General features: G+C 41.3%; 1 protein-coding gene across 1 annotated transcript; it reads left to right on the top strand.

Annotated features, from left to right (window-relative positions):
* The first annotated feature begins 34,296 nt into the window (after positions 1-34,296).
* Positions 34,297-68,892, top strand: LOC148029727 (apoptosis inhibitor 5-like protein API5). Its single transcript, XM_087686045.1, has 16 exons — positions 34,297-34,670; positions 35,699-35,860; positions 43,576-43,675; positions 62,749-62,814; positions 62,908-62,990; positions 63,080-63,154; positions 63,360-63,509; positions 63,802-63,867; positions 63,960-64,025; positions 65,092-65,202; positions 65,376-65,465; positions 65,756-65,862; positions 67,365-67,479; positions 67,792-67,857; positions 67,945-68,048; positions 68,150-68,892. The coding sequence occupies exons 1-16, from the start codon at positions 34,584-34,586 to the stop codon at positions 68,343-68,345; spliced, it is 1,644 nt and encodes a 547-aa protein (XP_087542171.1). The 5' UTR covers positions 34,297-34,583; the 3' UTR covers positions 68,346-68,892.
* The last annotated feature ends 3,197 nt before the right edge of the window (positions 68,893-72,089 follow it).

Here is a 72,089-nt window from a genome sequence, read left to right as displayed (position 1 = left end):
CACCTCTTTCTTGGCCTTCACTTTCTTCTTTGTTGGCTCCTTATTTAGGTATGATTTGCCATCAATAGCCTTTAAAAGACCACCTAATACAACAAGGATAAGGATTTTCTTGTCCTTATCATCCTGTTTAGGGGTTTCCTCAACACATTTTGCATTATCTTTATCTCTCTTTTTGGCCTTGTGACCTCTCATAATTGCTTGTAAATTACAAGCATCAGTGGCATTAACATGCACTGCTTTAATCAAACTTATGCACTTCCACTAGGAAATTCTTCCACAACAGCCTTTCCTCTCTGCAAAATCTACTTTCATCCCTCATCTTACTGAAGATTGTTTTCTTGTCCTCAATGATTAATATGACTTGGTTATCTACTTCCTTGATGTAGAGAACTAAACTTGCTCCAGCAAGTATTGGCTAAGTGACCAAACTTCCTCCATATGCCACATTTAACATTGGAATAGATTTGAGGGAAGTCTTGACCATCACATGACTTACAACTAAATCTTAATGGACCCACATCATCAAGCTTCCAAGTGTCCATCAGATTTTGTTGATGTTTTAGGAAATTAACATCCACAGGGATCTCCCGATATTATTTAGTATTCATGTCAATGTAATGTTTCATCATATCCTTAACTTCCTTGACAATATTTGGTGCAAAGGATTCGTAACTAGTGGCATCCACCAAAGCCACCTCTACACTAGGTTTTAGGATTTGTAAAGGGGTTGGTGGTTGCACATACCCTTGGTTTACAAGGGAACCTTGTCCACTACTCATAGACATTGTGGGTCTTGGTTGGGTAACATTTGGCCCAATAGGTGCAAGTAATTGAGGCAACCATTGATTTAAAGTCCATTGACTTTGACCCATGATATTATTGTGTGGTGATGGTATTGTCACCATCCCAGTCATTGAGAGAGCTTGCCTTCTTGTTGCATAAAAAACTTGAATTCTTGACTCGACTCCCTCTACTACTGTTATAACCACATCTAGATTGTTTATTGCAATGTTATTCAAGTGCAATTTGATTGTGAACTCCAACCCCCTTAAGAAAAATTGCAAATGAGCAGTAGGGGATAATTGGATAGTATTATACAAACACTAAAAGACTTTACATAGCTTTTAGACATATGCCTTTACACTCTCATTGAATTCTTACCTAGTGTCATTTAGGACACACAATCAATATTCACTCCTCTTTTTAGGGAAAAACTCTCTATGAAATGTAGTGTAGAACACTTGCATAGTGACAATCAAATGTGTTGCAAGTTGGTAGTACCACTGCGCTGCATTCCCCTTCAAAGTCATGTTGAAGAACATCAAATGATGTGCTTCCTCATTGACTTGATACTTAAACACAAGTTTTTAGAAGTCTTTGATGTGTAATTTCTCATCTTCATTTGGACTTCCACTAAATAGATAATAGATATCCTAAAGCGCATAGAGTTAGCATGGCCATTGGGATTCGTATCGCTTGAGAGGGTATTAAGGGTGGTTGTGCCATCCCTATGTATATAGAAATAGGCTTAAGAGGGACAACTACAGTGCTGCTACTGCCACCAATAGAGATGGCGGTGTTGATCCACCACTTCGGCTAGTTCAAGAAGGAGTTGTCCACCTAGCTTTAGGTGTTAAGGTTGGGGTAAACTACCACTTTTATGTGCATTGGGACTATTCTTATTGCGAGGAGCTATAAGGCCTCTAACTTTATGGTCCAAGGAGTACTTGTTTAAAAAAAATGCACATTTCCCTAACTGTTCTTCACGTTGCTCTCATTGAATTTGAGAGATCTCTAGCCTACACTCATGTTCTTGTCTTAACAGCTCTTTCTTTGCTTCTAAGTGAAGAGTCATACACTCAAGAACCAAGTCTTAGACCCTTATGGGAATCCTAAAGATCCTAATAAATGCACCACATGTTGTTGGAACCTAAAATGAGCCCAACACTGGCGCTAACGGCTCTAGTTGGGCTCTGACCGCACAGGACCTCACGTCCAAGAGCATTTGAATACTATAAATAATTCTTCTAGCTGCTACCTTTGTAAATACAATTTCAAATTGTAGTCTAACTAAAAACCCCTCTCATCTTCAAGCAAAAAAATTTTCCACACGTACTTGAATGCCACACATAAAGAATACCCCCAACCGACTATTGTGGCCCCTATGGCTCTCTTACACCCAAGGATTGCCCCAAGATGCAACATCTGAAACATATAAAATGCCATAACATACTCCTCTCTTGATATTTATCATTCTAGGAGATTGTTTATAACCTCACATACTCTTTTTCCCAAGAATAAACACGCTAACCTACGACTAGGGATCCTCTTCCACTCCACGTGGAACCAACAAGTTTTCTTCAAACAATTACTATGCATCCAAGAGATTTATTCCAATACCATGCTTATATGCATATGCAACATGTCGTGCAACATGGTGGTCAAACAATTCTAGCTAATAAAACAACCATGTGACATGTGAAACCATCCTTTTCATGATTCATTCTAGCATAATGCAGTGTTGAAGTGATAGAACCGGACTAGCTCGTGCTTCCACTCCTTTAAATATTCACTAAAATCCTAAATTCCTTACTATGATGCTCAAACATTTAGTTTTGCATTGCAAAGATATAAAATTTAAGTATCCATTTCATGTCTATGCCTTATATATCAAATTTTATATTTTATGTATCATTTTATATAGAACCTACCCTTACCTAGCTACTTTAACATAAAAGCGAGCATAGGGTGAGGCAAACCCCCAAGCCCTTCTCTTCACTACATATTGCATTCATTAGTGTTTTCTTACTTTGTCATATTTTAAAGGCTCGACGATCTATTTTTTTCTATTTTTTTCTCATTTTTATTTTTAATTGATATTATTATTTTACTAAAAATTTTGCAATTTCTAATCATAAAATAGAGAAAAATAGTCACAGTGATCAAGATACCTTATTTTTTCCCATATGTACCATTACTTTTATTATCTTTATCAACTCTCATCATATTTTTACATTTTTTGAATTTTGCATGACAAAATTTCAAAGTTAGTAATGTGTATTATGTATGTATTAATTTTGAAATCAATATTTTTACATTAATAATTTTGAAATTTCAAAATTGCAACACTCGAACACAATATATATTACTTTCATATCAAATTTCAACCCATATTCATCCCAATTCCATGATGAAAATAGAAATAGAATCAATTTCCTTGGAAACTAAGCCTTACCAAAAAATATACCATAAAATCACTTTAATTTTTATCATTTCAAGATCTCTTAGGTAGTCATTGATGCTCAACATAGCCACTAACAACCACTTTCATGCTCCTTCGCTCCATTGCTTGCATCATACCATGTTTCGGCACCCCTTTCCCCTCTTCCTCTTAGCCCATATGAATAGAAATTATAGCGACAAAGAAAAAGGAGAGAGGAGGACTAAAAAGTGATATTTTGATAGAATGCATCATTTTCAATGATTTTTATGTCAATCTGAAGTGAAATTTTACAGAACCTCAAAGCCAAGAGCATTCCTCATTATTCAAACAAACAAAAAATTGATTGTTTATGCCACGAAAGGGTGTGTTGAAAAAATGTAAACCCCCTCTCAAAATATCATGAGATTTTGAGTTGTCTAGCTCCCTTAAGATTAATGAGTCAATTATCCAGTTCAACCCTTTTACATTTGCACTACTAGCATCGATTAAAATTCAAGGCCCAAACAAACTTAGATTCAAAATTTGAAAGCACAGCACATTCTTGGTAGTGTTTCTATTGACTTGGCCCCCTAGATGCTATTTCTTGCTTTTGAATCAAGTAGTTGCTTTATAATGCAAAAGTTACACCTCTTTAAATGGGCCGTCTAACAAACTCTGATTGATGAATGGACACTTCCAATGCATCTCGGGCCACCCTTCTTGCTTTAAAAATTCCAACGCCTCTTCATTTTCACTACAAATACTTCATTTTTTCCTTCATTTTTTAGGCCTAATCACACCTCTCAATATGATGCATATAGAATGTTAAATGCCACAAATTTTCAATACGAGACTAGGATCCCATCAGACACAATAATCTTGTTGCAAAGTTTGATCAAGTGGTGGAGCAAATGGTTTAATCAAACATCCAAAGCAAGGAAGTCATGGAGCAAATGGCCTACTCTACTAAGGACTCCTTCGCGAATTTTTCCTATTTCACTAAAGAATCTTTAGATAAGATTCATACTTAGATTTCTATGCTTGTGACAACACAAATGGTAGACAAAGAGAATATAGACAATCAATCATTTTAGCCTTTGAATCCTAATCCACAACCCGATATCATTGGAAAGAAGGGTATACCGCATACCACTTATGAGATTATGGAGACTTGTTTTAGGACTAATTAGCCAATTTTGAGCATTTATGCATCCAACCCTCCTCCAGGAGCTAAAAGTCAACCACCTATTCCTCTAGGAAAGTTTCAAACCAATTTTCATATTATGAGTACTTTTGATCTTTCAATTTCCAAGACTAGCTAGATAGACATGCATCCCTAAGTGTAACGTGTCCACTTGTCCACTTGTGGGACACGTCTTAGCTACCCATCGGGAGGGGAGCCTAGAAAGCGCCACCTGGCACTCGCAAGGAATGTCACAGAGTTTGCGATCTAGGTCTTCCCAAGTCTGCCCCGAAGTAGAAGTATCCGGCCATTCATATGAAATGAGTGTGGGGATAAGTTCCTTTTATAGGCTTGCAATAGGTGGTATTGGTAGGTGGAAAAAAGGTGGAAAGGGACCATGGTATTCACCAACATTGGTTTTAATAAACCATGCATACATGACCTAGCTAAAGCTTTATTTGCAATGTGATTCTTTGCTTTGTTGTTCCTTACAAAGAGGCTATAGTGGATGTGATTGCATATTTCTCAACACCCCTCCTCAATAACAACCAAGAAAGCCATTGAGTATACAAAGGCTTTCATGAGTAGAACCTTGTTAAATGTAGATATAGAAAGAAACAACCATACAAAACTAGAGGTTGTCACAAGGCCTCATTAAGTGTGTAGAGGTTGTAGTGTGCAAAGGTTGCATGAGGAGTACAAATGCTTAAGGTAAGAACATTAGGCAAGTACACATTTAAAACTTAAAAAAGCCTATTAGAAAATGAGGTACAAAAGAGGGACACGGTTCTATCCTTTTGTTCTTGGGTGTCTTCTTCTTCTTCTTCTTCTCCATTGTTATCTTCATCTTCTTTGACTATTGCAAGATATGCTCTTTGAGATCTTTTCTTAGCATGGCAAAACTTCTCAATATGCCCAATTTTCTTACAAAAATCAAAACTATGCTCTTCTTCCCTTTCACATAGAGGAGGTGTTGGTCTCCTCTTGGGGTGCTTGTTTCTCCCTTGCTCTTGATCTTCTTTTCCTCTTCTAGGAGAAAGGCTTTGATATCCATAAGCTTCGACTTTGGCATGTTGATTAATGTGGTTGACACATTATCAAACTCAAGTGGAAGACTCTTGAGAGTTGCAAGTGAAATGCTACTTTTCATGTCAAGCCTAAAAAATTCAATTAGTAAGCCATATTTGGAGGATTTTGAGTGAGCTCCAAACAGGGTTTCTAATTGATCCTATGTTGCTTGAGAGGTTTCACAATCATCAACATGATGAATGTAGCTGTCATCAAGTTCGAGCTTGATAATAGCTTGAGCCTTATCATTATTTTTACCCCATATGATTGAGAGTCCAGCTTCCCTTGGTTTCTTCTCTTGACCACTTGTGATTGACCACAAGCCTTATAGTTTTCCATGTATGAAATCTGACACCCTTGAATCGGCATGAGGGTGAATCTTTGCCCATTTTTTTGGTAGGAGTAGTAGCAAATAATTGAGAATAGACCAATAGAAGAGTTGAATTTAAGTGTGTGAAAGGACACAAGAAGATTAGTGTTAATCAACAATAGGTAGTATTAAGAGATACTATGTAGTTGAAGAACTTGATCTCTACTGAGGACTGAATGTTGTAGCAAATCAAAGAGTTAGTGACATCATTGACCTAGAGGAAGCTTGAAGATTAATGGCTATGGCTGCCCTCTTTAAAGTTTTGACAGGCAACTGGTTTTTTGCATATTGCTACTCATAGAGATAACCACTTGGAAAACCCTCTTAGCTGAAGATAGCTTAGATGTATAGCTTCAAATTCCCTATGGTAATGGACAACGTCATTGCACATGCAAGCGGAATGAGCAGTATGAATGAGAGATGGTGCAATCTGGGTAGCGAGCTGTTGTGGACACAATGCTGGAGCAGAGAAGTGACAATGTCTATCTATGAGATCATAGGGAGGAGCGCCTGGAGCAAAGGAAGAGTTCTCCAGAAGAAAACATGAGATGAAATGGCATGGTTTGAGAGATTCAAGCCCTCTAATGAAGATGGGTGAATATGGAGGTAGGTGACAGATTCACGGAAAAGTGGAGGGAACCAAAAATTCAAATTGAAGTGACCCAATCAATGGCCTAATGACTCATTAACTTGAAACCTACTCTAATACCATGTTAGAATACTGAGAAGACATGCTAAGGAGGATCACTGATGAGCAAATTGACAATCATAATGAGGCATAAGCATTGACAAAGAAGAAGAACTGATATTATCCAAGCATAATGCAAGTACAACAGAATGATAATGAGTGTGGGGATGAGTTCCTTTTATAGGCTTATAGTAGGTGGTATTGGTAGGTGGAAAAAGGTGGAAAGGGACCATGGTATTCACCAATAGTGGTTTTAATAAACCATGCATACATGACCTAGTCTAAGGCTTTATTTGCAATGTGATTCTTTGCCTTGTTGTTCCTTACAAAGAGGCTACAGTGGATGTGATTGCACATTTCTCAACACCCCTCCCCAATCACAACCAAGAAAGACACTGAGTATACAAAGGCTGTCATGAGTAGAACCTTGCTAAGTATAGACATAGAAAGAAACAACCATACAAAGCTAGAGGTTGTCACAAGGCCTCATTAAGTGTGTAGAGGCTATAGTGTGCAAATGTTACATGAGGAGGTTACATGAGGAGTACAAATGCTTAAGGTAAGAACATTAGACAAGTACACAACTTGAAAAAGTCTATCAGAAAATGAGCTACAAAAGAGGGACACGTGAGTTCTATCCTTTTGTTCTTGGGTGTCTTCTCCTTCTTCTTCTCCATTGTTGTCTTCATCTTCTTTGACTGTTGCAAGATATGGTCTTTGAGATCTTTTCTTAGCATGGAAAAACTTCTCAATATGCCCAATTTTCTTGCAAAAATCACAGACTGTGCTCTTCTTCCCTTCCACATAGAGGAGTTGTTGGTCTCCTCTTGGGGTGCTTGTTTCTCCCTTGCTCTTGATCTTCTTTTCCTCTTCTAGGAGAGAGGCTTTGATATCCACAAGCTTCGACTTTGACATGTTGATTAATGTGGTTGACACATTATCAAACTCAGGTGGAAGACTCTTGAGAACCACACCAATGCAAATGTCTTCATTCATCTTCAAGTTGATTCTTGGAAGTTGTGTCAACAAGCTTTCCATATAATTCAAATGAGTTGCAAGTGAGGTGCTACTTTTCATGTCAAGCCTAAAAAATTCAATTAGTAAGCCATATTTGGAGGATTTTGAGTGAGCTCCAAAGAGGGTTTCTCATCGATCCCATGTTGCTTGAGAGGTTTCTAAATCATCAACGTGGTGAATGTAGCTATCATCAAGTTCAAGCTTGATAATAGCTTGAGCCTTATCATCATTTTTATCCCATATGTATAGGTGAGCTCAAGCTCAACCACTAGGACCCACGAACCACTTATTATTCAAGCATTCCAAGCCGAGCACTAACAGCTACCTCTCACATAGTTGACGCACTATCCATCTCTACAAGTATAGTGAACTTACGTCCATGCCCGATCGAGTTGCCTCCTCTCCCGAGCACTCCCATAGCTCCACGGTCCAAGTGCAAGCTTGAAGCAAGCTCCATGCTCCAAGCTCCATTGCCGCAAGCAAGAGAAGAGAAGAGAAGAAGAGAGGAGAAGATGGAGAACTTCTCCACCACAGTCCCTCACCCTCAGACACTCACTTCCTCACACTCTCACACTCCCTCTCTCAAGCACAAGCATAAGCAAGCAAGAACAAGAAGAAGAAAAAGAGGAGAAGAGCTACTTTTGGCCACACACAAGAATGAACTTCTCATTCACTTTTCAACTTTATATACAAAACCCTAGATCCCTTTTGGGCGGTCATCCCCTTATACCCTTTTTTACATGGCCAGCCATGGTTTAGGCCCTTTTTTCCATTGTCCTCCTATCTTCCTAGCTTCCTTCTTACCGCCCATCTACCTTTTTTCCATTGTCCTCCTATCTTCTTAGCTTTCTTCCTACCACCCATCTACCTTTACAATTTGCATAGCGGCGCTCTTAAAATAAATCATGGTGTGCCTTGCACTCTTTTATAAAAGTATTGACTTGCGCTTTTTCTCGTGCATCTCTCTCCTTGATTTAGGACTTTTCACACTTCTTGTGTTTCCAGATTTTTATTAGCATGCCTTTCTCTTACGTTCCACTTTTACCTTGGCCTTGTCTTCTGCTTTAGATTTTTTGGATTCTTCACCTTGTTCGGGTAACATTATCCCCCTCTTAGAGGAGTGCCAGTCCCATGGCACTCACCATTGTAGGTAGCAGGCTTTGGCATATACTGAAGACGTGGGTGGAAGGGACTGTTGTGGTTTGCGGTGGAGGAGTTTTGGTGGTGGTGTGGATGAAGGTCATGGGGGGCACATTGTTGGCCTGATTAGCTAGTGATAGTGTTGTTGGAGTTGGTGATGGGGATATTTTTTGTTGGGAGTTGCACTTATGGCTGGCACTAGTGTTGATGTTCTAGGATTCTGTGTGCGACAATGTTGCTGGCATGATGATAAAGGATAAGAATTCAAAGTTGAGTGTTGATAAAGGGCTTATGGTACTTTCATTGGAGTCTTCAATACATGCAATTGTAAACCTCTTATATGGTCTCTCCCTAGGGGTTAGTACTAGTCTTCTTATCGTGCACAAGATATAGTTTGATTAGTTTGGGAGACAAGTCGAAAGCTGAGAGTAGTGTCCTGCACTTGAGGACCCAAACTATGTATAGATTGTGGTGCAGATATTATGTGAGTGCACGTGTGTGCTTAGATATTACATAGTTAGAAGACTACTAGTCTGGTTCCTCATAGCAATGTGTGGATGAAGCAAGGGGTCAATGGGGTGGAAAAATTTATTGATGTTGAGGAGAAGTACACTTGAAGGCTCCTTTAGAAATCATTTGTGATTTTGATAACATGACATAGCATACTTGAGCTCATTGACGCCCTAGCTTTTGGTAGTTGGTGGCTACTTGTAGTGGTTGAAGAGTACAGTGTACTTTTCATGGTCTTCCATGCCTTGCTTACCACTATTGATTGCAATGGCACTAAGATGGAGTGCGAAAAAGAATTGTGTAAATGGTTCAGGGTGACAAGTAAGACAAGCTCCCTAGGTATGTCCTGCCTTTGATTTGCCCAGAACAATTGTGGGGGGTGTATAAAGGGCTAGGGGACTAGGGACATAGCCAACCAATCAAGGTCACTGGATGTACCTAATTTGAGGACCCCTAGGTGCTATGTTTTTATCGTGAGTGCTTTTTTTCTTATTCTTATTATTCTTCTTTTCTTTCCTTTTATTTTTCTTGTCTCCCCCTTTTTTTTGTTGGACAATCAATGCAATACGTTGAGGCTATCAACCTTTCATTTGGATTGAGAAATGTCGAGGCTATGAAAAATGGATCTTACAAAGATGATTGTGTTACTAGCCTCGATGCTAAAGGAATAGTTGTAGAGATGAATAGATACACTTGAGATTTTTTTAACCTCTTTGTAACATATGAGATATCGGTACAATTGAGGTAGTGACTGCAGTGAGCTATGCATGGACAAGAGATAGAGCATCTGGCGAATTGCATCCTGGTAGACGAAGAAATGTTTGTCATTGTCGAGAGTCTGGCTCCTACCTAGATGTTGAGTTTGACCAAGAAAGAAAGAGTAGCCAATGACTATGCTTTGGGCCATGCTCAAATGCACGTGTAATTTCTGCAGGGTTGATTTTCTCTTCCAGCGGGGCTTCCGTCATGGCTCTTTGCTCTTGGTATTTCTATCGTTTTCTCCATAATGGTTCTTTGTTATGGTGACTTGGACATTGAACGCTTTCGTATCGAGACCTGTGTCATCTTGCATTCACTTGGCAACTTGTGAGAGTACAAGCAAGTCATATGCTTCAATCATAATGAACAGTTGCAGCTCAAAAAGACATCACTTATCTGAATCCCATAGCATTAACTTCAATGCATATCACCTACACTTGATTATCATTGCTTGTGTGTGCTAGCTTTGCTTCTTCTTCTTTTTGTATTATCTATACATAGTCACAAAACTCATTGTTTATCTATGTGCACGTTTATGAATCTATGTCACTTTGTCATTGATCTTGTGAATTATTTTGAAAGGTCCATAAAACCTAGGTGCTAATTTAACAACAGGGTGTTTCTCAACACTTTGCAATTTTCTCTTTTCAATGCATAACCAAACATAATCACAAACATTGAAACTCATGGCTTTTCTTTTCTTATTAGCTTGTTTACTGTATGATTGTTGGGCTTTTGCAATCGTGTCTTTAACTTGAGCAAAAATAGTAGCATGCGTATTAGCAATATCATCAATAGCTTTAACTTTATTTGACAATGATGTGACAGGTGTAGGCAATCTATGTCCATAAATGATTTCAAAAGGTGCTTTTTGAGTAGTTGTATGTAGTGTATTATTGTATGCAAATTGAAGTAGATGAAAATGTGTACTCCCCAAGGAATGTTCCCAAGTCTGTAAGGATGTAGGCACATGCGAATAATTTGAGTTTAGCATCCAACTCAGCCAAGCACTCTGTGACACTTTTATGTTCAATGAGGGCTTACTCGGTTGCTATCTCATGCAAGGTTCTGGGAGTTTCCCTAGGCTTTAGCATAGCTAGGGACTCATGGCTAGATGAGCAAGATTGGTCAATGCTAGGATTGCTTATGTCCTCGAGGTCTCAATCTTCTTGGCGTTTACAGTCACTTGCAACTGTCATTGTTTTCATTGTTTTCTCCTCTTTTTCTTTGGCAATTGAGGTGTATCCTTTAAAGACTTAGGACCCTCAACTAGGTTAGCCAACGTTGATGTGCTTGGTTGGGCCTCAACATTCTCTTTCTCTAGTGTGTTCTCATGGGACATAGCTGCGGACCTACTGAACAACCTCGCTAGGTTGTGAGGGTACAACCGCCTCTCTTTGTGGAGAGTCTAGCTCTTCAGCCAATTCTCTTTTGTTTGGCCCCTCATCCGATTGCATTGGCAGTTGCTCTGGGTCGGGGGCGTTTGCTCTAGACTCTTGTCCTTACCCATTGGAACATGCCTCCATTGCTTCTTATTAGAGCAAATGTTGTGTTTAGAGTTGTTTTTCTCTTGCTCTGGAGGTTCGGCTGACTCTAGTATAGAACCAAGAGACAGTTTAGGGTTCATGTCATGTAGGCTTGGACAAAACTAGTTGAAGAAATCAGGGTTGTATTGATAGGAAGCATAGAGATCTAGGATTGCAGGGTCTTGACTGAGGCAGAAGACATATGTGCTAATATCAAGTGCCATGCTCCCTACTCCTAGCCTACTAGCCACGTGTAGATCTTCTTCAGCAGTCTATCGTACAAGGGATGTTTTTGGATAGTGGTAGAAAGTTGGACCTCATGGACCATTGCCAACACTCTTAATGAGGTCATGGCAACATATGTGGGATCTTGTATCGATGTCCAAAGGGCTTTCCTTTGCTCAGCGAGTGTCATTAGTCGATGGCCAATTTTGGTTGCCAAACTCTGGTTGGAGTACCATTTTTGCACAAAGTTGCCTTGTCCTTTCCCTTTTCATTTGATTTCTTCAAGCTTTTCCTCGTTTGTCTCACATTGAGAAATATAGAGTGACGGTATCAAGTGCAATTCTCTAGCTGTGGCCTTTGGGATGTCCTTTATGACTTCTTTAGCGACGACAACTAAATAGCGGGAGCAAACATGTTGTTGCTCGTCCTAGGTCAAGGGTTTGGTTATGAGCTTTGTGTGCTCTGGTGTTGGCCTTCCAATGTCCACATGGATGTACATACATGTGATGGCTATTAGCTCGTGGCTTCATCAAGCACTTCATATCTAATTCATTGGTCAGATGCGGGATCTCCTTGGCCAAATCTTTGAGAGATTTCTCCTCAAGTCTAGGCTTTAGGTGCTTCGAAAGTCTTGAGGGTGTCGAGGATGTTGGTTGTGACACCTCTTCCGGATGTAAATTGCTAAGGACATGTTCCGCAAGGGGCATCATCATAGCCAAATGTTGTGATTGATGTGATTCCTGATTGGAAGTAGTAGCAGCTAGTTCAGTGGACTGGCTTTTGTTGGTAGACTGCGGTGTCAAGTCCTTAGGTAGATTAGAAGTGGTCATGTCTTTTGTTGCCCTTTGCGCATTCACTTGTGCAAATCGAGCATCAATCGAGCTAGTCACAGTGGATTGCACATGCATATCCTTAGGCTAAGAGCTAAGGGTGGTGTCATGTCCCACATGTTAGACATTTGAAAGCTTAGATGAAGATAGAGATTGGGATTGAGCAGTTGTACTTGATGACTGATGTTGCACTTCTTGTGTCCATTTAGGGAAAGAGGGTGTAGGAGAATTGGGACTCCTAGGTGGACTTGGCACTGGTTGAAAGATTTGCTCGTTGTTGTTGTTAGACAATTCTCCCATTTGCTTTGTTGAGCAATCAGCCTTATCATGCGCAACATTGCGCCTGTGGTGCTTATTATTCTCTTGGGAAATCAAAGGATCTTAGGCACTAGTGGCTTTTGTGCACACTCGACGATTACATGTGATATCCGCTTGTTAAGAACTCTAGGCTGAGGATCTACCCTTTGAATAGTCCTATTTGGTTTCTTGATTTCAATCATGAGGGGCTTAGTCACTCCAATGTTGTTGACCTGAGGCTTGGATTTTCATTTAGATTTCCTCCTGCGCTTCTTCGCTTTTGATACGGTCTAGCCTTCAGCTCTGCTGATGCTAACAGAGGTGGTTTAGCAGGGGGCTTTTGTACCCAAATCCATCGATTACCTACGTAATACCCTTGAGCACATAGCAACACTTTGGATATCCATCATGGCATTGTGATGGCTTTCCATCGATACCTTCGTCTATAAGGCTTGGGCTTCTTTTGTGGTCTTCTATGATATTTGTAAATCCAAAGCCTATCCTTGGCATTGTCTCTTGACCTTCTTGTTTCAAGCGTGGCCTCGATCACTAGTTTTCTCTATTCAACATGCGTTTGTATCAACTCTTTCAACAGGCCAATCCGAATGTGGTTGCCCAAGGGCCGAATGGCCTACGGTAGTGGACCAAATCGATCGAGCCGAGGGCCGAGTGGTTCATTCAAATGGGCTCGATCCGAATGGTCGAGGGTCAAGTCAGGTGAATTGAATGCCAAGTTGGTTCGAATGGTCGATTCGGACGGGTTGATTCGGACACGGTCGAGGGTCCCATCCGAGGGCCGAATCAAGTGGGCCGAGCGATGGGCGTTCGAGTGGTAGTGGGCTGAATGGCTGAATACAGGAGGGCCAAGGGCCGATTATGGGGCTCAGGCCAGAATCGTTTCACTCGAACGAACCGAACGCGGTGCGATTTTGACCAACATAATAATAAATTGCTCAAATCACACGATTTAGATCACGGTATATCGCACCACCTCCAAATAAAAGCTATGGATAGAGATACCTGGAATAGCAAATAAATTCCAAAATGCAAATCAGAAAACAAACCAAACCCTCTTGCCCTGTTATGATAGTAAAAACCCTAATGCTTGTTTTTCTTCTTTTTTTTCTTTGTTTTTTTCTACCCTAGTGCATCCAAATCACAAAGAAAGCACCTATGCTACTCCAACATGCCTTTCCAAATCCAAAAAACCAAAAACTTACTTGCTAAGGAGATTGAATACCTCTTCCAACTCCCTCACTTCCTACCTATCTACCTCAAGCATCAGTTCGGGGAAAACCCTACTTCAATGCTCAATTCGGAGCATGTAAGCATTCAAGGCTTGAATCAGTTGGTCCCAGCAAAACGAAACCAAAATGTAGAGGCAAGCTCAAGCACTCAAGGCTTAAATCAGTTGGTCCAGGCAAAACGGAACCAAAATGTAGAGGTGAGCTCGAGCTCAACCACCAAGACCCATGGACCACTTATTGTTCAAGTGTTCCAAACCAAGCACTAATGGCTACCTCTCACATAGCCGACATGCTATCCATCTCTACGGGTGTAGTGAAATTATCTCCATGCCCGATCGAGTTGCCTTCTCTCCTGAGCACTCCGAGAGCTCCACGATCCAAGTGTACTCTTCAAGCAAGGTCCATTCTCCAACTCCACGCTCCAAGCTCCATTGCCGCGAGCAAGACAAGAGAAGAGAAGAGAAGAGAAGAAGAGAGGAGAAGATGGAGAGCTTCTCCACCACGGTCCCTCACCCTCGCACACTCACTTCCTCACACTCTCACACTCCCTCTCTCAAGCACAAGCTCAAGCAAGCAAGAACAAGATGAAGAAAAGGAGGAGGAGAGCTACTTTTGGCCACACACAAGAATGAGCTTCTCATTCACTTTTTAACTTTATGCACAAAACCCTAAATCCATTTTGGGCGATCGTCTCTTTTTAGATGGCCAGCCGTGGAATAGGCTCTTTTTTCCATTGTCCTCCTATCTTCCTAGGTTCCTTCCTACCACCCGTCTACCTTTAAAATTTGCATGGCAGCACTCTTAAAATAAATCATGGTGTGCAAGCTTTCCATATAATTCAAATGAGTTGCAAGTGAGGTGTTACTTTTCATGTCAAGCCTAAAAAATTCAATTAGTAAGCCATATTTGGAGGATTTTGAGTGAGCTCCAAAGAGGGTTTCTCATCGATCCCATGTTGCTTGAGAGGTTTCACAATCATCAAGGTGATGAATGTATATCTCATCAAGTTCGAGCCTGATAATAGCTTGAGCCGCCTTATCATCATTTTTATCCCATATGACTGAGAGTGGAGCTTCCCTTGGTTTCTTCTCTTGACCACTTGCGATCGACCACAACCCTTATAATTTGCCACGTATGGAATCCGACACCCTTGAATTGGCATGACGGTGAATGTTTGCCCATTTTGTTGGGAGGAGTAGTAGCAAATAATTGAGAATGGACCGAGAAAAGAGTTGAATTTGAGTGTGTGAAAGGACACAAGAAGCTTAGTGTTAATCAACAATAGGTAGTATCAAGAGATACTATGTAGTTGAAGCACTTGATCTTTGTTGAGGACCGAGTGTTGTAGCAAATCAAAGAGTTAGTGACATCATTACCCAGGGGAAGTGAGAAAACGAAGTAAAATTTGAGCTTGAAGATTAATGGCTATGGCTGCCCTCTTTAGGGTTTTGACAGGCAACTAGTTTTTTGCTTATCGTTGCTCGTGTAGATAACCACTTGGGAAACCCTCTGAGCTGGAGATAGCTAATATGTATAGCTTCAAATCCCCTATGGTAATGGACATCATCGTTGTGCGTGCAGGCGGAATGAGCAGTATGAATCAGAGGTGGCACAATCTGCACAGTGACCTCTTGTAGGCACAATGTTGGAGCAGAAAGGCGACAATGTCCAGCTGTGAGGTGATAGGGAGGAGTGCTTAGAGCAAAGGAAGAGTTCTCCAGAAGAAAGCACGAGCTGAAATGGCATGGTTTGAGAGATTCAAGCCCTCCAATGAAGATGGGTGTCTATGGAGGCAGGTGAGAGATTCATGGAAAAGTGGAGGAATCCAAAAAATTCAAACTGAAGTGACCCAATCAATGGCCTAATGACTCATTAACTCGAAACCCGCTCTCATACCATGTTAGGATACTTAGAATACATGCTAAGGAGGATCACTAATGAGCAAATAGACAATCATAATGAGGCATAAGCATTGACAAAGAAGAACAACTGATATTATCCAAGCATAATGCAAGTACAACTGAATGATAGCGACTGATGAAATGAGTGTGGGGATGAGTGCCTTTTATAGACTTACAATAGGTGGTATTGGTAGGTGGAAAAAGGTGGAAAGGGACCATGGTATTCACCAACTGTGGTTTTAATAAACCATGCATGCATGACCTAGTCTAAGACTTTATTTGCAATGTGATTCTTTGCCTTGTTGTTCCTTACAAAGAGGCTACAGTGGATGTGATTGCACATTTCTCAACATAAAGCATTCTTCGAGGATCATCCCATGAAGTGCAGCTATGGGAGTTTTATGCATAATATAGACAGTAGTATAAATAACTTGACAACAAAACTATTTTCATATATTCTTTTCAGCCAATCAATGCCCACGCAACTTCTATCATATGCCTATATTTTTCTTTATGCAATCCCATTTTGTTGTGGGGTATACCGCCAAGTAAACTATCTCTTTATTCCTTGAGACCTGAAGACATCATAGAATTCATTAGAGAGGTACTCTCTCCCTTCATTTGACTTCGAGCACTTAACTGTCAAGCCTATTTCTGTTTCAATAGCAACCTCGAAAGTTTTGAAGTGGTCAAACACATCACTCTTTTCCTTCATAAAATACACCCATAACTTTCTTGAACAATCATCAACAAATGTGACAATGCATTTGCTACCACCACTAAGAGATATGTTTTGTGTAGGCCCCCAAACATTTGTATGCATAATATCAAGTATATTCCTACTCACATCTCTATCATGCGAAAAAGTTTGTCTGGCCTGCTTAACAAATTGACATGTTTCATGCACTTTATGGAATTTTACAACTCTAAAAGCAGGCGACCCTATAATCAACCCCTTGGATTGCATTAATTTCAACATTTGCACATTTGCATGTTCCAATACATTAGTGCCATATTTCAATGTCTGCAACAACTCCTTTGCCTTTAGCATACCTAGCAGCATTCACTGTAGGAATTTCAGCATCTAAGGTGGACATGTGGATAACTCTACTTTCTTTTATGACCAACTTGTATTTATCTTCAAAGAACCTTTTGCATTAAATCAAACCTATAACCCTTGCTCTACCATTTGGCCAAACGACACTAAATTCTTTGTGCTTGATGGCACATGTAATACATCTGACAGACTCTTTGTCTAACCATCATGCAAGGACAAGGGAAGTTTTTCAATATATGAAATTTGGTGGCATAAATAATCACCCATCTACACGTAACTTGAATTTTGTAAATCTTGCATCTCTCCAAAACCATTCGACATGATTGGTCATATGATTAGATGTACCTAAATCAACATACCATACATCGTTATGTGTCCCCTTTCTTATAACAACATTCATCATATGCTACATAATAAATGAATGCTCATATTTATTTTCATTCTATCATTAAGTCAATGCATAGTTTCCCTACTGCAATTTACCACTACGGATATTATCCTTCTTAGCATAACAATGGGTTGTAATATGACCTGTTTCACAATAATCATGACAAACAATATCAGATTGCTAGAACCTTTGTTCTACCATCAATCTCTTTCTCTAGAGCCCCCCCTACCTCAAGTTTCCATGGCCTCCCAAAACCTGTATTTCATCAAATTGGTGATTTAACCTATTTTGTTAATTATTACCAACATGTCCCATACCACAGCTTCTTGCAGAGGATCTACCACAACTCTTTTTTGAACTTTAGTAAAATGCTTGGATGTGTTCACCACTTCTTTCAAATGATTCACCCTGCATGTTGATATTTTCAGTGATCACGAGAGAAGCCAACTTATCAAAAATTGAAAACGACTTTTGTACATACACAGAAGTGATTATGGATTTCTAGGCCTTCTCGTTATTAAGGCCACCCAAAGTAGATGAAACTTAATTGTCATCATCAAGCATTGCATCAATAGCTACTAAGATATTCAACTCACTTACAGATATATTCCCTTTCTTCAAGGTATTCAACTCTTGCTTGAGTTAAATCTTTTGTACCTTTGTATTTACTCAAACATGTTCTCAAAATTTGTCCAAGATGCATGTGAAGTTTTTACATTTTTTATATGTCCCACTATAGTATTATCAATGACTACATATATCAAATACATCATCTTTTTGTATTTTTTACATCTCATTCTTTCAACGCCTTTAATTCTTCTGTAGTCTCACAATATTACTTAGCTCTTGCTTCTTTTCTTCATTCGAAACAAAACTCATAGAGGCATTTTTCAATAAGGAAGTTTGTCACACAAAACTTCCATGACGGGTAATAATTCTTATCCAACTTTCCAACAATGGGGTTTCCACTATTCTCTGCCATTTGCACAAAATTGATACAAACCAACAAGCAAGTCTTTTGCAACCTTTTATAACAAGTGTATAGCAACACGGGAAGTAGTCGTTTTCACTGATTGCTTAACAAAACACGTAATCTACAACTTGTTTGCAGATAGCCGAAATTGTAGTATATTTTGAAACTGTTGTCCACAACATTGTGGATCTAAAATGGGGCCTAAAATGGCCTCAAATGACCAAAAAAGCAATCTCACCACAATTTGAGATTTTTGCTTTGCCCTGCTTCCAATGCCCCCATGGGCTCTATCTAAGAGAAATAGTGGAAGAATGCGAGAGCTTCTTACCCATTGCTTGCTTGCTCAAATACTTGCTTCTTCTCCTTCACTTCACCCTTCAAAACCATCCTCTCTGAATAGCATCGCTCTAATACTATGCCAAGAATCGCATGGTAAAGGAACTTACTTGAGTTGGTGTGCTAAACATACACCATACACATAAGAAGAAGCTCACTCAAGAACACAAGAAGAGAGATGGGTACCAAAACATTTTCTTATTGGTTTCTTATTCTTCTTTCACATACATTATAAATGTATACAAAGTATAGATAATATACAACATAAAGGAACATGGCCTATTAAGTCAAGTAGTACATAATTGACTATACTAATTGACTAGCACTATAACTATATCAACTATAGGTAGATGCAACAAACTAAATATAATAAGTGATAAGTTGATGGCCATGCGAGGATCATAATAACCATTGATGTACTAAGTATAGATGTGTATACCCATCTAATCAAGCAGTCCATCATCATTGTCTACATGTATTGAGCTTGCCATCTCAACATGATTCATAATTGTAGGGGAGCTACGGAGCTCCACCCCGAGACCTACGGACTGCTTATTGATCAAGCATTTCAAGCCGAGCGGCCATGGCTACCTCTCACATAGCCGATGCACAATGCCTACCTTGTGGGTGTAGTGAGCTTACCTTGATACTCGATCGAGTTCCCTCCTCTCTCTCAAACTCCGGTAGCTCCATGATCCTTGTGGCAAGCTCAAGCAACCTCAATCCCTCTCCGTCAAGCTCCATCCTCCATAGCCGTGCGAGACGAGAGGAGAGAAGAAGAGAAGGAAAGATGAAGAGAGAAGATGGGGAGCTTCTTCTCCACGATTCCTCACTCGCACACACTCACTCCCTCACTCCCTCAATCCCTCACTCAAGCACAAGCAAGAAGGTAAGAAGCAAGAGAAGAAGAAGAAGAAGCTTTAGCCACACCCAAGAATGAGCTTCTCATTCACTTTTGAACTTTATATACATGCCCTAGTTTTTGGGCAGTCATCCCCACTTTTTACATGGCCGGCCATTAGCCTAGCCCCCTTTTCCTATTTCCCACCATTCTAACTTATCCCGTTCCCACTAATGCATACAATTGGCATGGGAGTGAGCCCGGCGCTCTTTTTACAAGGATTCGGGAGCGCCTTCATATTTAATGGTGTGTTTTTACTATTTTCTTTTCTCGAGGCAACACCATCGTTCAGATTTTCAGAGTCTGACCTCCCTCCAGGACGCCTTTTCCTTTCTTTGTCCTGTGCCTTCTTGGTTGTCTCCTTCTTCCATTTCTCCCGCACTTATACTCCATTTTTCATTCCTCTGTGCTGTGGTAAACATTACCCCCCTCCTAGCTGAGTGCCAGTCCCATGGCACTGGGGTGGGGAGTAGCAGGGTAGTTGGGATTGGTGCTAAGTGGAAAAGGCGGGTAGATGACCCCTTGTCAAAAAGGCGGCACTGCGATGAAAGATGGTGGGGTGTTGGTTCCTGGTGATTTGGAGATATTCTGGCTTGCTTTGATCTGCATGAAGATGCTCGGCCTTGTTGGCACAGTTGGAATTTGTTGTCGACAATGACTGCCAAAACCGGGCTCCGTTATCAGTTGAAGAATACATGTAGCCAATGGCAGCTCGACTGAGTTACGAACAGCCTGCAAGAGAAAGTTGTGCACTCCTAAGGGGGTATTTATCTCACGGTGAGGTGTAAGTGCATGTGCAGTGGAACTGGGAGGTGGGTCTAACCTTGGGCTAACCTTGGGCAAGCCCTTGGTAATGTCTCACACTTGAGGACCCAGTTCGTGCGTTGTTGGATGTGTAGTGCAATGCAGAGCTTAGGGTGATAGGTCTGAGAGTCTTGCCCTTGATGTGCCCTAAGCGTGGAGTGGGGAGAGGGGCTAGGGGTGATCCCTAGGTGCCATGAGCAAAGTGTGTGCTTCTCTCTCTCTCTCTTTTTTTTTTGGAAGGCGTTTGGCTAATGTCGATCACCTCAGTTGAAGCGCGGGGAGGTCGCATGCATTGGGATAGGAAGGCACAACTTTGGAGATATTCTTTAATTGCAGCTCGGGCCTTCAGAGGGGTGGATGACAAAAAATGGTGGTTACATCTTGTGAATCGGGTGTCATTCATGTTTTCTAAGAGCTCCAAGCAAAAGGAGGGGAGGAGGGATGCCCTCATCATTAATCGAGTCATGGCTCTACTATCGATACCTAGGTTGATGTCAAAAAAGAGGGGGGGAAGGTGAGCTTCTTCAGCGGTAGGCTTTTGTTGTAATAGAATTTGAGTAACCTAAGATAGTTGCAGGTGGTTAGGAAGGTAGGATCGAGGCAGGAGGAGAAGTCCGCCAGGAAGCAAGTGATGGATGGAAGAATATCCTGATGTCTAAAGACTAAGCATTCCTCGGAAGTTTGGGCATTTACATTATATATTTTAGGGAAGTCAAAATCCCCGTGAAGGGCACGGTCATAGTCCACTCCATGCCAACGGGGGTAGGGCATGTGGGAGGGGTCATTTCACTCCTCAGGAAGTGAGCTGCAGAAGGCTGTCCAGGCATCAAAATTGGTGTCCCAAATCCTCCGCCGCCACTTTGGTTGCGCCTCGTAGCCTTGGACGGATTTGGGAATCCGGTTCACCTTGTCCTGCCAGTAGTCTACAGGCTCCTGCCTCCACTGGGTCATAATTAGGCTCCTTTCTTCCACCCAATGGTTCGCTAGGTCATTGGCTAGCTCCTTGATTTTGGATAGGATACTGAGCGGTAGCGCCCTGTCGAGCGAGCGTGGGTAGGAGAAGGACATCTCAAAAGGCCTTGTCTGAAACTCCCGGTTATTCCAGATAACCAATTCCTGCGGCCAATCAATGGGGTTGGGGTCCCTTCGTAGTAGTACTGGCTCGTCAGAGAATTGTCTTGGCAGTGAGACCAGGCTCTGCGTTGTGCATCCTCTGCCAGCTCCTGTCTCCTTCTTGTGGCCACCACAATGCGCTCCGGCATGTGTACCTCTTCAGTGTCATTTGGTGGGAGGTTGGGTAGAGGGGGACTGGGCGCTTTCTATAGTTCTTCGTTGGCCTCTTGGTCCGAATTCGGGCCTTCCTCGGTATCTTGTTCGGCCATAGCTGGGATTGTTTGCGATGGTGGTGCGGGCGGCTCCTACTCTTCGAATCCCAGGTCCTTGAGCTCATCAGTGGAGAGGCCGGCACTACGCATGTAGCTGAATTGTTGTTCCTTGGTGAGTCCTGTGCTGGTGGGGAGCTCCCATTCCTGAAGACCGTATCTTAGCGCCCAGGTAGTCAGTTCCAGTTTTCTTCTCACCCTCTCCACTGAATCATTGCCCTGTGCTTGTGTGACATGGAGCACGATACTAAGGAAGGCTTGCCTTTGGGCGTGGGTGCATACATTGGATGCTTCAGCTCTAGATTAGGCAAGCACTCTCTCGCACTCTGCCATCGCCAAGCGTTCCGTTGATTGCCTGATTCTGTCAAAGTTATTTGCTTCCTAGGCGTTGGCCTTTTCATCCATCTTTTGTCTTTCCTCTTCCATCGCACTCACCAGTGTGGTCATCATCTGTTGTTGTTCGTTCGTTAAAGCCTAGAGTTGATGCCACTCCTTGGACTTTCGAGCCAGCTGCGCTTCAGCGATTTCCTTCGCTTGAGTTGCGATGCTAAATTTATGCTCTGCCTCATTAATTCGTTCTAACCTCTCCTGTGCCAACTGCTCATGGCTCTGGATTTCTGCAAGGTGCATGCTCCGTTGCATGAAAGCCATGGCCATGAGGGCCTCAGTGTCTTCATTGGCAGCTTCCAATGCCCCCTGCAGCCTTTGTACCTCCTGTTGTTGTTCTTGCACTTTCGTTTGCAAGGGTTGTGGACCAGCCCTATGCCAGGAATTCTACCTCTCTTTCTAGCCTATTTTGCTCCTCGAGCTCATACTGAAGCTTTGTCATGGTGTCCCCCTGGCCCTCACTCGGTTCACCTTCTTGAGTTGCCAATAGGCCGTACCCCTCTAGTCTAGCCGTTCTTTGCTCTAGGTCGGCATATTGTTGCACCAGCAACTTTAAACTCCGTTGGTCGGCCACCAGGTTCTGTTCTTCATCCTCCAGTCTCTGTCGTAGGCGGTTCTCATTGTCCTGGGCCTCCTTCTTCTTTGCCTCCAGCTGGTCTTGTAACTCCTTGACCTCCCTTCACCGGTTAGCCTCTTGCTTTGAAACTTCGAGCTTCAGGGCCACTGAGGTTTCCCTTTCTTTCCCCAACTCCAGTATGGCCACCTTCTTGTCCTCTGCCGCTTCCAACTGCACTAAGAGCTCGGCCACGTAGTCATCGTAGTCTGCTCCCGGTGATAGGGGGATGGGGGCTGTGGTGGTAGATGCTTCGAGTTTCTGCCGTTTAGGGTCTTTCCTAGATTCAACATCAGTGGTGGCATGTCATTTCGTGCCGAGTTCTGGGACAATCTCTGCCACCTTATTGATGAGCATTTGCATCATGCTCATCAGTTGGACGGTGTCCGGAGAAGGCACGGGCTGTGGGGCATTTGGGGTGTCTGTGGTGGGCATCAGCACGAAGGAGGGAGGCAGGGGATGGAGCGGTGACTTTCCCTTGCCTACGGTCATCGGGGTTGCCCTCGCACTGCCACTCGCTTCGGCTTCATAGTGAGGACCATAGGGGTGGATTTCTTCTGGTTTGTGAGCTTCTTCTACAGACCTATGAGAGTGGCCTCAGCCAACTCGGCCAGTTCCTTCATGCTCAGTTCGTAGGCTTCCTCTTCTGCCCTTCTCTGTCGTTCCTCTTCTGCCCTTTTTGATTGCTCTTTAACTCTTGCGAGTTCTTCTTCCTCCTCCTTCTGCAGTTGTTCTTCCAACCCACATGACTCTTTTTGAGCCCTCTTCGCCTCAGCTCGCTCCCTTTTGCTCAGTGTCTTCGCCCTCTTTTGGCCCTTGTTGTCCTTCGTTTGCGTTTGAGGCCGGGCCTTTTGCAAGGGTGGTACTTCAGGGTCCCCTACATCGCTAGCCGTCCTTTCACTCGAGACTTCCTCCTCTCGACGTGGTGAGTCTTGGTGCTCAATCTGCTCTCCTTCCACGCCAGCACCCTTGATGGCCTCATCAATGATTGCTGTAAGTATGCCTCCGTACCTGATCGTGGAGGCCTTGATGGCATGTTTTTTCCTCGTGGATCGCGCGGTGGAAGCTGGGGAGTCCCCCACTGGCTGGCATTGTGGCTGGAGCTAGAAGGGCGGCGGAACTCTTTATAGTCTTATGGACTCCAGTCCACCTCTTTTAGGACCCTTGCCGTGATGCTCTCTAGCAGTGGTACGCTGATCCTATTCATCAAGGCATTGTACTTGTGGCTGGAGAAGAGAGAATGGATCATTTTTGCTTGCATCTTTGTCGCGGGGTCTGGAATGTCGGCTAGACTAATTCCATCGACTATGTGTACATCTTCCTTTTTGACTCCCAACATGGTGTATACGTCCCTTTTTGGGCATCTTTCCTTTTTGGGCACGAGTCCCAGGGCTCTTTCAGTAGTGGCGGCGTCAAGGGGTACCTGTACCCGTCTTTCTTGATTACCTTCCCTAACCGTGACCGTCCTACAGCTTCGTTCTTCATTGAAATTTCTCAAGAACTCTGCGCATATGCTGTAGTCGACAGCCTGCTCGACTTTCTCGACGTACTTTTGGAGGCTGCATTTGTTCACCAGCTCTCTTACGGTCGGCTCCTCCGGATAGCCTCATCCAGGTTCATGGTATGCTTGAAAGTAAATTGGCTGAAGCCCCGTGTTTCGATGCTGATTCCATAATTTGTCATTTCTACTTCCGTAAATGGAAGTCTGCCTTGTCCTGCCATGGTATGTGCCTGTCATTACCCCAGTCAACGTTAGAGTTACGATTTGCTTCATTCCTAGCATATACTAAAAAAACATGTGCGCCAGTTTACCGGGCAGACTTAAGGAGATGAAACTTTTTTAAAAACAATTACAACCAGCATCTTTTCCTCCTTGCTTCCTTTCCTCTTTTGAATTTAGTAGAGCATTGTTAGCCTTCACCCTTTTGTTACCTCACTCGATCAGTCCCTTGATCGTCACTGGTCCTTCTTCCCTCTTTTCCAATGGCACGGGGGAGGGAAGGCTTGCATGGGTTGTGTGGGGTGGGCTACTTGGCCATAAGCCATGTATACAGGTTAGGGTTGTATTCAAACTGGGCATGGCGATCAAGTTCGCCTGGTTGCAGGAAAGCTTGAGTGATGTAAGTTAAGACATCATGGAATATGTCTCCCGAGTTGAGGCGACTAGCAATGTGCAACTCCTCCTCTGTGAGGAATTGGTCGATGTACAGGTGGGCCAGTTAGCTGATCATCTAAGTGTAAGTTGCATGTAATGGCCAGAACTCTGAATGAAAGAGGTGCCACGTACGTAGGGTCGCATTCAATTGCTTTGATTGCCCTCCTTTGCTCAGCATTAGTCATGATCTGGCGGCCTTTTTTCTCCCATTGGAGTCGTAACGCGTACCACAGTTGCAAGAATGGAGAAGCAGAGCTAGCAAGCTGCACAAGCTCCTCCAGTTCATGTTCCGGCATCGAGCGAGCGGGCTTGCGGTATGAGGTGACTAGTCATCTGAGAACAGCCTGCTCCTTTGAGATCTCGCAATTAGCGATTAGCTCATCCATAATTTTGGGAAACTTGACGGTCATGAACTCGTAGTCCTCCCAAGTGCATGGCAACGAGCGAACATCGGATGCGAGGGGTTCGTCAAGAAGTTCTAGGTCAAGTCTCTCATAGCTTCTAGAGAATGTAGTGAAAGTGTCATCCAACTCTTTGATGCACGTCACTACGTCATTCCCGGAGGTCTCAGTGAGAACCTACCACAGTTTGAACACGGTCTAGATCTAGGATCTTGACATTCGACTGGGAGGTGGTTTCCACCACAGTGTACGCACTGCACGTGGGCTCGCATAGGCTTTCTTATTTGTTCTTGCAAGCGCGCAAGCTCCATCCTCACCTCTGCCAGGTCCTAGCCTTGGTCGACTCCCTTTCCCTTATCCCACGCACTAGAGCTCCTCTCTCACCCAACGTCGTTGATCGCTCTCTAAAGCCCTCTCGCCTGCACCGTCCCAACTAGTGTTCCTCATGCTTCGCTCCCTCAGCTGGTCGTCTACTCTTATTACTTCATCAAAAACCCTAGCTAGCACGTCTCTGTGTAGTGTGGAGTTACTAGCCAAGGCCTTGTAGAGTTCCTCGCTATGGATTCCATTTATGAACATTGTAGACACAACCTTTTCGTTAGGTCGCTCATTGGCCGAGATCCTCTTGAAGAGGCTACGTACATGTGTGATGTAGTCTCTTACGTCCGCCTTTTCTCTCTGGCTGACATTCATCAAGCGGACGATGAGGTTGTCAAAGTATCCTGCCTCAGAAAACCTCTTGATAAAGTGGTCCTTAAGATGGGCAAAGTTCCCACGCTCGGTTGCATCTAGGCTGGTGTACCACACCCTCCCTTTGTCACCTAAGCACAGCCCGAAAGCTTGGGAGCATTGTGCAGGGTCTATGAGGCCGTTTGCTTCACAAACCTGTTCGAACTACTCCACAAAGCTACATGGGTCGTTGCTAGGTTTGTACTTGTCCAGTTGTTTCGCCACTATAGGGATCCTAGATTGTCCCTTTGCCCCTTGTGTGACCCCTAATCCTAAGAGTAAGGCTGTGGCTAAGGCTGCCGCACTTTGCTCAGCGGATGTGTTGTCCATGAGCCGCCTGGCTACAAGTTCACTTAATGACAAGTCAGCCTCCACTGCATGCTCTCTCTCCGCATTTGGTCCTGCCTTTGCTGCTCCAGCCAGGGCCAACAAGCGTCGGGGCCTCGTACATATCCACGTCTTGTTGGAGTTTCCTAGCCCTTTGCTTGTGGTTATAGGCAATCATGCTCTCTAGCGCCCTTCTGATTGCCCTTCATTCCTCTTCTAGGGTCGCTACCACTTCCTCTACTGGCCTACCCTGAACTACCGTCCTGGCTAGCAAGTCATACTCGTTGACCAACTCCTGCACCATGACTGGGAATTCTCCCAAGTCTAGTCTGCCCTCTCCAGATCCTCCTTGGGATCCTGACATTGCTTCCGCTTCTCGTCTCACTGGGTCGTTGATCAACTTGAGTAGCTCTGGCGGCGTCCGATTCCCTATCTTGCGGTCCTCCGGATCTTCGTGTCCTCTCAAGGCCCTACAGATGGAATTCCCTAGTAGCCCGCTATGCCTTGGGATCCTCTCCTAGTAGTGGGTTCCTTGATATTATTATGCTTCCTGTTAAGCTCCTTGTTACTAAAAATCGTCGTTAATCTTATCCACAACCTGTGCTTAGTGCTTTCTAGTGCTACGTGCGGAAGCAGGCTTTTCCTTCCCTTGTAGTGCACCCTAGGTGATGAAATCATAAGGTGAGGTGAGGATGCACTGAATGCCTGATGCAGGCTCCGCCTAACTGCCTCCGGTTGTGGCCTGATGTGGCTTTCGGTGCAGGTCCTGGCCACTCTAAAGTCTTACAGAAAGACCCTGCTGCATTCCCTATCCTGCCTCAGGGTTGATTAGTTGGGTGGTTGGTCGCTGAACGTTGCATCCAATCCCACTTATGTCAGTCCAGTGTCTAGCTATTTGGGGTGAATCTTCGGTCACCTTGTCTGGTATCCAACTTCCAAGATCAAACTGGGTTCCCTGTGGGGGGTCAGAGACATCACCAGGGCACCCATGACTGTGGCCAAGGTGAATCACTTCTATTCAAGTTCTGGTACTCTGGTCCGATTCTGGGAATTGGACGGGGCGGGTTTAGTCTTACTTTGGTCCGACTTCCCTTAGCCGGACGAGAGGTGGTCCGATCACTGCAATGGGTCGAGTGGCTCAAGTTTGGGACTCGGACACGTGGCCCGACTTGGTGGGCTAGTCCGATTCTGGGAATTAGATTCAATTGGTCCGATTTATGAAAATCAGACGGTCCAACTCTCGAAATCGGACGGTCCAACTCTCGCAATCGGACGGTCCGATTCTGGGAACCGAACGGACTAGTCCGATTCTGGGAATCGGATGGACTGGTCCGATTGCGCAGCCGATGGCCCGCAAGTTGCACACGGCACCTTTAGGTTAATGCCTACTCTATCAAAATCATGCCGCACTTTCCAAATCAATGTGAGTGACAGAGGGGAACGTCTGGCATACCTCGAAGCAATGGGGCGCTTGATTGGTCAGCACTTCGCTATCTCCCGCAGCTCTCTCCCTCTCTCGCTCTCTCCCGGGCTCCCAGTCTCACAGTCGTCTCAGAAAACAGGGTGTCAAATGTGGGCACCCTAGTCTGTTGTGCCTCTTATTACCTCCCATAGTCTATTGTAGATTCAGAGACTAATCTCATACACTCCACCAGCCAGATGTCTGAATCTGTGCCCCAACTTCCCTGTCTCTAGTAACAGCTAAACCCTTCTATTCCCTTCTTTTTCCTATCCTACCCTTAACCTATTGCAACAGAAAACAAAAACAGAAATAAAGACAGATGGTCCTACTCTACATTCAGCAGCAAATCAAAATACTTACTTGCTCCAAGGATTAAAACCTCATAATCCTCCTAACTATCTCAAGCACCGGTTCAGGTTGCAAACCCTAATGCCATGCTCGATACGATGCGCGTGGCGCTCAAGTCTCGATTCCGTTGGTCCCGGCAACGGAACCAAAATGTAGGGGAGCTACGGAGCTCCACCCCGAGACCTACGGACCGCTTATTAATCAAGTGTTTCAAGCCGAGCGGCCATGGCTACCTCTCACATAGCCGACGCGCAATGCCTACCTCGTGGGTGTAGTGAGCTTACCTTGATACTCGATGGAGTTCCCTCCTCTCTCTCACACTCCGGTAGCTCCACGATCCTTGTGGCAAGCTCAAGCAACCTCAATCCCTCTTCGCCGTCAAGCTCCATCCTCCATAGCCGCGCGAGATGAGACGAGAGAAGAAGAGAAGGGAAGATGAAGAGAGAAGATGGGGAGCTTCTTCTCCACGATCCCTCACTCGCACACACTCACTCCCTCACTCCCTCACACTCCAATCCCTCACTTAAGCACAAGCAAGAAGGTAAGAAGCAAGAGAAGAAGAATAATAAGCTTTAGCCACACCCAAGAATGAGCTTCTCATTCACTTTTGAACTTTATATACATGCCCTACTTTTTGGGTAGTCATCCCCACTTTTTACATGGCCGGCCATTAGCCTAGGCCCTCTTTTCCTATTTCCCACCATTCTAACTTATCCCGTTCCCACTAATGCATACAATTGGCATGGTAGTGAGCCCGACGCTCTTTTTACAAGGATTCGGGAGCGCCTTCATATTTAATGGCGCGCTTTTACTCTTTTCTTTTCTTGAGGCGACACCATCGTTCAGATTTTCAGAGTCTAACCTCCCTCCAGGACGCCTTTTCCTTTCTTTGTCCCGTGCCTTCTTGGTTGTCTCCTTCTTCCATTTCTCCCGCACTTCTGCTCCATTTTTCGTTCCTCTGTGCTGCGGTAAACAATAATCCTTGACCATTCAAGCTTTATTCAATTAGAAATACCATCAACAGCACATCTTCTACAAGCTATGTCACTGACATTATTGTCATTGTTGCCATGTATCACTATACTCCTCATTTGTAGCATCTACTAACCCCATAAATTAATCATTCGCAATAGTCTTCATCTCAAAAACATTCATTACTCATCCATGAGGACTATTACTTTTTTAGAGCTACTTCATCAATCATTCCAAAATCTCATACCTATCTTTGATATGAGTGCCATGGGACTAGCACTCATCTCAAAGGGGGAGTCATGTTAGTAACAAATATGGAAGATAGTCAACCAAGGTCAAAGATAGTTAAAGCACGAGTGTTGGGCATTACTTTTGGAAGGATATTATTTTATGAAGCTACAATGTATTGTTTTGGAAACTTGTATTACTTCATGGACATGACACTATGTTGTGGTTTTACTACTTTAAGAGCTTTGATCTCACTTGTGTGCACATTGATTATCACTTACAGTTGTATTTGTCACCACCACAATTGTTACATGCATTGCAAACATGGACTTGGAATCAAAATAGCATGTGTTAGGTCTAATTAAGCCAATGTACAAGCATACATCACAAGCAATGACTAGCCAAGAGTCCACGAAGTGGGTAGGATGCCCAAAAGAGGATGCAAATCCTATTTCACAATTGTGAAAACCCTAAAATACCGAAGGGACACAAACCCTAAAATGCAAACGGAGCGGCATTCTAGAAAAGGGACCTAAACTAACTCTAATTCAATAAACATATGTTTAATTTGGTTTGTAATAGTGATGTTCTTTGAGAGAGAGATTTAAAAGTATACAGAGGTTCATATGCCAAGTATATGTTTAATTACAAATTAATGATTTCCTTGAATTTATTGTGATAAATAAAAACATCACTATGGATTTTATTAGAGTTTTTTTACATACAAAAAACTACATGTATTTAATTGTAATAGCTATGAGAAATACTAAATTCATCTTATGAATATGTGTTTCTTGAAAATAATATAAAAGTACCTTAAATCCCTCCTATATATAGACACATATAGATAATATGCAAATATATATGTACATATATATAAATATATACCTGTGTGTGTTTATTTATGTATGTACGTATGTATACACACACACATATTTGGTTTGCATAAGGATAGAAGATCTTAGTTGTATTTATCTATTTGGTATGTCAATACTATGGTAGCTCTACTAGTGCAACTATTGAGCAACCATTCACTTCTTCTATTCTATCATCTTGTCTCGATTGGGGAGAGAGAGAGAGAGAGAGAGAGAGAGAGAGAGAGAGAGAGAGAGAGAGAGAGAGAGAGAGAGAGAGAGAGAGAGAGAGAGAGAGAGAGAGAGAGAGAGAGAGAGAGAGAGAAGTACGTTCATGCAAGGAATTTGGAATAGAGAAGCTATACATCTTCTTCTTGCTTTTCCTCTTCTTCTTCCCATCCATGGTGAGAGGGTTGAGTTTGGAGTTGTGTGTGATATTTTGAGATTGCAAGAGAGTTAGGGATCTAATGTAGTGAAACTTTTCTCTATTTTCTTCTCTTGTTGTGGGTATACTTACTGGTGGATGTGAAGGAGAGGTGATATTGGATTGTATTGCTTGGGTTGTGGAACCATTTTCAAGGCTTCACGCTTTTGGAAATGTAGGAAGGCAAGTACGTGAATTGACTACACCTCGAACCTACTCTTGTATTCTTGCTTTTTTGGATTAGAGAGTAAGATGCACGGTTAGTTAGAATGGAGTGTTGAGAAGACAGTGACAAAATACAAAACTAGCAACATTGTTGTTGTCCATGGTAGCTCTTTCAAGATGAAATTATCACTTCTTTCCTATTCTTTATTCTCCTCTCAATGTTTGTTGATGTTATTCTTCATCTTGATATTTGTTGATGCTTTTTTGGTCTTTCTTTTCCTCTTTATCTTTTTTTGGTCATTTTTCTCCTCCCAGTCTTTCTTCTTCTCTTGACCTTTTGTTGATGCTTTTTTGGCCTTTCTTTCTTCTCTTCCCAACCTTAGTTGATGTTTTTTTGGTCTTTCTTCTCCTCCTAACCTTGTTGATGGTTTCTTAGTACTCCCTCTCCTAAACTTTGCCTATGCTCTTCTTTAGATTGTTGCTTCTCTAGTCCATGACTTTAATTGTTACAAATTGATGCCAAAGTGAGCTATAGCATATAACTCCTAAAGGCATATAAATTCATCTAATGTCCCGACCCTTGTGCGTTTAGCCCAACACATACTACCCATGGCCACTACTATTACCATTATCTTCACCACCTAAGTAGAAGCCAACTACACAAAGGGCCAAGATCAACCTATGCATATTAAATCATGTACACTTGAATCTTTGATGCCTTGAGGTCTCTCACCCCACCAAGTTTTCTCACATCACAGTGTCTCACAACCTTGGTTTTACATGTATTCTATTTTACATCGAGCTTGGATAGTGAAACATGAAAGGAAAGTAGATGGATATTATGGGAACTAACCACACATTGTAATGCTTAGCATTGAGCTCCAAAGCCCCCATTGATCTTGATATCTACTTCCACTTGTGGCTTTGCACTCTTTGATCCCATAAGCTTATGTATAAGGCAATGAACTCTTGCGCTTGTTCATTTGTATGAATCTCTCTCTCTCTCTCTCTCTCTCTCTCTCTCTCATCAAAAGCAATGGATGAAAGAAAGCACGATGAACGAGAATATAGTCAAGCTTGCTTTTGATGGGCCCTAAGAGAATGTGGGGGAGATTGGGAAGAGGGGTAGGAGTTAGAGATGAAGATGACTAACTAAGGTCATTGGGCATCTCTAACTTGAGGATCCCTAAGTGTGGCGCAATGCTCGTGCATGCATATTCCTTTTTTTTGTTTAAAAAATAACTAAATATAATGCTATACTTTTAGGGCTTTAGCTTCTCATGGAGTGATTCGGAAGCATAGGAGCGGACTTGGTCTAACACAATCTTGGCAATAGTCCTAGAGGCACTTCATTTGCACTCTCTTCAGACTCATGAAACTCCAGCTGTTCCATAAAATCTATCGAGGAGGACATGATTTTTAGTGGCTATATGGGAAATGATATCTCTGATATGGAAGGTTCTAGTCCTCCTAGCCATGTGGCTCTCAACTCGTGCTCTTCATACCTAATGTTCTTTAAATGACTCCTTAGTGTTTCTTTGGTTGGGATTGGGGTTGAAAGGGATTTTAGTTATTCCTGCTTTGCCATTTGTGCTTATGAAGAGGTCAATGGTGTTTTTTAACCCTTGACACTTTTTTTAGTTTGCTTTATCTAAACAAAAAAACATCAACAATACCTAGAAATCATTAGGAAAATTATAGAATGGACCAACTAGTAGATGGTTTGCTTAGACTTTCCTCCTTATACCCATGTCCAATCAATGATTTGTAGCTTAATCTTGCTATATGCCTCCAAACCAAACATGCATGCTGAGTCATTAGAAAATAAGAACACCTTGGTATTGCTAAAAGCCTCTAACCCAAATGTGTGTACTATGCCATTAGAAACCAAGAACACCTCAATATTGCTTCAAGCCTCCAACCTAAATACATGTGCCAAAGCGATGAGAAAACGAGAACATTGTGGAGTGCATAGTTGTTATATTATAATGTGCCATGTTTTTAATGGTATCTAGTTGGTTTCAAGAGAGGATAATGAATTAATGCTCTAATGATATTGATTCATCACATGAGAGGTGGCCACATGCCTACTAGCATATGTCACTACCTGAGAACCACTCTCACAAGTTGCTCCGCGAACCATGTTTATTGTAAATAGACAAGTGTTACCTTTATAAAAAAAGGTATAGATTATCATTCAATGGCTTGCGTATGATTTTGGCCATGTCTTAAGATTGGAAGACCTTGTGTTTGCACTTTGATTAACTTAATGAAAGTAAATTGTACACATAACTTGATCTCACACAAAACGAGTCCACCTATCACATTGCTAACACATTTGGAATAGGCGACTCTACGATATATAAGTAATGTCAATTGATTATTCACATTTTGTGTGTGAAAAATTCAAGAATTATATTAATATCTTAAAAGACCAATGCTTTTAAAACATTTCATGCATTGACAATGCCCCACATGTTTGCAGGGCCAAGACGGAACTCATGTATAGGTTGCTAAGAAACTAAATATTAAGAACATGCATGCTCAAATATTAGTGTAGTCATCATTGTTGCTCGGTCCTTTTGCAAGGTGTATGCGATGCTAGAAAATGGCCATGGAAAATTCGTGCCATGGCTATTGAAGGTAAAAATGATGTAGCTTATTGGAATGCCTCATCCATTTACAAACACACATTGTACACTATATATGGACCTCCATGCTACTACTTCACATCTACATGTGCATAAAACATGAAAGGGCCTAACGAGGCATGCATTGATGGTAATGCTCGAGCAAATAAATTTGAATTATTTCATATGTAATGTATGCTAGGGGTGAGAATATCCCAAGAATATATTTATTAAATAAACACAAGTGATTTGTGGTCCATGGAACATAGCACATGTATATGTATACATTACAATGATGAGATAAAATTGCAACACACATACGTGCGTATGTAGCTCTTTGAGTATATTACACGATAAAACAAATGAAGTGATTGACATTGGGGAAGAAAAATGAGAGAGATGGAGGTGCACCACCACATGTGGTACCTATAGGGTCAACTCGACCACCACTGATGTTGTGGCCTCCAATGTTGCTCTGCATTGTGACTTGGGCCACCATTTGGTCTCGCTAACGGTCCCATGTGACAAGGCACCAAGGGCTAGGGCCTATCACAAATTGCCCTTGTAGGGTTGACTCGCCATTGATGATGTGGCCACTGATGTTGCATTGCTTGCTCAAATGTGTTGCCACTCAAGCGATTGATCGCCCTTGCGGATGGTCCTTTGTGACAAGGCACGAGGCGCTAGGACGTATCACCAATTGCCACATCAGCTTCGTAGTCACAGAATTAGGGCCCGGATTCATGTCCATTGTCCATCACCCTAGAAGATGGGTAGGTTGGTTATGACTAACACGTTTCTTTTGTTATACAAGCTTCCCTTATTCTTTGGGGCTATGGCGACTGGTGTTCTCTGATAGCCCGGCTTTTATTTTCGAAAAAAGGTAGCCTTCCTTCTTAGCCAAAAAGGAAAAAGCCTTCACAGCAAGCGTCTCCCTCCTTTTCCATTTCGTTTTGGTTCATTCGTTTGCTTCCTCTTCTGTTTCCAACGAAACCCGCGCATCAAGGTTCTTCCCCCGTCTGTTTCTGCTTCAGGCAAAAACCCTAAGGCCCGGAAGAGTAAGCTTCAAGGCTGTGACCTCCCAATGGCTCCTCCACCTGACGAGGCCGCAGAAGTTGAGAAGCTGTACGAGTTCGGCCAGCGTCTCTCCGAGTCCAAGGAAATAGAGAAGGTATTTTGGCATGTCCTTCGCTTGGAAACCGAATCATATCATGCCTCAATCTTTCTGTTAGGAAAAATTTCCAAGAACTATCGTCGTATTGAGCATCTTCTGTCGGATTTCCCTTACGAGACAGAATGCTGGCAAAAAAGGGAAAGAAGATTACTGTAGAGTTCTTCGTTTCTAAAGCTCATGTCAGTGTAACCTGCACAAGTTACGCACTTCGTATACCAGCTAGCATGATGATTGCTGAAGCCATCATTCATGTTGCCAAACGAGACAGCTGTTAGAAGTAACTGGTAAGTCGTGGAGTTTCCCTGATGATACTGCAACCTGCAGAATTTACACACTCCATGTACCAACTAGCATGAAGACACTCTGTTCAACATTAGTTTCAGAATCGCAAAACATGACATGTCTTGCGCTGAAGCTATCATCTATGTTGCCAAAAGCACACAATGGTCAGGAGCATCCCGGAAATTGTGGAGATCTCTCATCTCAACAGAAAAATGAGGGTCTTTGTAGGGCCCTTCACTTGTAAAGCTCATGTCACTGCATATATGCGATGCCACTGATTATTCTAGTGCATTCATTAGCAGGCATCACTGTAGAAACGTATACCAAGTCCAGTAGAACAGACACTAAAGCACTCTATGGTAATCTGGTAGCTAGCTCATAAAATCTTCCCAAGGTGTAACATATTTTACTATCACTGTAGCAGATACTGGACTGAAGTACATGGAGGATTGAACATGACTGAGATGATATGTTCCTCACACGCAGACGTAGACTTATAAATGAAATAACTTGTTTAGATGGATTTCTGTTCTTGAAGTAGATTGTGAAGATTGACATGGTTATCTGATGTACTCATGCTCACATAGAGAGCGTGATATGTTTCCAGGAAAAAAGTGTTAGGTCTGCTGTTCTTTATACAAATGAAATGATTTGCCTTGGCCCAGATTAAAATGTTTATAATTATGCCTAATTCTAGCCTGTGTGCAAGGGATTCAATTTCTGATTGCTTTTGTTGGCTGCAGAATGAGAGTGATTACCGAGGTATCATTGCAGCTGCCAAGGGAGGCAGCAAATCCAAACAACTGGCAGCACAGCTTATCCCACGCTTTTTTAAACATTTTCCTAGCCTTTCGTCAGAGGCTATCAACACACAGCTGGATTTATGCGAAGAAGAGGAACTGGGGGTGAGTCTCTTTTCTTTATTGGGATTTTCCGTTTCTGACCAATGGCAGCAGACAATACCGTGAGGCGCATGGCAGTTGCTCGTAGGAGGGGCTGAACCTGTTTGTGCTGCATGCAGACCTTGTTTTAGTTGCTTCCACCCTTATAATGGTGGAGGCCCCTGGAAAAACTGAGTTATAGCATTTGAAATATTTAAAGCAACTGAAGGAAGTTTGGATCAATATTGTTAGGAGCTGCAGCCTTGCACAGAATTTCCCAGCATTTGAGTTGGTAGCTGGTTATTTAAAGATGTCTTCAGGTGGTGGGTACCGGATGGGGTATGAATTGCAGATCATTCATAGCCTTTGCAGATTGCTGCTTTCTTACAAATGAGACCTTTGTTGCTCTCTCACCTTGAAGATTATAGACACATTTTCTGTGTTCAAATGCAAGAGATTAGTGGGGGAAGTTGGATATCCAGAATTTGCTCCGTAAAAGGAACTGCTAAGTTGAACCTGTAGATGGTCTACTTTGGGGACAGAAAAGTGCACTGCTTCTTGTCTAGTCCTCTGAAGTTTTTGATGAAGCTACAATGGCTTATTGGAAAAAAGTTACCAGGTTCGAGTTGAATGTGGACTGCTTGGTGTTAACTTTTGGAGGAAAGGAAAACTAGAGCACAGGTTAATGAGGCTCTAGTGGCTAGGTTGTGGCACCGCAAGTAAGAAAATATGAAAATATATTCTGGGTTTATTAACAGGGTCAAAGTTATGGGCAACTTCATATCAGATTGTGCTCTATTAAGCAAAGTGGTGCAGTTATTTCCTCGTTCCATGACTTCATAATAAGCGACAGATGGAGGCTTTTTGCTGTTTCTGCCAAATGTTGAACGAGGGAGCACTATTGTGTAACTTTATAGAGATACAGCCATTATCAACATTGCAGATTGTGATGCGGGAGTCCTTTTGCCCAATGCAATCATTCTTGTTTATAACTTTAAGCTGGATTAGAGTGCACTTCAATCCACTGCCATTCTTCTCAAAGACTCATGCTGCAGTGTAAGGAGTTGGTGAGCATGACAAGCCATTCTGGAATGCATCTACCATCAACATCCAGCTCACCAACACAAACTTTGAAGAGAAGGCAGCAGGAAGTCCATGTTGCTCTAACAGCAGTTCATCTATCAAGAAGATAGCTCCTGTCTCAGGATCACTCAGTATATACTAATCTGGTTGTCTGCAGAAATTCTGGTGATTGTCTCATAGGTTGTATGTTATCGATTGATTGATTCACTTGTCTTTTTGGGGGATGAAGGAATCTGGTCTAAGGAAACTGGTTGTCTTTCATGTTGATCAGTCCTATACCAGAAAATAGTCTCTCAGTCTTCAGCATTTCAACTGAAGATGGATTCTTCTTTGTCTCCTCAGTTTTTTTTTTTGTTGGCTTGGATCCTGTCTTATAATTTGCCAGCATGCTCTACAGAAGACCATGTATTTGAAATGTAGTTTGTGTGACAATGTGCTACCTTTCATCAGAATTAGGGAGTTGTGCTCCATTTGACTCTATCACCTGATTATCTTGTGTGAACCCTGGAACAAGACATCAGAAACACTAATCAGGGTTTCCAAACATTAGATGTAGAATTATTGCTATGCAGGCTGCAGGTGTCAGGGTAGTGAAATAACTCACTAAAAGGGCCTAGAGGAAGGAGCCTTCTAGTCTAACCATGTGAAAGAACAAGCATTTGATCTGGTGACAATATTTTCAATTATTGCTATGCAGGCTGCAGGTGTCAGGGTAGTGAAATAACTCACTAAAAGGGCCTAGAGGAAGGAGCCTTCTAGTCTAACCATGTGAAAGAACAAGCATTTGATCTGGCGACAATATTTTCAATTGTGTAAAAGCACTTAAGGTCTGATCAAAGGACTGTTTCTCTTGGTTTTGCCTATGGTGCCACACACTGACTTATCAGCTATCCTGATGAACACATTCACTTTCTACTGATGGGCTGATTCTGTTAGCTTCTGATACGGGTTAATATGATGCCACTTGGATGGATACCTCTGTTTACTGAATGTCATGATTCACCCTGCATAGGTCAAGTAACTGAGCCCATATTCACTGGCTTGGTGGTGTGTGAACTTGTGGGTTGGGTTGTTACCCTTCTAAGGTCTCCATGCAAACTGTTCTTTAAGTTTTTCAAGTGACATTTAGGATCCTGCGATTTTTCATCTCATTCGGAATTAAAAATGCTTTAAGTATCTTAGCATATCGGCTATAAGTTGCTGTTCATCTCATTCAAAATTAAAGAGCTTGCGCTTATTATGTTAGCAAACCAGCAAGAAGCCTTGCTGTTCATAGCAGGAACATCTACTTTGATGGATGTAGCAGTTGCCTTTAGGCTATATGTTACATTGCTCTGTTCTATTATCACTTGCTCAAAAGCAGTTTACATTGCCATTGTGGCCACACAACTTGGCCTCTTTTTGGACTTGCCTAGTTTAGAGTAGCTTAGGCCTACAAGAATGACATAGAGACCATTAATCACATTGATTTGGAGTTAGACACTTGATTTATGAGCACCACAGGTTATGGTGATTGAAAATATATGATGCCTCATGCAACTGAATAACAACAAACATATAATTAGGACCAAAAAATTTGGTTCAGTTTAAAGGAGCCATAGCCATGGCTGTGATGTGCTGCATGTTTGTCTAAAAATTGTTCATGAATTCTTGTTTGAGTCATTCATGGGCTCATGAAGATTTCTATGTTCTTGAGGGTGAATGCTTTGTGCTTCCATTAGATTCATTTGAGATGTCTATTTCATCTGCCTTTGCAGCTTTTTGCATATGTTGGGAAGAGTGGGGTTTGAGATTCAAGGGGAGTGAATGTTCTGCAGAGCATCTACATATGCACCTCTTTGAACATCTCAGAAAAGAGTGGAGTTTAAGATGTAAGGAAAGTGAATGTCCTGCAGAGATTTACCTGCAGAGATTTACAGATTGCAGGCATGTTGCGATTCTTAAGGAGGCTTTTTGTTGTGACAAAGAAGTTTTCAGACATTTTCCCATGAGAGAAAACGAACTTTTTCCCCTTGCTTTTCCCCACACTGCTCAACATCACGAGCTTCTGTTGGGAGGGACCACATACCTAGCTATCAATATCCACTGTATGGCAATTACAGTGGGAATTTGTCTAGAACTTATTGTGACTTTTTCTCAACTGTATGAGCAGGGCTTTTGCGCATTACTCCAATTTGTAGTAGTGGTGGCTTCTCTTTAAACATCCAGTTTTACAAATACTTGCACTACAGCTGGAATGGTGGGGAACTGCTTCACTCGCAGGGTACCAGTCTTAGGGGTTTAGCATGAAACCATAAGTTTTAGTGGATAACAATGCTGGGGGACAAAATATGGTTTGGTCTGCCATGTGTCTGACATTGCGCTGCTTAAGCATTTATTCTGCTCCCACTGGGTCCTTCAAGGTCAGATGTTCTTAGACAATTCCTGCAGCCAACAGCCAAGCTTTCTTAGCCCACTTTTTGGCCACAACACATTTATCAACGACAATTGCCAAGTTTTAGATGCAAGGGTGGAATAACACGGGGATTGCTCATCATTGAAAATCTTTCAGACTCCCACTTTCTTGCAAGTCTCAAGCTCTCGTGTGTGATATGCTAGTGCACTTTCCCCACCAAATTTGGAGGAGTCATCATTGCCTCCAATGTTCTCCTTGTCTTTTTCTTTTTCCATCTTTCTTGACCTTGTCTTTACTTTTATCCTTTTATCTTTGTGTTGAGGAGCATTCTTACCTTTGTTTTTTTGGAAGACAACTTGTAGAAGCAGCTTGTGAATTGTGCACAATAGGGAAACGTGGACTTTGTCATTTTGGTGAAGCCATCATCACTAAGGTGTATTTCCAAATTCCTCAAAATAAAGCCTGAAGAATCACCGCCTGCAAATCAGTCAAGTCAAGATAGCATACAATGCGCCAAATTGCTGATACATAAGCTGTGCCCAGCCCCAATACCACTGAGGAGAGAGCTGTTCTCCTAAATCGGAAACCCACTTCTGCAACTGCGTTGCAGTCAGAGGCACCAGAAAAGCAGGAGGGCTTGAGAATATTTAGTGCATTTTGCTACCTGTCCTACTGTCTGTCGCTGTCCGACTGACTGCCTGCCACATAAAACACATTTCACAAGCCACCTTGCCAGTGGCCATGTCTTTTGTCATTGGTGACACTGGTCAGGCCAAACCTTATGAAGGGCAAACAAAAACTTGCATATGAGATATGAAAAAAGCTATGATTTGTCTCAGCAATTGTAATAATCCGTACCGAACCACAGTGAATACATCTTGTTGATGCCAATCTTTGTCTAAGGAGAACCCAAACAATATCTCCAGTCCCACAACAATAGTAATGTAATTCTGGGTGCCTGTGCATGGAAATTTAGCTTGCTAGACTAAAGCTCCATGTTATTGAACTGGGTTCTGTCAGAGTGTGGCATCTTTAGGGCCAGACTTACTCTTTGACTTAAGGCAGTCATGATGATGGTGAATCTTTTATCCCGCAGCTCGCTCTCTCCTCATCATCACTTGCCTTCTTGGAAGAGTCACCCTTATCTCGGTGGTTGTCCTTCTATTTTGCCCTTTTTTACCAAAAGATTGGTTTCTTTGACCAATGCAGCCCTTGTGTTACTTGTCCCTCTTCTCAGAAGTGTTCGCAATCCCCATTATCTAATTCTTCAAAGTAGCTAGTTGCTGTGCTTCCCTTCAAATCTCTTCAAGAATGACGTTTTTGCAAAGCATGTGGACAAATTTGTGTATATGCTGAAGAATATATAACATTTGTAATCAATCAGAATGAAACATGGGAAAACAACTGATGTCCAATGCCCATATTGTCATTTTAAGGATGTCCTTCACCCTAGAGTTCCACTGTCTCTATAGCCCTCTCTTGAAAATTGATTATCTTTCAAACCCCAAACTGTGGCCAAAGCACTATAGTACTATGCACCTCTATGGGCAAGCTTGCCATCCTGCTGGCATGAAATTTAGAGATAGAGACATATTGATCTTAGCTCCTTGTCCTTTTGTTAGTGAATTTTTGAGGATACAGAAAACAGCCATTGTTCTCTGTCTGCACCCTAGACCATCTGATTGAAAAGGCTGCTTTACATTGCCCTCATCTGTTGTACACCTGTTGCTATAGATATTCAGGAAAGAAGTCTAGTGGCTTACATCTGTTCTGCATTGGCTTGCCTCTCTTTTTTTGCTACGATACTCTGATGTAACATGAGTTTACAGATGTCTTTTGTCTCCTGGCCTTGGTTATCAAGATTCAAGAGTTATTGTCAAATTTTAATTAAGAGTTTATTGAATTTGTTTGGTTAAAGTTAGGTATAAATAACTAGTTGTAGTTACATATTTTGTATTCATTTGGATAAGGATCAGTTCCGATTTGGATCATACTCCACTCATCTTCCATATTCATCCATGTTTACTGTATGGGCATGCATGAGAAACACTATGCATCCAACCATGAATGCTGCTACTGCCTAAGCTAGCATGTACTTTTTTGTCTGCCTTCCTTCCATTCATCACATGGCTGCCTGTCCCTTCTGTGTTTAGCCGTCCTTGCCCTTGTCTATCTGCTGATGTCCAGTGGCCCCATGTCTACGTAGTTCACAAAATATATTCCTCTTTTCAGAGGCTACCAATCAAGCCACCAGATTTATCAAGATTCAAGATGGTAATGGTAAGGCCACCAGGCCAGTGATCAGGTTTACCAGTTGGTTGGGCCTCAGCAAGAAAACTGCAATTGATATTTGGTGGTAATTGTTTAAATGACATTCCATGTTCTAGAGAATACTTTGACATTGTTCTTCCCCAGTCATTGATTAATTGAGGACCTTCACTCTACCATTGCCTTCTGATGTGAATACTTCTGGGGCCTAGTTGAAGTAGAACATTCAATTGTGAGAGATCATGGTGGTTGGCCTTTTAGGTGCTTGCATGGAGGTTGAATTGTCGCTCCTAGAAATACTGATGGTATATTACATGTCTTTGTTAGTGTATGGGGAAAGGATCATCAAATAGTATCTTTGGATGCACATAATATCTTTGCCTTTCTGCACGTATTTGAGTATCTGCATGCAACATTTAATATCCGGATACACATTGCACGAGCACAATGCAAGTGTGTTTTCTCACTAACCTGTACACACCACAAGGGAAAGGAGTCTGCAAATAAGTGACCCCTTTGAAGGCAATGGGCAAGCCATGGGAGCAATTTTAGGTGACATAAATGATAAATGGCTAGTCACGGTCTTTAATTCTCCCCTAAGCTTCACAGGCAAGCATATTTGAGTTATTATTAAGCACAATACCTGATTTATCTCTTGAGATCAGATTGATCAGTTCAACGATTCAAAAGTGTAAGAATTCATTTGTAGTTTGAAGAGGATAGCAATACAAAAATTCCAATTTGCAATCTTCTGAATTGTGTTGCCAAACTATTCCAAAGAAGGCATTCAGAGCAGTATGTCGCTAAATTGGCTGCATTCCAGGGTCACAGTCTTCTGCAGGAGAGATCTGAACATTCAGAATCTATAATGAACAGAATGGTATAGCTACCCATGAAACAAAATAGGTCTATATGAAGGAATATTTTGTTCTGTGCATGCAAATAAAGCATTATTTAGCTCAAATGAGCTGTTTTTGATGTTTGCAGGACTTTTCCTGGCCTTACCTACTGTATTCTATTAGAAAACGAGCTGGATTTGTTGATTTTTAGTAATGTTGTTTGAAAGCGTGGATGAAATTTCTAAGTCCCTCTTTCTACATTAGACTATGTGTTGCTTTTATCTTGGAAATGCTTTCTCATTATGGCTGCTAGATATATGGTGGGGGTATGGGAACTTGATGATTCATTCAGGATGCCAAAGTGTCTTGTAATAAGAGATTGTGCTAACAAACTGGCTATTGAGGCTGCACAGAATGTGTGTGAGTAGAGTCTATTGATCAACCACATCGATTCTTCCGAGTGAATTGGTATTATCATGATTATTGAGATGAAGCTGGTCATGGAACAACTGAAAAGGAATTGGCCTAAAATTGGCTATTGGTCACCATGATTACTGATGGAGCAACAGAAATCAATTTTCTTAAAATTGGCTTCTTGAGTTAGGAATGTCTATCGCATTTTTCTCCTTTGTGTATAAATCTCTCATCAAGCCTGATAAGACTGTGTACAGACCTTTAGAATATGTCTTTTGTAAGTGTGTTTTTGTGTGCTTTCTCCCTTTGAGCCAATTTTCAGTTTGGGGTCAAGCAGGGGAAGGATTTGTCATTGTATGACTATATAAAGGTTCTTGGCACTCCAGATTTTTGTAGGACAGCCATGATCTCTAGCAGCTGTATTTATAAGGTTAGCATTTTAAAAAAAGTGTGCTTACCTTTTGAGGGTACTTGTACGCCCAGCTGTTTTACCTTTTGAGTGCCTGTGAACTCAGCAGTGTCACATCTTTTGATCTGGTTAAGCTAGCAATGTGTATGGCTGGATACGAACTGTGCAGGTAGGGTAATCTTTGTGTTGTGTCAAATGGATTTTGGGTCTGAAAGCTTGCCAGTGAATTTAACCAATAGTGAAAGGTTCAAATCACACCTAATGGAAAGGTTTTAATAAATCAAGGTTGCAGTTTAGCTTTGCGATGTTGATGTAAGGGTAAAATTTGCAGATAAGAGTGCAGGCAATTCGAGGTCTTCCTCTCTTGTGCAAGGATACTCCAAAGCATTTGCCACACATCGCTGATCTCCTGGGGCAGCTCTTACTCGCAGGTACTTTGAAATGTTTTATCTTGCCGAATAGCCGGTATCTTGTCAATGTGGATGGAAAACATTCATCTTGGCATTGGGCCTGTTAAAGAGTGACAAAATTTGGGTAGCTTTATTCATAGATTTATGTCTTTCCAACTAATGTTTTTGGGTTCTATACTGGCAGCAAGTACAATATTTGTTGTTTTATCTAAGTGATAGCTATGGACCTTGTCAGGCTAGAACATAGCAAAACCTTGAGTCTTATCTTTTATACGCATAGATGAAACACTTGTTTATTGACACACATACTATTTGTTTAGTCTAGTTGAATGGAGCATGTGACTCAAAGCAAGTTGGGAGAGATCAAAAGTTTTGAAACATTAGTAATATATGAGGACTTGCAATGGGAGAAGTGTACATGTTGGAATTGGTGCGTTGCAATTGGGTAAAATATGCGATGGAGTTGATGGATTATTTGGAGATGAGTACATTTATAGAAATTGTAAGGTTTTCCATGGAGACAACAGAATGCGTACAATAAACACTAGTAGTGAATGAATAACGAGCACTAGTAGTGAAAGAACCTTGAAAACTAGGAGAATGAATGAATAATGATGAATGAGATATAATGATAATACAATGATCTTGAGCCTCCATATATCTAAGATTGAGACTGATGACTGACAAGCACTAGTGGTGAAAGAACCTAGAAAACTCGGAGAATGAACGAATAATATTGAATGAGATATAATGATAATACAATGATCTCGAGCCTCCATGTCTCTAGGATTGAGGCTAAGGAGAGCCAAAGAGTCGATGATGCTAGAGTGGCTGAAGATGCATTGCCTTGGCTGATGAATGAGTGGAAATGGAGGGTGTGAAACATAGTCCTTTGGGCAATAGGATGCCAATAGAGACTTTGGGCAATAGAGACCTTGGTTGATGAATGAGTGGCAATGGAGGGTGTGAAACATATGCTGAGCTAAAATATGCATTACTTGCTGATTAGCCTCTTAAACAACCCTAAAACACATCGAAAATGCTCTTTTAGAGTAAAACCCTAAAACAAGGAGCGGTTCGAGAGAGTTCAGTGGAAACCCTAAAATGGGGAGCACTTCGAGAGAGTTTAGTGGAAACCCTAATTTTTGGGGCGCCCCTCCACATCTATAAATAGACAGGCTGTCCCCATTCAGCCATTATCCTTGTTTGCAGGTTATACCAGCCCCCATACCCTCCGTTGCTGTTGGCGCCCAGTTTCCAGCCTGCAGCCCGCCTCCATCTGCTGTCTAGCCATCATCGATTGCAGCCACATTATCTTCAGTCTGTCCATTGTTGTAGGCGACAGCTCTCAGCTGCTGGGGATTGCTCCAGACTGTCCCAGACTGCTGTTCAGCCTGCTGTCCATCATCTCCAGGGTCAGCCAGCTTGCGTTTTCAGCTTTGCAAGCCTTGACACTCTCGGACACTGTTTCAGCCTGCTATTTACAATAGATTGTGCACAGTTTTCAGCCTCCGATCGGTGGTACACTGCTGCGTTTACCAGTTTTTAGCCTCCAGATTGCTGCGTTTTGGTGACCAGCCTGTTGCCATTCACTATTCAGCACTCCTACACTCCGATTGGTAGTCACAGACTTGGGATCCATCTTCGGTGGACGTCACACTCTGACATTGCGCTGCCCTTGAGCACATTGTACACTCTTACGTTCATTTACAGCATTCATTCACTTTAGAGTTATGTTCTCTCTCCCTTCTTCTATTTGTATTTGAGTTTGTGTGTTTGAGTTTTGCGTTTAGGGTTTGAGTTTTGCTCTCTGTTTGTGTCTGTCTCTTTGTATTTCTGTCGTGGTCGTACACTTTGTGTGTCCTCAGTGCAAACCCTAGCAGTTTCCTTCACATGGTATCAGAGCCGATGCTCTTGTAAAGAGTATCTTGCGGATATTGTGGAGAGCTAGTTTTTGTGCGAGACACACAATACGACTCGTAACCGAATCACAATGTCCCAGACATCTTTTTCTCCAGTTCCTATGATGTCTTATCAAGCTTCTCCATCATTGAAGGCCCTGAGATGGCATTATGGACTCGGTGAGGAGGATTACACTCCACCTTCACCAGATTTCACTAATATGACAGAGGAGGACTTTGAGGTGTACTATCGCAACAAGTATGGTGATGTTTACACCCCTCCTACCAGTTTTGCTACCACATCCAGGCCGGTTGGTGAAGCTGGCCACCTCTCCGATCACGAAGGACATACAGGATTCAGAACGTTTGGCGATCCATCTTCGTAATCTTAGCCAAGTCCAATGTCAGGTGAAACCAACCTTCCTTCTTGGAATGGGTGGTGATAACCTGATTTAAGAGTTAATTACAGCAATAAATAAATGCACATAAAATGAAATACACACTTTACCATAACATTCTTGGACAGTAGACTTTGTGTTGGCCCCAAAACTGGTGCCCCTTGCGGTATTTCTTTAGCTTTCATTCAATTGGAAGGAGTACAACTCAAGATTCTTCAATCTTCTCGTGCTAACCAATTGCTCTTGCTGTCATAAATGACCAGCAAGCCTTTTGGGTCATTTGCCCCTTGATTCACTTAGGACTTCTTCTCCAATTTGACCCTTGGCTGGCCAAATGTTGCCCCAAATCAATTTGGGATGGGCCGGCTCCTGAAATCCCTTGATAATCTTCAATTATCAGTTGCTGATTTTAGGCCCTTGAGCCTTCAATCTCTGGCACAGATCCCAAGGTGGTTGCTAAATCCTAATTTCTACTGTAAATTAGGGTTTATTGCAGAAATTACAGATCAGTCCACAAAAAATGGCTGAAATCTCCTCCAAATGGCTGAGAATTGCTGAGAATGGTTGAAGGAGATGAGAGAATGCTATAAAGAGAGAAAATTTTGAGATTTGTCGCGAAGAACTGATCAAAATCAGCTGCTGCCCTGCTGTACCAGCCCCAAACGGATGCACCAACAACAATAGGAGCATCAGAGACTGTGATCTTCAGGAGAAAGTGCATCAGCAGCAATTGCCAGCTTCCCAAGGTCAAGAATATGCAATCTCCATCACCAAAATGGTCTCCAATGGCTGGGAAATGGCCCCAAAAGCTGGCAGCAACAGTCCAATACCTCTTTCCAACAGCTCCAAAATGAAAAAACGAGATTTTCCTCTCCCTTCAGCCCTATTTAGCCTTTCTCCCACGTACATGGGAAAGTTTTGCCAAGTAGCAGCTTTCTTAATCCATTTTCAGCAATTTTCAGCTTTTTAATTAATTTTTAGAATTAATTAATTCTGAAAATAAATTCAGCCTTTAATCCATGCCCAGAAAATTGACCTTGCTCATCCAAAAATTAATTGGCTAGACCATTTGTAACACAAAGTGGTCCCATGCATTAATTGACCCTTGGACAAGCATTAATCCATTAATTGTTGCCTAGTCCCTAGTGTCACCACTGACACTTAATGGCCAATAATGGTCCTAGGGGCAAACCGACACCATAATTCACCTAAGAACCTAACAAGTATAACTTGTTACAACTTTTTGCCTTCGATACCCATCTTTTTCACAGGGTCCTTGGGCCTTCAACTGTAAAAAAAATAGTTGGCACCTCACATGTACAACACATGTGCATCTTTTAATTGCACATTTGATTAATCTTTTAATCAAATGTCAATTAAACATAAGCAAAGCATTAAATTTTAATGTCCTCGTGACATTAGGTTTGTACAATTCTTTTGTTTTGCATGAATCAAAACCCTCGTCTGTTTCTTCTTTTGAGATACAAGGCCTGGATGGCTTTGCGTATGTGAATTTCAATAGAGGGGGCTCACGAAGCAGAGATGAAATTTAGGTACATCTATAACTTCTGTTTCATTTGAGTATATCACACACACTTCTCACTTCCCTCCCATCCCACCCTCTTCTGTATCACACCTCTCATCATCTTTGCAAAACCTTGGATTACACTTCACATTTGCATCACACACCGTAGGGGTTGGATCTTCCATCTCTGCTCCTAGCACATTTTCTTTCTCCACTTCATTCTCTTCCTCTTTGCACCATGGTACTTCATTAGGGGGAATGCCACCCTTTAACACAACGCCTCTTATCTTTCAGCACATGAGCACACCCATAACTCTTGGAACGACTGTGATGGGCATTTCCCTTAATATCCCCAGCTTTATATCTCCCATGACCACTCATACGCAGGGGTTTTCATCCTCAGCTTATGGTGCATCTTTGCACTCTCCTTGGGTTACATCTACGTAGGGATTCCCATCTTCTGCTCATCGTGTTCTCGTCCCACCTCCTTGGGTTCCTCATGTGGCTACCATGCCCATGCCTAGTCAATCTATCCCTACCTATGGATCCATCTTGCACACTACACGCATGCTTGGTGGTAACTCTGGGGTCCATTTTCAAGTGTACTCCACTTCCCCATTCTACCTACACTACACTTTTTCACACTATCCATCTTCGAGTACTATCACTTCTGTTGCAATGGCTAAGAATGCCTTCACAGATAAGACACGTTTTAACGGGTCAAATTTCACTACTTGGTCTAATTTAATGCAACAAGTGCTTGATTCTTAGGGTCTTTGGGATCCTGTCATTGGTTCAGAGCTTATGTCGGACCCTCGACTAGCTCACCCTGATTACATCCGTCAATGGAGAGCCTGAAATGCCATAGCCAATGTTGAGCTGATGCAAGGATTGCTTCTTGAGTTTTACTCTCAGTTGTAGCACTTCTCGCTCGCGTCATAGCGTTGGAGTCACCTTCTCGACTGCTATGCGGCTCGTGATTGTACTTGGTGCATCAATCTCGACTTTGAGCTTCAAGAGTTCTCTATTAAGAAAGGGGATGATTTGAAAGTCAAGCTGGCTGAATATAGGCGGTTACTTGTCGAGTTCGCCACTACTGGCTCTCCAAAGTCAGATGATGATCAGGTTACATTCTTCTTGAATAAGTTGTCCGACAAGTACTTCAATTTCATTCAACACATAATCTTCCAACCTAGATTGCCAACTTTTTGCGAGTTTGAGTGCTCGTTCTTGCGTTACTCGAGGCTATATGATCAAGTCCATAAAAACTCCTCATCACAGTCTTATTTAGAGCAGAGGGGGTTGGTTGCCTCTTCTTCGGGAGGGACAACCACTAGTGGCAAGAACTCGCTAGATGCGAAGGCAAGCCAATCAAAGGGTGACTCCTCTTCGTCAGATGAAATCAGCAACTCTCTAAGGGAAACCGGTTTTGCACACATTGTCTGAGAGCAGTCCATGTGGACGAGGAGTGTCGCTCCAAGGTCCAAGGTCTTTTACCTAAAAAGCCTCCGCAGACCGCTGCGATTGCACAATCCAGTGGGGCTACGCTCTCCGCTCCTACTTCGTCTGCTCCTACAGTATCCGTTGTTATTGCTGTTGAACATGTGGCTCGAGTACAGCCTCAGCGACCCCTCTCTTTCACTACCCTGAGGGATTGGTTGATTGGTTTGCAGGTTTCGATCACGTTGCCCTTCATGCATCTATCTCACCTTTTTCTCCACCTCGTCAAGCGTTCCCTTGGCAGAGCCCTGCTATTGGACATACACGATGGTAGCCACCTTCTTCAACTCGCATGTCTCTAGGTCCTTTCAGATACCCTAGGTCAGTCTCGCATTCATTTTTCGCACTCTTAGAGTCGGGCCCATAGGATTCAATATCCTTAGTTTTTTCATTTTTTTGTCTTCCGTTACATTTTCTCATGCACATATACATTCATTGTATTTATTTTGAGTTAGATTTTCTTTCTGTTTTGTTTTGCTTTGGAGCATCTCACCACTAACCTTTGTGTTTGCAGATTCTCATATCTTTTGTAGGGTTTTGTATTTCATTGTAGGGTTAACTTGCAGATTGCTTTGGTCCTCCTTGGGCTAGAGACGTGGGGCTGCACACCGTTCCTTTCATGGTTTCATCATCCTAGGAGTGCTTGCTCTTCTTACAGCATGGCGGTTTCCCCTCCCGAGGCGGATCGTGCGGCATCTCTCTCGATGCTATCATGGCGGTGACTTCTATCTTGCTCTTCTAGGGGGGTGCTTCATCCACTTCATCTTCTTTCATTCCTTATGGTTCTCGGCACCATATGAAGACCGACATCAGGCTCCTCTTCTTTCTTCGGCATCTACATCCAAGTTGAGAGGGGGTTCCTACCCTTCTTGGTATTTTATAGGCTTCAGCACTTTGTCTTCGACATCGGCTTCTTCCTCCTGTTGTACCTTACCCTTTGCATTGCCTGATTACATCATCCTTGTACTAGGGCGCTTGGACAAGTGAACAATTTTCCCACGAGGAACACTATCCAAGTGGCACCTATTGCATGAGCATTCTTCAGCATGTAGCATACTTTGCATCTCATTGTGTAGAGCACCACTTGCGCGGATCCTAAGCTATTTCCATCGGCGGCTGTTGTTACCACACCACTATCCTTCTTCATCATATGGATATATCTTCATCTATTTTTCCTTATCATCGACACCCTGAGTAGATGGGTTAGCTTGTATTGTTTTGTGATGTGTTGGGTGTATCCTCCCTACTCCCGTCTTTTGGGTCACTTTTACTCAATTGACCGTATCCCATCAAATTTACTTCACTTATTAAAAAAAAAAAAGCATTCCATGTAGTTCCATCTGTCTTTGTAGGGCTTGGTAGGCCACTGGGCAGTCGACGTGCAGCCTTTGTTTGATGCCCTGTCCTCTTTGGGGTGACTACTTGGATTCCCTTGGTATGATAACCATTGTCTTTGTAGTCTTGGTAGGCCACTGGGCAGCTGACATGTATCCTTTGTCCAATTCCTTGGCTGGTTTGGGGTGGGACGCCTTGGGATACATAAACATCACAACGGCTGGCCTAACCTTTCAGCTTAGTTTTGGGCCTGAGAGGGGGGTGTTGAGCTAAAATATGCATTACTTGTTGATTAGCCTCTTAAACAGCCCCAAAACACACTTAAAATTCTTTGTCCGATGCCTTGGTTGCTTTGGGGTGGGACGCCTTGGGATACTTAAACATCACAATGGCTGGCCTAACCTTTCAGCTCAGTTTTGGGCCTGAGAGGGGGTGTTGAGCTAAAATATGCATTACTTGTTGATTAGCCTCTTGAACAGTCCCAAAACACACTAAAAATGCTCTTTTAGAGTAAAACCCTAAAATAGGGAGCAGTTCGAGAGAGTTCAGTGGAAACCGTAAAACGGGGAGCGGTTCGAGAGAGTTAAGTGGAAACCCTAATTTTTGGGGTGCCCTTCCACATCTATAAATAGATAGGCTGCTCCCATTCAGCCATTATCCTTGTTTGCAGGTTACACCAGCCCACACACCCTCTGCTGCTGTTGGTGCCCAGTTTCCGGCTGGCAGCCCGCCTCGATCTGCTATCCAACCATCATCGATTGCAGCCACATTATCTTTAGCCTGTCCATTGTTGTAGGTGACAGCTCTCAGTTGCTGGGGACTGCTCGAGACTGTCCCAGCTGCTGTTCAGCCTGCTGTCCATCATCTCCAGGATCAGCCAGCTTGCGTTTTCAGCATTGCAAGCCCTGACACTCTTGGACATTGTTTCAGCCTGCTGTTTACAACAGACTGTGCACAGTTTTCAGCCTTCGATCGGTGGTACACTGCTGCGTTTACCATTTTTCAGCCTCCAGATTGCTGCGTTTTGGTGACCAGCCTGCTGCCATTCACTATTCAGCACTCCTACACTCCGACTGGTGGTCACAGACTTGGGATTGGTCTTCGGTGGACGGCATACTCCGACATTGCTCTGCCCTTGAGCACATTGTACACTCTTACATTCATTTACAGCATTCATTCACTTTAGAGTTGTATTCTCTCTCTCCCTTCTTCTATTTGTATTTGAGTTTCTGTGTTTGAGTTTTGCGTTTAGGGTTTGAGTTTTTGAGTTTTGTGTTTAGGGTTTGAGTTTTGCTCTCTGTGACTGTGTCTGTCTCTTTGTGTTTTTGTCATGGTCGTACACTATATGTATCCTCAGTGCAAACCCTAGCAGTTTTCTTCACAACATAGTCCTTTGGGCAACTGGATGTCAATAGAAACTTTGGGCAATAGAAGGAATGATGTAGATAGTAGTTGAGGGAGTGAAATATAGTCCTACACTTAGCAAGATGCTAATATAGACTTTGGGCAGCAAACACAAGGTTTTGTTGGCTGAAAATACAGCCCATTGGATAGGCAATGATGCACAGATGATGATGGCAATAGGGCAATAGTAAAACATAGATATGCTCCTCTTGATAGCATCAATGTATGGTGATAGCATATCTTGTAGGTGGGAGCCATGGATGACAGGGTAGAATCAATTAGATAGGACAACATATCAAGAATAATGGTGATAGCTCCTGATTGATGGGTGGTAATTTTGGATTGGGCATGGCTGATGGAAGATGAAGAATGTGTTAGTGGTGTACATTTCATGGGTGTTGGGCTCTTTATTAGGCTTTGTATTGGTTGCCTTTATGGGAAGTTGGGCTTTAGGGCTAGCTCATTTGTCTTGATTCTAGGGCTGTTGTAGGAGCCCAGTTATTGTATTTCTTTCTAGGTGACCTAACAGAGAGTGGGTCATGGGTGACTTGTTTTCACCCCTTGTACTTGCTGATCCACTTGCATTTTGGTGCTTCAATCCTTAGGTTGGCTGGGCGACAATTTCCTCAGTTGGGCAATTGTTTACTGCTCCAATCCCCATGTTTTCACTTGGAATGTTGCACCTTGTTTAGCATTGCCACGTGTTGACCTTTGGGATGATGTATGTGATGTTTCTATGATATTGTTTTGGCTTTTTTCATGGTGCTCATTAGTTGGTTTGACTTTTGGATTGATGTGTTTGTCAATGTAGTTGTCAACCTTCCTTTCTTCATATGGTTGCACATTTTTGTGGTTTGCTATACCGGTGGTTTAATTTGTTCTTTAGAGGATGAGAGAGAAGGAGAGAATGCTGTCCAAGTAGGTGCTAGGAGGTTTTGGCCATTTCGAGCCACCTAGGAAGGCTCCTACTATAGGCCCAATAGGGAGGGTAGCAGCTGGAGATTCTATTTGGGGCTGGATGACATCTATCTGTGGCCTCTAGGTTGTTGGGCAACAACATTAGTGCTGTTTCATAGCAAACAATAGTTGATTCTAACACTTTTTCGCAATAGAAATCGGAACACACACACTCTCTCTCTCTCTCTCACTCAGCACTCTCGCATCTTCTAGCCATATCTCAAGTTATCTCAGCCGTTTTGGCCATTGGAGTTGAAGAAATTAGATACTCTCTTCTGTAAACCCTAATTTATAACAGAAATTAGGGTTTGACAGCTACCTCAAGAAGCGTGCTCAAGATTTGGGGCCTAGGACTTGGAATTCAGCGGTTGAAATTTGGAATTACAAGGAATCCCAAGAGGCCAGCAAGCAAACATTGAATTTGGGGCTGAATTTGTTATCCAAGGAGCAAGGTGAAGGCCATCCTTGTTGGATTAGGGGGCAAATTAGATTGAAGGCTTGTTGGTCATTTACGACAGTAAGTGGTGTTTGGATTAGTGGAGCAGTTGAAGGAATCTCAGGCTACTTGTCATGAGGACGTGAAATTTTGAGATGCTTTTTCTACGTGTAGGAAACGTTAGAAACGTCTAGGCGTTTTTGAAACTTAGCAAACGGCTAAATCGAAATGTTGGTCCTTGAAGATTATAGTTGGCCCAATTTCGCACATGGAATCAAATTGTTCTTTTTGGTCTAGCTAAAGGTGGCTTATAGAGAGATGGATTTGAAGTTTGAACATGTTTAATTGCAACTTTTATGATCCATGTGACATGTTACATGGTCCATGGATTCATTTTGAAGTCCTATAGAGGCATAGATTGTTATTGATTGATTCTAGTTTGTATGTTTTAGTTTTTAATCTATGGCATTATACTTCTTTTATTTTTGTAAAATCTGCATGATGAATTGTGAAATATGGTATATTGTGTATGTAAATTGTTGGTCTATTGATTGTTCACTTAGACTTTGTATACAAATATTGAATCATGTGCAATATGTGTTTTGTTGTGGCCCATGGAACTTAAAGTACATTCATATGTATAAAAATTTCAAATAAATTTCATCTCAAATGAAACCAATTTCTTACATCTTAGGAAACTTGTATGAAACCTTGGAAACCAATTTCATACCTCCCGTTTTTTAAACCTTCGGTAATTATAGTTCCAACTAAAGTGCATTTCAATTGAATGCTCTCTCGATAAAGTTTTAACAACTGATGGTGAATTTGCTAAATCAACTTTGTCCATCCACTTTGCATCCATTGTTTAAAAAATTTGAAAATTTATTAGATAGTGACTAAAAACTTTAATTGTATATCTTTCTTTCCTTTTGTGCTAACATCTATTCAAGTACTAAGTTCTCATCAATTTCCTCAACTTTAGGTTGAATCTATTACCTTGCTATTTCACTCTGTCAGATTGTTCTCTCCTAGTTGTGAGCTTTGTCGGATTTTGACGGAGACATTGGATCTTTGATTGTCATTTCCAAATTGTTTTGTGTGCATTTCCTTTGCTAGTCAATATTAGGTATGCGTTTCTATGTTCTACTAGGTGCTTGTTAGTTTGTTGTCGGAGCAGCCCTTATCGGTTGTGATAAGCCTGTGTATGCTGCAATTTGCTAGATAGTTGTCGCATCCCTTTTTTTTTGGGTGAGGGCAATATCCGCTATAGCTAGCTTGATTTTTCACAGCATTTACTGTAGTCGGCGAGATTTGAGTTGGAGGATGTTGCCCTTGTTTCCTTCATTGAGGAGAAGCCATGTCTTGTTGATAGTGGGGTTGCTTCCCATATGACCTATCGATAGGATTGGCTTCAAGATCCTCATACCAGAGGGCATTTGGTCACCATTGATGATAAATCTTTTGTGTTAGCTTGTGGAGTGGAGACCATTTTCCTTTTGCCCGAACGACAAGGTTTAGTGGCCAAAGTTCTTTATGTATTGGATTTGGGCTTTAACCTTCTTTTTGTCCATTGTTTGAGACACCTAGGTACTCGTGTGGTCTTTATCTAGGATGTTGTGATTGTTGAGGATTTTGCTATAGGTTCTATTCTTTAGACAAATACTTAGGAGGGTGGGCTTTATAAGCTCATTGCCCTTGTTGCTCGGACTTCTCACGAGCTTGGGCTATGGCATGCTCGTTATGGGCACTTAAATTTTGACTTCATATGCAAGGCTTCTCGAAAGAAGCTAGTGGAGGGTCACCCAAATATTCATCCTATTCACTTTGTTTCTTGGTTGCTTACAAGACAAGCAACATAGGTGGCCTCATCTAAAGGTTACTTCTAGGAGGGCTACTAACCCTGCTAGAGTTGATCAACACCGACTTATGTGGACCTATGGGCATAGCCTTTCTTGGGTGGGCCAAGTATTTAATGTTGATTGTTGATGATTTTAACAGATTTGTGTGGTCATACTTCTTGGAGTACAAGATTGAGGTGTACTTTCATTGTTGCAAGTGGAAGGTTTTTGATGAAATGCAAACGTCTTTCAAAGTTCGAGATGTGCGAATTGATCATGATGGTGAGTTGTGTGCTAACATTTTTTCTAAGTTTTGCAAGGATCATGACATTTGGGTAGAATATTCCCATTCGAACTCACCATCACAGAGGTGGAGTGTGCCAATTGGACCATGCATGAGATGGCCCAATCGACGTTGAAGCATTTGATTCTACCTTGCTTTCTTTGGGGTGGGGTGGTTCTACAACGGTGCATATCGGCACCAAGTCTTCTGCTTCAGCATTATAGGATATGACTCCTTGTGAGGCTTTCTTTGGGAAGAAGCCTTTTGTGTCCCGTTTTCACATCTTTGGGTGCGTTGCGTAGGTCCATGTGGACAAGAAGAAACATGATTACAAACTTCACCCATGGGTTACAACATGACCGTGAAGGGCTATTGACCCTACGACTCGACGACATGAAAGATTGATGTGAGCATGGATGTGATCTTTGATGAGGTTTCAGCCTTTGATGATCCCATTGGTGGTGCTCCTTGTGCAGGTGGTTCTTGGTCTCGATTGACTCCCTCCAATCTTCAGCTCCACTCTTTTCTTTTCGGTTACCTGTTGACACTCCCTTTTTGATGAATGTACTTATTGAATGAATCAAAGTACAATCATCAAATGTCGATAATGATTATGCGAAAATGCACAAATGTCTTTAAATATAGAATCCGAGGACTAAGTCTCAAGTGCCCTAGCAAACCCTAGCATTGACTATGCTAGGTCTATTGAATGTATTAAGCCCTTTTAAGTGTTAGTTGAGTCTAGCAAGGAAAGCCCAAACTAGGGGACAAAGTGCAGCAATGGGCGGCCCATGAGATGGCCAATAGAATCTTCTCCATGGCATGGCTGAAAAATCTAGGAAAACACGTCAAATCCTAGAGAATAAATGAATGAATGAGTGAATATGTGTGCATATGGTTCAAAGTTGCTCGAAATGCTGTTTTAGGGTGCCATGTTTCATACCCAAAATGTTGCTAAGTGTTTCATGCCCAAAATGTGTTTTTAAGGCAACATGAAAAAACCCTAGTTTTTGGTCATGTTCATCACTCTGCACCCTCATGCACAATTCGTGCTTGTTTTCCTCTGCTCTCCACCCACCCTTGCTTACTATTGCTCACTCTTCTTAGTGTTTGCTTCGCTCCTTGCAGGTCTATTGTTGTTTATAGCCCTTTAACCCTAAATCCCTCATCCTTCGACTGCCTAATTCTCTTCCTTTCTTGTCCACACTATTTGCAGCTATTTTCCCTCAGATTTGCAGCTGTTTTTTGCTGTTTTCGGTGAGCAATGTCTATTCTCTCTTTGTTCTTCATTGTTTACGCTCATTAGAGCTGGTTTTTCCCCCTCTTGTTTTTGGTTTTATCTACTTTGAGCAAGGTACAACCATGGTGGACACAATTTGGAGCCACACGTGTTGTTAGCAACTATGTAGGTAGTTGTGGCTTGAAGTGGTGGGAATATAACTAGTGCCGCGTCATACCCATCGGGAGCATTACATGGGTAAAGGATCAATTTGCTCATGTCAATGGAAAGGATATTGATATTTGCCTTGATGTGTCCGATGACATGTTTGCTAGTTTAGAGAATCAGAGGTGGCAATGCCTTGTGGTCAGTTGTTTTGCTTGCATATTCATTGTTGTGGAGAGGCTTGTTAGTGTCCGTTGGGGCACTATAAGAACAATTGTCTTTAGGGAGTGGGCTGCATGGGATGAGGGGCATTAGCCAAAGGCTTTGATATTTGTAAAAAATGTAATAGATGAGGCTTATTGGAATTATGAAGTTGCATTAGTGAAATCTTTGACTCCCATTTACATATTGTTGATCATCATTGACATTGAGGGCAACATTCTAGGCCTGTTGCATGAGTAAATGGATAAGATCAAAGAGGCACGGGGCAGGGGTATTTTGTTCTCTTAAGATAAGTAAGTGTGCGAATGATCATTCATTCTAATTTATCTTTTTTAATTATATCTATGATTTATCATAATTTATATCAATATGTGGGTTGACTTTTATAAATGCTATAGGATGTAGGACATTCATGTAGTGTGAAATAGGAGATGGGATTGGTTTCAGAAACCAATCCATGTTGTGCATTGCTTGTATCCTTTTTGGTGTAGCGAGGATCAATATGCAAACAAGGAGCTTGAAGAGGGTTTACAAGATTATTTCAATAAGTGGCCTGATGGAGATGTTTCTATCATTACGTGTCTTGAGGAGGTTCTCCTCAAGTTTTGTAATCTCAGTCTTTCATTTGCATGCCCCATTGTAGAGTTGCGTGAGACACAACTTCGGCTTATGTCTTGGTGGGGAAAGTATGGAAATTGTACTCAAACTTTGGTAAGTAAACAATGAACATAAATAAGTATCTTGAATTTGTTTTAGGGCTTTAATTTAGCTAATACTTCTTATATCCTAAGTTCTAATCTTATTGGAATTTGGTAGAAAAGGATGGTTATCTATGTATTGAGGTAGTGGTCCTGTTGAGAGAAATTTGAGCACATGGGCTTTGTTTCACACGAGAAAGAACTATGTAGGTAGTTGTGGCTTGAAGTGGTGGGAATATAACTAGTGCCGCGTCATACCCATCGGGAGCATTACATGGGTAAAGGATCAATTTGCTCATGTCAATGGAAAGGATATTGATATTTGCCTTGATGTGTCCGATGACATGTTTGCTAGTTTAGAGAATCAGAGGTGGCAATGCCTTGTGGTCAGTTGTTTTGCTTGCATATTCATTGTTGTGGAGAGGCTTGTTAGTGTCCGTTGGGGCACTATAAGAACAATTGTCTTTAGGGAGTGGGCTGCATGGGATGAGGGGCATTAGCCAAAGGCTTTGATATTTGCAAAAAATGTAATAGATGAGGCTTATTGGAATTATGAAGTTGCATTAGTGAAATCTTTGACTCCCATTTACATATTGTTGATCATCATTGACATTGAGGGCAACATTCTAGGCCTGTTGCATGAGTAAATGGATAAGATCAAAGAGGCATGGGGCAGGGGTATTTTGTTCTCTTAAGATAAGTAAGTGTGCGAATGATCATTCATTCTAATTTATCTTTTTTAATTATATCTATGATTTATCATAATTTATATCAATATGTGGGTTGACTTTTATAAATGCTATAGGATGTAGGACATTCATGTAGTGTGAAATAGGAGATGGGATTGGTTTCAGAAACCAATCCATGTTGTGCATTGCTTGTATCCTTTTTGGTGTAGCGAGGATCAATATGCAAACAAGGAGCTTGAAGAGGGTTTACAAGATTATTTCAATAAGTGGCCTGATGGAGATGTTTCTATCATTATGTGTCTTGAGGAGGTTCTCCTCAAGTTTTGTAATCTCAGTCTTTCATTTGCATGCCCCATTGTAGAGTTGCGTGAGACACAACTTCGGCTTATGTCTTGGTGGGGAAAGTATGGAAATTGTACTCAAACTTTGGTAAGTAAACAATGAACATAAATAAGTATCTTGAATTTGTTTTAGGGCTTTAATTTAGCTAATACTTCTTATATCCTAAGTTCTAATCTTATTGGAATTTGGTAGAAAAGGATGGTTATCTATGTATTGAGGTAGTGGTCCTGTTGAGAGAAATTTGAGCACATGGGCTTTGTTTCACACGAGAAAGAACTATGTAGGTAGTTGTGGCTTGAAGTGGTGGGAATATAACTAGTGCCGCGTCATACCCATCGGGAGCATTACATGGGTAAAGGATCAATTTGCTCATGTCAATGGAAAGGATATTGATATTTGCCTTGATGTGTCCGATGACATGTTTGCTAGTTTAGAGAATCAGAGGTGGCAATGCCTTGTGGTCAGTTGTTTTGCTTGCATATTCATTGTTGTGGAGAGGCTTGTTAGTGTCCGTTGGGGCACTATAAGAACAATTGTCTTTAGGGAGTGGGCTGCATGGGATGAGGGGCATTAGCCAAAGGCTTTGATATTTGCAAAAAATGTAATAGATGAGGCTTATTGGAATTATGAAGTTGCATTAGTGAAATCTTTGACTCCCATTTACATATTGTTGATCATCATTGACATTGAGGGCAACATTCTAGGCCTGTTGCATGAGTAAATGGATAAGATCAAAGAGGCATGGGGCAGGGGTATTTTGTTCTCTTAAGATAAGTAAGTGTGCGAATGATCATTCATTCTAATTTATCTTTTTTAATTATATCTATGATTTATCATAATTTATATCAATATGTGGGTTGACTTTTATAAATGCTATAGGATGTAGGACATTCATGTAGTGTGAAATAGGAGATGGGATTGGTTTCAGAAACCAATCCATGTTGTGCATTGCTTGTATCCTTTTTGGTGTAGCGAGGATCAATATGCAAACAAGGAGCTTGAAGAGGGTTTACAAGATTATTTCAATAAGTGGCCTGATGGAGATGTTTCTATCATTATGTGTCTTGAGGAGGTTCTCCTCAAGTTTTGTAATCTCAGTCTTTCATTTGCATGCCCCATTGTAGAGTTGCGTGAGACACAACTTCGGCTTATGTCTTGGTGGGGAAAGTATGGAAATTGTACTCAAACTTTGGTAAGTAAACAATGAACATAAATAAGCATCTTGAATTTGTTTTAGGGCTTTAATTTAGCTAATACTTCTTATATCCTAAGTTCTAATCTTATTGGAATTTGGTAGAAAAGGATGGTTATCTATGTATTGAGGTAGTGGTCCTGTTGAGAGAAATTTGAGCACATGGGCTTTGTTTCACACGAGAAAGAACTATGTAGGTAGTTGTGGCTTGAAGTGGTGGGAATATAACTAGTGCCGCGTCATACCCATCGGGAGCATTACATGGGTAAAGGATCAATTTGCTCATGTCAATGGAAAGGATATTGATATTTGCCTTGATGTGTCCGATGACATGTTTGCTAGTTTAGAGAATCAGAGGTGGCAATGCCTTGTGGTCAGTTGTTTTGCTTGCATATTCATTGTTGTGGAGAGGCTTGTTAGTGTCCGTTGGGGCACTATAAGAACAATTGTCTTTAGGGAGTGGGCTGCATGGGATGAGGGGCATTAGCCAAAGGCTTTGATATTTGCAAAAAATGTAATAGATGAGGCTTATTGGAATTATGAAGTTGCATTAGTGAAATCTTTGACTCCCATTTACATATTGTTGATCATCATTGACATTGAGGGCAACATTCTAGGCCTGTTGCATGAGTAAATGGATAAGATCAAAGAGGCATGGGGCAGGGGTATTTTGTTCTCTTAAGATAAGTAAGTGTGCGAATGATCATTCATTCTAATTTATCTTTTTTAATTATATCTATGATTTATCATAATTTATATCAATATGTGGGTTGACTTTTATAAATGCTATAGGATGTAGGACATTCATGTAGTGTGAAATAGGAGATGGGATTGGTTTCAGAAACCAATCCATGTTGTGCATTGCTTGTATCCTTTTTGGTGTAGCGAGGATCAATATGCAAACAAGGAGCTTGAAGAGGGTTTACAAGATTATTTCAATAAGTGGCCTGATGGAGATGTTTCTATCATTATGTGTCTTGAGGAGGTTCTCCTCAAGTTTTGTAATCTCAGTCTTTCATTTGCATGCCCCATTGTAGAGTTGCGTGAGACACAACTTCGGCTTATGTCTTGGTGGGGAAAGTATGGAAATTGTACTCAAACTTTGGTAAGTAAACAATGAACATAAATAAGTATCTTGAATTTGTTTTAGGGCTTTAATTTAGCTAATACTTCTTATATCCTAAGTTCTAATCTTATTGGAATTTGGTAGAAAAGGATGGTTATCTATGTATTGAGGTAGTGGTCCTGTTGAGAGAAATTTGAGCACATGGGCTTTGTTTCACACGAGAAAGAAAAACAAGTTGAAGATTGCCCAGCCAGAGAGATTGGTATTTTGCTATTGTAACTTGCACTTGATTGAGAATGCAGCTTACATACTTGAGCCAAAGAAGGTGAACGTAGACAAGATTGATATAGAGAAGGTGAAGGGCATTCCCACTATTTTAGAGGAGACAGATATCTTCAACATGCTTTATGAAGAGATGTTTGTACTTGCACTTTGGACACAAATTAATATATTCCTAGAAGTAGGTATAAAAAGTCTTTTTTCATTTTGTCCTTAGTCCAAAATTGTGTTTCAGAGTTTGCTTCCCCATCTTCAAAACTCCAAGGAACTATGGTATGATCATGATTGAACCTGTTCATTCTCATGGATATAGCAACCTATGACTATACAAAAAATGATAGATTATGATATCATGTTCAAAGCTTGATGAAAAGTTTGGAACATTACTCAAGGAAGAGCCTTCATTAAAAGATCTATCAAATTGTCTTATGGCAGCCAGCCTAATCACAATGTATAAATCCATGCATGGTGAGAAAATTATCAGCCTTGTAGAAAATATAAGATTTTGGGTGCCTTTAAGGCATCTGAAGACATGCTTCACAACTTGCCAATGATGAATGAAAGGGTTGTGAATAAACGTGTTTGATTAGGATATTGCAAATTGTGACAATGATATAAGGAATGCCCCCCTCAGTGATGACAAATTAGAGACCCAAAGAATAAGTACATTGAAATCTGCCATAGGGAATGGCTGCTGCAAATCATGCCGAAAGGTTGGAATTTGATCAGCATTGGTCTGAGTAATAAGCAGATTATCAATTTAAATAATAGAGATAGGCAAATTTGGCTTTTGATGCAAAAAATGACTGTTTGCCATAAGACTAAGGAAAAGCTGATAATCTTATCTTAGGGGATGAGATAGTATAACTCTTTGATAAGCAATCTCTTCCACTTGAGTGTGAAAGGATTTTATGTGCTCATAGTACTTGAACTAGGGATAATATTTATGAAGAGTGTTTGGTAAAATGGAAGGATTGCTTAAAAGAGTGTTCAACATGGGAGTGTGTAGACACTTGAAAAAGGTTTCCACTTTGCAATTAGACATCTACACTTTTGCATTTGAGGGTGAAAACAGTTCTTAAGGGGGATGAAGTGTGACATAAATTAAAATGTTAATTAGCTAAGGTAATATTTATGAGGAAACATCCTAAGGAGCTGTGACTGTGTGTATATTAAAGAACATACACACGGGGTTCAAGCTTGTAGGGAGCACTACTAACTACACATGTAAGAGACATTTGTGACCAAGTGCTTAGGCCATTCAAAATATGGGGCCCAAGCGAATTGATTCATGTGCATAGGGACTAGAGCCTATTAAGTGGGTGATGTGGTAGGCAAGCACCACACTTTGGAAGGATTAATGCAATTAATCACCAAAGGACCACACACCTCTATCGCTTCTTTACTTTGTTCAACTGCTGAAACCCTAATTTGTAGATCAGACCAACTAGTAGCTTAGTCTTACTTTACAATTTCTTAGTTGGTGCCTGATAGTCCCAGTAGTATTACATTGGGGGGTCCTGTTCCTTCTCCTCCCCTTACGCCCTCTCTTTTTAAGTTGGTAGCTTAGAAATATCGCATTGCACCATTTGCAGTATACGGATGGACTGTGAGTCTAACAGTGTCTTTGTCTGTCTCTTGTCAGAGGAAAGTTTGGAGAAAGATGCTGTCCAGAAAGCACTAATGTCTGTTCTTCGTCAGGACATAGAAGGTCTGTGCGGATGAATTTTTATGCTGGCTTCTCATGTCTTCTTTTAGGTACCTCTAGAAGTAACTACTTTACCTGTGGTTATATTCTGGGCAGCATCCTTGAAGGCTTTGTTCAACCACATTGAAAGTTCAGATGAAAACATACGTGAGAGAGTCCTTATTTTCATAAGAGATAAGGTGTGCGTGCATCTCAGAGTGCTTAGTTCAGATGGTCTGCTTGTGGAAGACTTATTTCTTTGTGTTCTAAATTGTACTGTCTTAAGCAGGTTTTCCCTTTAAAGTCAGAACTTCTTCAACCCCAAGAAAAGATGGAAAGGCATATAACAGATCTAATAAAGAAGGTATTTTTTTAACACTCCAGTGTGTTTACAAGTTTGCAACAAAAGAGTTTGAATAGCTTGAAAGGACATGCAGGATGCATTTGGACTTTTGCTAGTACTCTTCATATGTTTATTTTGTTGCATACCAAAGTTCCTGTGCATAAATTGCAGCAGAAATTGGTTTGGGACTGCTTGGATTAAGACTTTTGTTTCTTGGTTCTTCCAGAGTCTCCAAGATGTAACTGGGGTTGAGTTCAAGATGTTTATGGACTTCTTGAAAGGGCTTTCTATCTTTGATGAAAAGGCCTCTCCTGAGCAAATACAAGAACTTTTGGAAATTGTGGAAGGACAGGCTGATCTAGATTCACAGTTCAATGTAAGAATTGTTTCCTTATGCTGCATGCTTTGATTTGTAGTGTGCAATAGATATACTGTGCTATATTGAATTACGTCTGTAATATGATCTATACATGGTGCACTATATATTTACACATGATTTTCAATCTGTATGCATGCTTCACAAGTCTCTTTCCATACTCTAGCCCTTTTCATTCATCCTCTTTTCACTCATTTTTGATTTGTCATGAGGCCCCAGATGCTCTGGTGCTAAGATCTCATTTTCTTCCCAGACAGAACTTGAAATATGCATGTCTTGTTCTCTTTTACAGGTATCTGATACAGATCATATTGACAGGCTAATGTCCTGCTTACGCTTAGCTCTTCCAATTTACATGGTAATTTTTATTTAAAGAACAGATTGTCTGTCGTAATTTGCAGGAGACTCTCAATATCCATCTCACTTGTTGTTTATGCGATCCTTTTTCAGCGAGGTGCATCGAATAGCAAATTTCTGAATTATATAAACAAACATCTGCTTCCTGTATTTGATAAGGTGAGATGTGGTATGGTTTCCTTCTTTTCGCATACATTTTACTGCTAGCGAGGAAGTTTTGTGCACTTGGTTTGTACTGTTGGTTGCTATGCACTATGTTTCTCTCCCAGTCAGGATAACTGCTTCACTATGCTGAAATGGGGTGGACTTGGCCACTCAACTACCATGCTGAATGGCATGAGTTTTATGATTATACATCTCTTCCTTCTCCTTATATGGCTAACGGTTTTTGAAATAACATAAGTAGATCTATAATATTTGAAGGCAAAAAAGTTGACAGATTCACATTTTCTCATTTTTTAAAATAAAACTGGAGTAGATAAATTTATGTGATCTTCTGGTTGCTAAACTGTTATATTCATTCCAATGAGGTTTTGCATTTTGATTTTACAATGGCTCTCAGTGAAGCTTGATTATCTTTCAGATGTTTTACCTAAAATGACATACTACTACTTAGAACTAGTACATGTTAACCAATCAAATTCATAGTCACAGTTTATTTGAGCTATCCAGAATCAAGGCAAAGTAAGCCCAAGGTATGGTTCATGATGAAAACTTCAACTGATGGCCTGAAAAGCTACAGAAAAGCAAGCATTTGTTAAGCTGACACCATTAGAGAGTTTGACTAATATTTGGGCAGTACTAGCACCTTTGGCTGTGAGATCTGGAGGAGGGGCAAGGGACAGGGACCTCCCATGATTAGAAACCAGTGGGAAGACATATCATATGACAGTCAACTGAATTTTGTGCCTGAACTTAAATATATGACTTAATTTTGTCCCTGAGCTTAAATGTGTCTGGATAAGTGTGTCTGTCTCTTAGGGCCAGATGCAAAGTTGTGGTTTTTGTGAATGGGTCTTCATGTGCAGACTTGGCTTCCAAGGGAAACAAGTTCCCCATTATGTGAAAATTTAGCTTCAAGGCACTCCCTTTGAGCTTTGAGCAGTCACGACTTTAGGTCTCCTGCTGTATCATAGATTGCCTTTGTTTTAAGGGTACATTTATTGTATTGAAGACTAATTCTCCATGTATTCAATCAAGTCTTGACAAGTGCATGCATTTGTAGCTTTCTGAGGACAAAAAGCTGGACTTGTTGAAGAATCTGGCGGAAAGCTCTCCGTATGTAACAGCTCAGGATGCACGACAATTGCTTCCATCCATCTTACAGCTTTTGAAGGTATGTAACAGGCAATCATTCATGGCTGAGTTATCTCAAATAATACTGCTGCTTTTTGGTTGACTCGATGTAGGGGTTATCTCAATTAATATGCTGCGTTTTGTAAAGTTTTTGAAGAGTGGAGTACTGTGAGTGTCTGATTCAGTTTTATTATGCTGGTGCATGTGCTGCAGAAGTATATGCCCAAACGGAAAACAGCCGATGATTTTAATTACACATTTGTTGAATGCTTATTGTTCACTTTCCATCAGCTTGCCCATAAGGTAAGATCCTATAAATAATGAGTTTGCATATCAATAAATAAATAAATAAATAAATAATATTAAATAAGTGAATAAATAAATGCATTTCTGTTTTCCTGCTCAAGCTCCTTCTGAGTTTGCTATTGTAGACGGAGTCACAGAGCTTTCTCATTTTGCTGTTATGAGATCAACTGAACGTGCAGTTGCTTAGTGAGGTTTTTGAAACTAAAGCTGCATGATGTGAGTTTTTGGTTGGGGACTTTCAAGATGTTGCAATGCCCTCTTGATGGGGTTTGTTTTTCTTTCTGCAGACACCAAATACCACAAATAGTTTGTGTGGCTACAAGATTGTAACCGGTCAGCCATCTGATAGGTTGGGTGAGGATTTTTCAGAATTGTACAAGGATTTTACAGAGAGGTAATCAGTGCTGTAGTAGAGGCAGAGAGGTTTTCGTCTGTTGAATGTGGTGCAAGTGACTTTTTTTTGGGTGTCTGTATGCCAACCTGATTTTGCTAGCACTTGCATCTGGCCTTAAATATTGCAGATACCAGCAATGAAGTATGTTGAATAATCTACTCTCGGAAATTTGTTGGACTCTGTGATAGCAAACAATTGGCTTTGAAATGTTGTGTGCAAGCAGCCTTTCCTCCGCATTATGTAAATATGAATGCACGTAAATGTAATTGTGTGAGGCTTGGTTTGATGTATTTGTTTCTTTTTCTTTTGGAAAGCTGCTTGCAAGATGTTTTAATTTGCTTTTATGAGAAGGTTCTTTACGCCTGTAAAGAGCAATAACTTGTGATTATCCTGATGGTTTTTGGCCAAATGCTCACATATTTAATAAAAGCCATTGGTGTGAGAAGAATTGTGGAATACTGTAATATGAAGAGGCTGTATTGTGAAGAATCACATCAAGGTCCAGTCCTTCACTGTCACTCCCTTTGAAGTCCAATTGGTAATCTGCAGAGCTGTGTGGGCATAGCGTGAGGGCTTTTGCTAAGCTTGGAAGTTCCTTATCATACAGTTGTTCAATATCTGGATTTTATTCACACAGCCCGTGAGCATGTAGAAATAGATTCATGTCCTGTACATGGCATCCTCTCAAACTTTGGGTGTTATACAAGTCTCATTTGTGTGTAGAGTTGGAAATCATATTTAGATGCTTTCAGGTCCACTTCATTGGTCCCTGCACAGACAGTGTGTTCTTTGATTGGCTGAGGTCTCTGTGATGAATTCTAGTTGTGTGAAGCTGGGTTGGAACAGTAGTATATGAAACAGATTTGTCTACTATACTTGTGCATGTCAGCATATTCTCGTGTGCTTCAAACTCTCTGAATGTAGCTTCTGGTGGTGTGCATACTTTCTTGGTTCCAAGTAGGTGTGTGAATATGCAGCAAACAAAGAGGGGAAGGACCACACACTAGCAATTGCTTACAGACTAAGTTATTCGAGGTCTCATTTGTGATATTTATTATGTGCAGGAAGGTGTATTCATAATGTGTTATGTGGTTTTCAAGATTTGTGTAGTACATCAGAAAAGGCTATTGTAATGAACAGCAAGCCTTCTTGCTCTTGAGAATAATTGCTTACTTTTTAAGGAGGGTTTGCCTGTGGGTGTCAATGTCTATAGTCAGGAAAAAGTAAGAAGCTTTAGGTTTGGTTCTGTGGTCCCTTTTTCACTAATTGAATATTGTCTTCTGATAAGAAAGCTGTTCATGTCATATGCAGCTGCAGATTTTTTTTTCTTTTTCCATAACGCAATCTGCAGGCTTGAAGAAATAACTTGAAACTTTTAGTGTCAGTTTTAGAGCAACTCTACTGGCTTTCAGTTGTCATGTTTTTTCATGTATAGGGCATCGTCCTGAGAAAAAAGTTTTGGTTCTGCTGAACTGTTGACTAACAGTACTGATGGATTTCAGGTTGACAGTTGTGGAGGAGCTGGCTAAAGCAACGAACAAGAGGTTGACTCAAGGAATGGGAGATTTCGGGAAAGCATTGGCAGCTGCAAAGGATGATGCTACACGGAATGAAGTGGTATGTGTAGCAAAACCACAATTGGTAGTCATTTATGCTCAACAAGGTGGTATTTGAAGCAAGTTATCCCTGCATTGTGTGGTCAGAGAGCTGCATTCTTGATAAGTTGGCAAAGGTCTTTTGCTTGCAGCTCTGAAATATCAGGGATCAAAGAATCCTCATCCTATAATAACAATTGGCTCATGTGATGACATTGTGAAAGGGTTGAAGGGGTTGCTCTCTTTAAATCAAATACTTAGGCATTTATGGAGGCTTCTGGCTGTTGTAATTATTGCTCCTTTCTAGGTGGCATTAACAGTGCTTCATGTGCAGAAAGCAAAACAGCAAAAGACATCCTCTGGACTGAGGACTTGCAACAACATTTTGGCCTTGACACAGGTTTGAATTGGTTCAGTGATATGTGGCTTGTTTTGGTTGTGTTGGATTGCTCACACAAGCAAACAAACTTCATTCTATTTGTTGCAGCCATTGCACCAAAAGGCACCATCTTTTATTGGAAACAATAAAATCAATCTTTCCTGGAAAGAACTTCCCAAGGCAACAGCAACTGCAAGCACTGGGAATGTGGGGTAGGTTTGTTGTATGTTTATGTTTATGTTTATGACATCTAGCAATCTTAAAAAACTGTTGGGAACCTGTGTTATTGAATTTCCACCTTTTTGCCCTGCAGAAGTAAAAGATCTGCTGGGGCTTTAAATGGAGCAGGTTCAGTAACCATGGGAGGGAAAAAAGGGCGTGCTGATGATGCACCTCTTATTCCAGCAAATGAAGCTTTTGGAGGATTTTCTCGAGGAGGCAGGGGATTGATCAGATCTATGAGGGGTGGTTGGCAGGGTGGACGAGTCAGAGGACGAGGGTTTTGGTGATATTCTGGGTACTCTGCTCCGTGAAATAGTCTGCTGTGAAGCCTTCAGGACGCGGTGTTTAGGAATGTCATGCTGAATCATTTGAAGGGCAGCTAAGGTTGGCATCCATCCAGAAGTATGGAAAGTTGAGCTGTAATGAAACAAGAGAGAAGAATCCACTCTCCTGCCTGTTAATCCATGCAGATCCTCGAGTGGTTCTCCAACTCCTTTGTGTGAGATAGGCTTTTCTCAATGAGCTGCCTGGGCTATCTTTCTCAACAGTCCATGTATAATTGTTTTGAATCAGTTATAGGTCTTTGCAGAAACGGCTTCTCTTGAGACGTTTTTTATTGGCTCAAAATTTCTTATGCCTCATTTATTGGTGCCGGAATTTACCCTTCTTAGGCATGCCTACCACAGAAGGCAGAGCAATCATAATGCTCTGTTCCATGTCCGACTTACCTGAGCCTTGCATACATCAACATGCCAAACTAGCCTCAAGGTGTGTGCGGACTTTTGAGCTTTGTACCATGTGACAAGTTTTCTTTTATTGAAGTATGTTGTGTTACCCTGTGTGTTTCATTTTTTCCACATTAAAATTTTAACTTGATTGTGGTTGATGGTGGGCGCCCATTGTTGCAGTGTCCATTTTTTGAAGGCTCCTTGCGTTAATGCTGATTCTCTAGTTGGAGGAGGATTAAATAGCGACATTGCCTTTTGTTTCTTTTTGGGGTCATATCTTTATGATGTACAAAGATTGATGCTATGCCATGATGTCAGACTTTTTATATCACAAAGATGAGGTCCCATAGATATGAAACCAAGTGATGCATAGTTGCATTTGCAGCTCAATAGGATGTAGGAGACTCGTAATTTGTTACATTGGGTGTTTCCTTGAGGATGGTATGAAACAGCAACATGAAGACCAGCAATGCGATTGTTAATGCAATGCTTATGGAAGCTCATACACCAGTAAGGGTCAACTTTGTGAATGGCTGACTTTTGTTTGGATTGGTACCCTTCTTGGGAGTCTTAGTTCTCTTCACTCTTGTGAGAGTTTGTTTAAACAGTTATTGATTGTTGCACCTGCCATGGTTTCCCTATCTAGCCTGTCATGTCTGCACAAAACTTCATTATTGAAGGTTGTATGTCCTAAACTGGAGGACCCTGTAAACAAGAAGCTCAACAATCTGTACTTTTGGTAAGACCAAACCATCTGATCCCTATTTTCCATCACAGCTCAATAGGGTGTAGGGAGGGTGTAGGGAGGATTGTAATTTGTGTATCGACCTGCAGTGAAATTGTCAAGTATGATGCTCATGGGAGTTATCATCTTTGTAAGACGTTTACTGGAAAGTTATGGTTTGGTGTAGCTGCCTCCTGGTCTGTCCTACCTGGTCTGTCTGGTTTGTACTTTGCTTCATTATTTAGCATTGTGTATTGTCATTTATCCATCCTGACAATGGTGTGATGAGTGTAGCTGTGTAGTGGTCTAAAATGTGGAGTGAGCTATGTATGACGAGCATCCATGATAAGGTATAATTATTGGCGTTCGTTTCATTAGTGAGCTATTGTCGAAGGTTATTAATGCATTGGTTGAGTGGTCATTTCCTTTAACAAATATTTTGTTGCACAACCATGTCTTTTGAGTGGATGGAACCTTGTAAGGTGGCATTTGAGGATGTAAAGTTGGAACTATCTAAAACACTAGTCTTAAAGGCTCCTAACATAGGTGACGTTTTCTATATCTTAATGGTTGCAATGGTGCATAGTGTCAGTTGTTGCCTATCCAAGATTTGGGAAGTGCACTTTATCATCCTATTGCTTTTGTAAGCTAGAAGTTATGAGTTTCAGGGCTTCATTATAGTTAACTAGTGAAGGTCTATTTGGCCATGGTTTTTGCCTTCAGTGAAGGCTTGACATTATATCTTGCATGAGAAGGTGGTATCTTTCTTAGAGACTAAGGATTCATGTCTATTGTTGAACAAGCTTCAACTTGTTGAGGACTTGGCCAAATGGACAATTTCTTTGCAAGAATTTGATTGTGAGATTTGGAGTAAGCCACCAAGATTGTAGGGGGTTGTTGAATGTTTAGTACTAGTCTTGTTATTTTTGGCAAAAGTGGTGGCTCATGTCTATTTCACTATACATGAGTCTTGTAAAAATGGTTTTAAGAAAATGTAATCAACATAAACTAGCAATTGAAAAAAAATAGAAGAGTTAGAACAAGTTAGAAAGTGTATATTTCTATGTTCACTTTCGAGACCATTTTCGCAAAGGAAATCTACAACTTGTGTTTCTAATCAAAACCATCTCAAAGAATTTTTTATCAGATAAACCTTCATAAAAAATACTTTGATATGCATAATTTACATTCCCATTAAGAGATTTAGAAATAGATAAAATATGTTGACTTTTTCAAGCACTCAAAATAGCCTTGTCGAGTGTTTGACAAATTTTCATATACTTTTGAAAATCCAATTTTTGTTGAAAATAAATTCACTTAAAACTTATTCAAATTTTTTTATTCTACAATCTTACAATATTGGTAAATTTCCATGCAATTAGCCACCTTTGTGGCAATTTGTACCCTCTATAAAAAAAAACAAGAGAAAAAAAGGTCTAAGAAAATGTAATCGACATAAACTAGCAATTGAAAAAAAAAATAAGAGAGTTAAAACAAGCTAGAAAGTGTATATTTCTATGTCCACTTTTGAGACAATTTTTGCAAAGAAATCTAAAACTCATGTTATTTTACAAGATTTGAGAGCATTTTTTGAAGATTTGAAGCCCAAAAATAAACACTCGATACTTAAAGCAAACTAGTTTTGTAAGACATCAAGGCATAATTAATGGTGCAACTCAGAGCTAAAGGCAGGCTGAAGTGCAAAGATTGGAATAGTAGCCAGACTTGTATCTTGCATCAATATAATGTATTTGGAGCCCAAATTCATGACAAGACAACTTATTTTACATGGAAATGTGATATGGGTAGACGAGAAGGTCAATTTGTGGCTAAGATTTGAAGGGGGGTGAACATGGGCAAAAATTGAAGAGGCATGGGCCTTAGCAAAGGCCACATCAACCAAAAGGAGTCATGGAGAGAGAAGACCAACTAAATTCATGCAACATAAGGGCGCTACATCCTTGAAGGTTTCTTGATTTTCTCATGCTCAATCTTTGGTATTTTTGGCATGTAATGATTGAAATGGATCCTTCTCATCATTCTCTATGTAGCTAAGTCTTTTATTTCTTATGAGATGAAGGATTAAAAAATTGACCATTTTAATCTTTCTCTAGTATTATGCAATATTTCTCTCTCCTCTTCTAAAGCCATTAAAATAGATTCACATGAGGAGGTGGGGGTGAGATGGAAGAGAGAGGGTTGTGATTATGCAAGAACAGAGGATGCTAGAGTATTCATAAAGCTAAAGACTTGCATCGATAGAAATCAAAGGGAGTAATAATGGTGGTCCAATGGTTTGTGGAGTTCTCGCATCTTTTGCAACACATATAAAATAGTCAAATTTACACATATGTGAGCATCTATGCTACATAGTTTGTGAAAGTGAGAATTTATAACAAATCCATGGGTTGAATATAAGTTTTTATGATGGTTTTGGTCTTTGATCTCGATTAGTTGTATTTTTTCTTTTTTTAAAATAAAAATAGCCAATTTTTTTTTAAAACTAAAAATACCTTTAATAGAAAAAAAGTCAAAATGTAGGAAAAGTTAGAACAATGGTTGTAATATTGTTACATGAA

The sequence above is a fragment of the Lygodium microphyllum genome, chromosome 10 (assembly GCF_053477565.2).
Source record: "Lygodium microphyllum isolate KBCC chromosome 10, Lygodium_microphyllum_v1.1.10, whole genome shotgun sequence".
In the NCBI taxonomy this organism is placed as follows: Eukaryota; Viridiplantae; Streptophyta; class Polypodiopsida; order Schizaeales; family Lygodiaceae; genus Lygodium; species Lygodium microphyllum.
The sequence above is the reverse complement of the archived record's forward strand: the minus strand, read 5'-3'. Positions and strand labels throughout refer to the sequence as shown.

Excerpts from the sequence above, each read along its gene's own strand:
- LOC148029727 (XM_087686045.1), top strand. The coding sequence starts at position 34,584 with ATGGCTCCTCCACCTGACGAGGCCGCAGAAGTTGAGAAGCTGTACGAG. Across the intron at positions 34,671-35,698 it reads AGTCCAAGGAAATAGAGAAG|AATGAGAGTGATTACCGAGG; the intron begins GTATTTTGGCAT and ends TGTTGGCTGCAG. Across the intron at positions 43,676-62,748 it reads GGGGCAGCTCTTACTCGCAG|AGGAAAGTTTGGAGAAAGAT; the intron begins GTACTTTGAAAT and ends GTCTCTTGTCAG.